At 43.5% G+C, this 72,089-nt stretch overlaps 1 protein-coding gene across 1 annotated transcript; it reads left to right on the top strand.

The window, feature by feature from the left end:
• The first annotated feature begins 7,111 nt into the window (after positions 1-7,111).
• LRRC32 (leucine rich repeat containing 32) lies at positions 7,112-47,163 on the top strand. The gene is made up of 3 exons (XM_072610786.1): positions 7,112-7,356; positions 21,796-21,886; positions 37,788-47,163. The coding sequence occupies exons 2-3, from the start codon at positions 21,800-21,802 to the stop codon at positions 39,711-39,713; spliced, it is 2,013 nt and encodes a 670-aa protein (XP_072466887.1). The 5' UTR covers positions 7,112-7,356; positions 21,796-21,799; the 3' UTR covers positions 39,714-47,163.
• Positions 47,164-72,089: the final 24,926 nt, after the last annotated feature.

Raw genomic sequence — 72,089 nt, forward strand, 5'->3', positions numbered from 1 at the left:
TGAGTTTACATGGTGAGTTAGTGTTAGAACTGGGTCTCCAGGTCATGGGGTCTCAGATCTAGAGTTAAAAGGGAAGAGAGGTCTTTTAGTCTAATCCCCCCATTTGACAGATGAGGAAACTGAGGTCCAGATAAATGAAATTGTTTGCCTGATTGGTCACAGGGGAAGTAAGGTCATGTGTCTCCAGGCTCAGGGCTCTGCCTGTTGTACCACACTACCTTCCTCTCTCCTGACTCCTGTCTGTGTCCTCTGCCCTCCAGATACCGCCTCTGTCCACTTTCATTTCCTGAGAATAGCGATGCAAGAATTATTCCCACTTCTAAACCGGTATTAGTCCCATCTTTGCCTCTAGAATGTGAGCATGCTCAGGGCAGGGACAGTGATTTGGGGTTTTGTTGGGTTTTTTTGCTTTCTTTGTGATCCCCAGCGCAATACCTGGCACATAGTAGGCACTTACTAAATGCTTGTTGACTGGCTGATTTGACCAGCTCACTATTTGACCTTGGAAAGCTCACTTCCTCAGACCTATTTCCTATTTATTGAATGAGGAAGTTTGTATTTGATGGGTTTTTTTTTTTAATAGCTCCACTAACCCTGTCATTCATTGCTCTAGCTTTAATTCAATTTAATTCCATTCCACACACATTTATTAAGTTTAAAGGATAGAGAGCTCTGATGTTTCTAATTCTAATTCTAGCAAGAGTCCTTCCTTGCTCTGATATCTTAGGGTCTGGGAGTCAGAGGGTTCAGAGAAGGTGGCCTAAAAAAAGACAACACCTCATCAGTCTGGAAAGATCAGTGTGGCCTCTCTGGGCTGGAAGGGACCCTTACAGGTCCTGTGGTCCAGCTTTGTTACAGAAAACAAAACAGGTTCAGATTGGGGCAGTGACTTAGCCAAAGCCTCATAGGAAATCAGTGACAGAGAGATGAGAAAAAACAGGTTTAAAGTCCCTCACTCATTCAGCAAGTATTGTCTGAGCATCTAAGGTAACGAAGATGAGGGCCTTGTGGACAAACCACAAGGAGGACAGTGAGCCGGAAGACAGGTAACTCATGCAAGGTCACACGGATAATAAATGGTAGGTCCAGGACTCAAAACCAGGTTTTCTAATTCCCAAATCAGAGAGTGCTCTTTTTCCCCCAACACCTTCCTTCCTCTATATATGTTGTCACCCCTCTGTTCTGCATTATTGGGGAGACAAAAGTCATGCAGGGAAGTGCACAGAATGCTGGACTGTAAAATGAGAGGGTCTTTTCAATGACCCCTGAGGCCCCTGCCAGCTCTAAATGTGTGATCCTGTGACCTGCCCTGGGGCGGGGGAGACCTTGAGTCAGAAAGACCTGAGTTACAGACTGGCTGAGGACACACGACCCCTACACAGGAAACCCTCAGAGAAAGGTTAAGCAGAAAATGGTGTGACGCTGACCTTGATGCAAAAGGAAGTGAGGCAGTGAGTTTGGCTGCTCAAGAAGCCTTTCCTAAAGAAATAATAAGCAGCTTGATCACTGAACCAATTAGAAAGCACTTTCCTTATAACCACTGATGAGAGAGGGAACTCAAGGATTATTCACTTCCACACGTTTGAATAAACTTTAAAATATTATTATTAAGAATAGCATGTACATAATACTTATGCAAAGTTACTTTATTTCCATTTAATTCTTTATCTATTTATTTACTTTTTCATTCATTCATCATGTCCATTTTATCTTCACAACAACCCTGGGAGGTAGGTGCTATTATTAGCCTTATTTTACAATTGAGGAAACTGAGACTGAAAGCAGTTAAGTGACTTGCCCAGGGCCACACAACTAGTAAATGTCATAGCTTGGATTTGAACTCAGGTCTTCCTGCTCCAGGTTCACTGCTCTTTATCCATCCAGCTGCAATTTCAAATCACCTTCTCTACACAAGGCAACATGCTAGTCATTGGAGATAGACAAAACTGCATAGTTCCTCCTCCTTGGAAGAGCTTACATTTAGATTTGGGGACCCAATACATAAACAAGAAAGTGAAGAGGGTATACAAGGCAATATCAAGAGTGCTAATCACTGGGGACTTGGGGAGTGGGAGGGATGTGTATATCATTCTCATATTACAGATGGGGAAACTGAAGTACAGGGAAGGGGAGTGACTTGCCCATGGTCATATAGTTCATGTGTTGGCATTGGAATGAGGGTCTATCAGGGATGGGGAACCTGCAGCCTTGAGGCCACATGTGGCCCTGTAGGTCCTCAAGTGCAGCCCTTTGACTGAATCCAAACTTCACAGAACAAATCTTTGTTTACAGATGAAGAAATTGAGGCACAGACAGAAATGAAGTGACTTCCCCAGGGTCATACAGCTAGTAAGTGTCTGAGGCTGAATTTGAATACAGGTTTTACTCACTCCCAGGCCAGTGCTCTTGTGCACTACATCACCACCTAGCTGCCTAATGAGAAACTGTAATAAAATAGTAACTAGGCTTGGAGAAGAGGTTATTATTGTAAGCTGAGGAAAGATCTGTGAAGAACTGGATTCACATCCTCTTTCTGTGAGATATTAAGTATGTATCTTGGGCAAGACACTTTAAACTCCTTAGACCTCAGTTTCCTCATATATTCAATTGGAGAGTTGATCAGATGGCTTCTGAGGACCTTTCATATTCTAGAGCTATAAATCCTAGAGGTATGATGCAAGAAACTTTTGAAGTGGAATCATTAACGATACTATGAAAATACTTGGTTACTTGACTGACTATGAGAGAGTATGGAAGAGTCAAAGACAACTCCAAGGTTTCAAACAAGTAAGGGGATACAGAGTCTACTCTTACACTGGCAGCTACATGGCACATTGGATAGATCGAGCCCTGGACTTGAGTTCAAATTCACCCTCAGACAATTGTAAGCTATGTGACCCTGGGCAAGTCAGTTAACCTCTATCTGCTTCAGTTTTTTCATCTGTAAAATAGGTTGCTAATAATAACACCTACCTTCCAGGGTTGTTGTGAGGACACCTCTGGACGAGGATCGTAGCAGAGCTCCGGGTCTCCACAAGAGGAAATGGGTAGAAAATTATTAACAAGGAATTTAGGTTATATTAAAATTCTGAAGAATTTTGAAGAAACTGGGAATATTTAGCCTACAGAGGAGAAGACTTATAAAGGGCAGGATAAACATCTTCAAGCTCCAGAAGAAATGTGAGATAGAATGGGGTATATAGACTTGTTTAGTTTGATCCAGAGAGTAACAGTAGGAGCTACAGGTAAACCTCATAGAGGCAAGTTTAAACTTGGTATCAGTAAAAATCTCTTAACTATTAGAGAAATCCAGCAAGAATTGACTGAATCAACTTGATGTTAAGAGCTGGGAGGGGGACTGTCAACCTCTTAACAGTCATTGAGCTATTCAAAAGGAAGACTGGCTAAATCTCTGCAGGTCTGGAACCCAAAGCTCTAGGATCTCTTGGAAAGGCATGAATTGTTATTCGGGTATGAGTTGTGCAAATGCCCTTCAAGGTCCCTTCCAACTCTGAGGGTATATGATCTATTCTGAGAGTAATAAGATAGATTTGGGAGAAGTCATTGACTCTCCTCGGTAGGCAATTATTACTCTTAATTATACCATGCTCCTTCAGTAAAGTCCGCCCTAGAAGACTCGTTGCAAAATGAAGGTGATCTGTCCCAACAGAAAGGAGGCTCTTAGAGGTCTTGCCCTTCTGAAAAGGCTCCTGGAGGGGGTCTGGAAATGGCCATTGGATTTGTTGTCTCTGAGGAGCAGCACAGTTGAGGGCTTGGGAGGCTTATCCCCAAATAACTGGTAAGCAAAGCATGAATTGTCTGACCACAGCAACTCATGAAGGAAGACCTTTTACTGAGGTGGAGATTTGAAGGGGGGAGGTATCAGGGGAATAGTCTGAGTCTGATGTCACTATATAGAATAAAGGGTATTTGTTGTAGAATATTGTTTGTATCCAGTAGTGAGGCTTCCCTGACCCATTGGTACCTATTACGTATCAAGAGATGTAGATGAAGGATGGACCCTGATCCCCACCCCCCCCCCCCCCTGTGCCTTGAACTGCCCCACTTCCATTTCCAAGAAGACTTGGACAAAAATCATACAGGATGATAAAGGTCAGGAGGGGATACTATGAGGGAGGGAGATTTACTCATATCAATGAGATCTCAGATTCATGAAAGTATTTAGAATGAAATGTATACCAGGTTGGTATGGTTTAAGTGTGACCTTGTGCAAAGGCTAGGGGATGGAGCATATTATTTCTTGTGTACTGGTCTGTTTCTATTTAGGTGGGTAGACTAGAAATGATACCCTCAGCTCTGAAATGGGGGAGCTTCCTGGACTTGGGGAATGCTTGTTAGGTGATGGCAGTGTCCAAGGACCTTATAGGATATTAAAGGTTTAGAGTGGGTTGGCTTCCTCCCACTGGTAAGCCCAGATCTCTCCAGATCCACTCCTTTTCGAAAGTAATTAATTAGCAGGTCCCTAAAGGATAACTACTGGTCCAAATACCAGCCAACACATATGACTAATTAGCTCTAGAAAGTGGTTGAGAAATTGCCAAGAAACTTATCTTGACTGAAAAGGAAAAAAAACTTATCAATTAGAGCTGACATACAATGTAATGGGGCTGCCTCAGGAGTAATACTTTGTATATTATAACGTATGTATATAAAAAGATATATAAATATATACTAAAAAAAACTTTAACAACAATAAAATAAACTTTTTCTTACAATAATCCTGGGAAATAGAGAGTTATTTTCCCCCGATTATACAGATGAGGAGAGTGAACATTAGAGAAAGTAAGCAACTTGTTCATTGTCTCACAGTATCAGAGTCAAGATTTGAAGTCAGGTTACCTAACCTGAAATCCAGATCTTTTTCCACTGTAATGAGCTCACTGTTACAGGAACTATCCAAGTACAAACCAGATCCTTGTCAGGCATGTTGGAGTGGAGATCCCTGCACTGTGCAGAGAATTGGAGCAAATGACTTCTAAGGGCCCTTCCAACTTTGAAATTCTACTACTTTATGATTGAGAGGCAGTGTGATATGGTGGAGGGAGACCTGGCTTTGGAATCAGACAGAGGCAGATATTTATTTTCCATGTGTCCCTAGGCAAGTCATTACACCTCTGTGGACCTCAGTTTCCTTGTCAATAAAATAAGGAGGTTGGACTGGAGGATGGCATCTTGGGGTCCTCACCAGCCCTACTTCCTTAGCATTTCCTTGGCAGCCTCTTCCCTCATCTCTTCTTGCTCTGAGTTCTACAACCCTCTTATTCCCATTTGGCTTTAGGGTAGATTTCCTGGTATTTTATGTTATATTTTCAATTTCTAGGTCTGTAGTGTGAAGGGCACTCGACTATGTCAGGAGAACCAACTTTGAATCCTGGCTTATTAATTTGGAATAATTATTTCCTCACTCTGGACTCCATTCATTTTCCCCAGAAGTAAATGAGTAACATTGGAACCCACGAGATCGATCTAAGTTTCCTTCCACATGTAACACTTCCATTTCAGTAAAACACAATCCTCAAAGGATTGAGATCTATCCATGCATCCATCCATCCATGCATCCATCCATCCATCCATGCATCCATCCATCCATCCATGCATCCATCCATCCATCTATCCATCCATCCATCCATCCATGCACACGTTCGCAGGGCTTGCACGTACACACACATTTTACAAAGTCCACAACCTATGGGAAACAACCATGTGAAGCTGCCTTGAGTGTTTCTCCTCTCATCAGCTTTGCCTTCCCCCATACTAGGTGTTCCCAACTCCCCCCTCCAAACTGTTTTCCCAAGCATCCAGTCCCCTGGACTCAGGGAAGTGGGTACGAAGGACTCCTTTCCGCTCTCTGCCACAGGAGCACAGAATATCTGAGCAGGATAGGACCTCTTAGGTCACCTAGGCTAGCCTTCTTGTGCAAGAAGAAATAGGTTCAGAAAGAGGAAGTCAGTTAACAAACGGATATTAAATGCCAATTATGTGCTACCCACTGTGTAAAGTGGATATTTAACGGTAGCCCCACTGTGCTGGGGATTCATTCAAGCGAAGGAAGAAACAGTCCTGCCCTTAAGGGACCTTTTATAATCAATCTAATAAGGGGGGCAACAGGCAAATATAACTGTAAAAACAAGCTATGTCTAGGTGGCAAAGTGGAGAGTACTGGGCCTGGAGTCAGGAAGACTCATCTTGAGTTCAAATCTGACGTCAGATACTCACTAAGTATGTGACGCTAGGCAAGTCACTTAACTCTTTGCCTCACTTTTCTCATCTGTAAAATGAGCTGGAGAAGGAAATGGCAAACCACTCCATTATATTTGCCAAGAAAATCCCAAATAAGGTCGAAAAGAGTCAGACGCGATTGAACAACGTATCTATCCATCCATCATCTATCTATCTAATGTATCCTATTTGCCTAGCTATCTAGAGTAACTTAGAAATAAGAGGGAAGGCATTAACATTAAGGAGAGTCATGAAGGGCTTTCTTGCAGAAGTCGAGATTTTAGCTGTAACTTAAAAATAAGTCAGGGAGGTCAGGCGTGTCCCAGGTCAGTGAAAATTCGGAGTTAGGAAGTGGAGAATTTTGTGAAAGTAACAGCAAGGAAGCCAGAGATCACTGGAAGTGACTTTCCCAGGGTTGTATACGCGGTAAGAATCACAGAATCCTAGAAAGTCAGCTCTGGAAGAGACCTTAACAATCATCCAAACCCTTCATTGTATGGAGAATGAAAATGAGACTGTGAGAATTTGCTTTGCTTATGGTTGTACTTGCCAGACTGAACCGGGGCCAGATAGATCTCAGACCCAATTCTCCTTACTCCAAACCAGGCTTCCTCCGTTGAATATCCCTCCCCTTAATATCTCCGTGCCTTTCGCACCCCCCGCCCCAATCCCCCAATCCCCTCCCCACCAAGGCTAGCGGCCCAGTACTAACTCACACCCCACGAGAGGAAGATGATTCAGGTTCTGGCTGCCCCCCAGAGAAATAGAGTCACGCGCATTTCCCTGAACGCCTCCCCCTCTAGGACCCAGCGTACTCTCAGGGCGGGGGAGGGGGAAGGCAGGGAGGGGGATGTGGCTGAGATACTAGGGACGTAATTTAAAGCAGAAGTTGTCCCAAATCGGGATTACTGACTGCTCCTCTCCAGGGTCCCGCTTTTCTTGTAGACCGTCTGCTCCCTCTGAAGCCCGGCTCTGCGTAGGGAGGGATGCTCAGGGGGTTCCCCGAAGTGAGGAAGGGAGGGCTAGGGGGAGGACAGACGTACGGGAGCCCTAATAAGGTCGGGGCAAGATGAGCACAGGGTTTCGGGGATACAAACGGCGCCCCTGCTGAGTAAGGTAAGCGAGCAACTGGGGCTCCCTGGGACCTTCTCCTCCCATCCTCAGCGCCCCTCACCTCCTGTCCCTCTCATACTTTATGATCCCAAACGGGGAGAAGAGTCAGCCGTACTTCGAAAACCTCCAACAGGGGCTCAAAGCCTTGCAATTTTTGGGGGGCGATAGGGTGAGTGGGGAGGGGGCTAGTAAGAACGATTGCCACTGGAGTACGAAGGCCCAGGTTCAATACCGATTCTCCAAGTGATCTTGGACTGGTCACTTTTCTTTTAGAAACCTCCGTTTTCTCCTGTCGAAAGGAGATACCTGGACCACTTCTTGAGCTGGGCTGCTGTTGGGGGAAGTACTCTTAAAACTGTAAATCCTAAGAGGAATGAGAACTATTCCTGGAGCTACTTCCCAGATCGGGGAGAGGAGTGAGTCTCTCCCGGGCTGTTGGGTAGTACCCCTCTCCCAGCCAACTCTGCTTTTTCTTTCCTTGTTAATTCACGGGTGAAACATGTTGGAAACCCATTCCTAGCCTACGCAGACTGTGGGAAAGTTGGGGGGAGGGGGACGAAGGGTCGAGTCAGAGGGTCCCCTTGGGTTTGGTGAGGGTAAGATACCCAGAATTCATCGAAGGGAACCTGATCTAGGTGGCCCAGGCTCCAGGGGGAGCAGGTGAATGGAGGTAGGTTGGAAGCAGGATCGGTCATGCCTGAGGACTGTGGGCTGGCAGGGGAACTCCCAGAGCTAGATGATAACTTAAAATGTAGAATTTTAGAGCTGGACGAAACTTAAAAGCCATTTGGTCCAGCCCCTCCGTTTTATAGGTGACTCTGAGATCCAGGAAAGGCAAGTGATTTGCTCAAGCAGACAAGGTCATGGGACGAGTTAACCTTCAAGTCCTCCCCAAGCAGCCGCCAAATTGGTAGATGGACAGTAGCCCAGCCTCCCTTTTCCTGTACTGAACCTCGGAAAGAACGTATTTCTCTTTACTCAGTCCCCCAAAGCCTCCCTTTCTACACTCTCCTCCCCAGCCTCATCTGTGAACCCCTTCCCAATACCTCCATCCTTTACAACTCTCTTGAGTAGGTCACTAGGTTCACTCTCCCCCTCTGTATCTTCAGCTCTGACCATTCCCCAGAACTGAATCTCCAACTCTCTATGAATATACCTTCCTGGATGTTCCACTAGCACCTCAAAATCAACATTCCCCCAAAGTGAATTTAACATCTTTCCCCATAAATCTACTTGTCCTTGTAGTTTCCCTGTTTATGGTCATGACATCCACCATCTCTCTCAGTCTCAAAACCTAGGAGTCTTAGATTTTTTCCTCTCCCTCTCCCTGACCCTGACTCCCCATTGTCTACTGTAACCCATCCTCTGTTTGGCAATCTTGGTCTTCCATACCCAGGTTCCGACCTACCTCCTCAGCCTCACTGTCCCCTACTCCCATCAATACCCCAAGACAAAGATGAGCTGACCTGGCCAGACTGCCCCCTACTCTCTTCCCTGTGCATTCTTGCTCACACATTTCCCCTCTTCCTGGAATGCCCTCTCCCCACCACATCCTCAGGTTCAGACTCTAACTCTTTGCCCCCTCTTCATTTCCCTGACTTCCTTCAAGACTCAGTTCAAAGCCCACTTTCACAAGAGACCTTTCCCTACCCATTCCTACTACAAATGCCTTCTCTCTCTGACAGTGCCTTCCGTTTAGTAGTTATATTTCATATTTATACCCGATTATTTACACATTGTCTCCTATTAGAATATAAGCTCCAGGAGGGCAAGTTCTATTTTACCTTTCTCTGTGTCCCCAGTACTCCTGACAGAGCCTAGCACACAGGAAGTGCCCCATAAAGTCTGCTTAACTTGACTCAGAACTCAGCCCATGCCCTCTGGGAAGCCTTCTTGGACCAAAGGCCAATGTGTACAAATCTGCCTGACTTTGGAACCTTCACAGACTTTTGTTCTCTTTCTCCCTCCTTTTATAATTATTGTGCATCTCTAGCTTATCCCCTGCCCGCCTTCTCCATATACCCCCGACCACACAAGGTCTGTAACCTAGAGGTGTTTACTTAACCTTAATTGAATTGTTTTAGACCATTTTCTCTTTTGAGGAAAGGAAAGTGAGCAAGGTATTATTCACTGTAAGGTGGGCCTCAATTGATTATCCCCACTTAAAAAGAATTATGTAAGATTAAGAACACTTTTTGATTATAAAGAACTACTTATTACATATGGCTGTTAAGTCTGTACTGGGATTCTGGGGTTTACAAGTGAGGAGACTCAGAAAAGGAACCGAAAGGGCCACTGATTTGCTGGAGTCCGCATAGCTGAGCTGTTCAGTAGACCAATATCCCCTAGAGCCAGGGGTAACAAGAATACAAAAAAAAAAAAAAAGCTTTAAGGAAAGTGCTTTCTTTACCATTTCTTTTACTATGAGGTCAGTAGTACAAGTGCTGTGATCTCCATTTTACAGATGAGGAAACTGAGGCTTAGAGAAAGAAAGTGACATTCTTGGGGTCCCTCCAAATCCGGGTCTCCTGTCTCTAAGGCCAGAACTTATCCGTTACATCATAGATGACCTCTATATGAACAAAATATCCTTTTCTGGGTAACTTTCTAGACGGGGGTATAGTAAGTAGGACGCAGGACTTGGAATCAGAGAGCCTGAATGTGAAGTCTAGTTCTGATGTCTGCTATGTAGCCATCAAGGAATCATTTCAACTCTCTGGGTCTCAGTTTCCTTAGAATGTAATACTTGAGAGTTAATAAACATTTATTAGGCCTTTACTATGTCAGTCAATAAGCATTTCTTTAGCACCTACTGTGTGCTAGAACTGTACTAAGTACTGGAAGATACAAAGGAAGGTTAATGGAGAACAAGATAGATACAGGATAAATTGGAGCTAATCAACAGAGGGAAGGCACTAGAATTAGTCAGGAAAGGATTACTGCATCTAGGTGGAAAAGTGAGTAGAGTTTCCTGTCCTGGAGTCAGGAAGACCTGAGTTCAAATGTGACTTCAGAACTTCCTAGCTATGTGACCCTGGGCCAGTCATTTAACCCTGTTTGCCTCAGTTGCTCACCTCTAAAATGAGCTGGAGTAGGAAATGGCAAACTGCTCTAGTGTCTTTGCCAAGAAAACCCCAAATAAGGTCATGAAGAGTCGGATATGACTGAAAGACGACTCAAACACAAGAAGTTGGAATTTTAGCTGGGACTTAAAGGAAGCCAGGTGGTAGAAATGAGGAGGGAGTGCATTCCAGGCATGGGGGACAGCCAGAGAAAATATTTAGAGTCAGGAGATGGAGAGTGTTATTCAAGTACCAGCAACGTGGCCAGTGTCACTATCATTGAGTACATGTCAGGGGGTGGGGGTGTAAGGTATAAAAATACTGGAAAGGTGTGTGTGGGGGTTGGGGAGGAGGGTTGTTATGAAGGGCTTTGAACACCAGAGGATTTTATATTTAATCCTGGAGGTGTTCTGGAGCCACTGGGGTGAGGGGGGGGGAGGGTTTATGATCAGACCTGCCCTTTAAGAACATCATTTTTAACAGTTGGCTTGAGGATGGACTGGAGTGGATGGACATTGTGAGGAAAGTATCTAAAAATTTGAAGCACTATAAAACTGCAAAATTTTAAATTATTATTTTTGTTGCCTGTCATCTGCTATCCCAGATGGATAGTAGTCGGCAGGACCAGCTCCACCTTCTCCCCACCCAAAAACAAAACAAAAAATAAAAGTGAGAAGACAAAGTTTGTCTCTGCTCCATCTACTTCCCACAGGAGGAGGAAGGTGGAGATGCCTTGTGGTCTTAGGAAAGGTTTCAGTTCAACGTTAGGAAGACCAATTAAAGAAAAAAACTGGCTCCACGTCACTGGTGGTGATTACATACAGACATGGGCTGAGTGATCCCTTGGGGAAATTGGAGACCCAGGATGAGTGTTTGGACTAGGTATGACCTGTACTTTCCCTTCTAACTCGGAGATTCTGAAATTCTAAGAATCTCTGACTTCTAAGAATCTCTTGATCTAGAATTCTGGCGTTCTAAGTTTCCAAGACTAGAAGTCCGGCATTCTGAGGTTCTATATTGTAGAACACAATTGTCTTTTGTTGTTACCTCTTTCGAGGGCTCTTGCCTACTTTTGCCTCAAGCCTGTGAGGCACCTTGTTTGTGGACAGTTTTAGGAGGCAAGGCTCTGCTGTACTCTATGGAACTAAATGTTGTTTGGTGTTGGGTTTTGTTGGTTTTTTTTATAGTCAACAAAAGATAAGCCTAGCCTGGAATCTTACACATGTTATATATGGTTTCAGTCAGTTATGTGACTCAAGATCTTTTCTGATGTAGAATCTCAGTTAGGAAGACCTGAGTTCCAGTTCTGTCTCAGACACTTATTAGTTAGGTGATCCTTTTAGTCTCTGCCTCACTTTCCTTATTTGTAAAACGGGAATACTAATTGCACCTATCTACCAGGGTGATTGTGAAGATCAAATGAAATAACATACGTAAACTCTTTGCAAACTTTAAAGGGCCATATAAATGTTTACCACCACCACCATCACTACTACTACTACTGCTACTGCTACTGCTATTGCTACTACTACCAACTACCACCAACTACCACTACTATTTCTATCATCACCACCACCACCACCACCATCACTACTACTACTACTGCTACTGCTACTGCTATTGCTACTACTACCAACTACCACTAACTACCACTACTATTTCTATCATCACCACCACCACCACCACCATCACTACTACTACTACTGCTACTGCTACTGCTATTGCTACTACTACCAACTACCACCAACTACCACTACTATTTCTATCATCACCACCACCACCACAACCATCACTACTACCAACAATTACCACTATTGCTACTACTGTTATCACCACCACCACCACTACTACTACCAATAACAACTACCACCACTACTACTACTACCACCACCACCACCACCACCACCTTCACCACCAGTACTATCATTACTACTGCTACTACTATCTACTTCTACCACTACTACTAGTATTACTACTACTGCCACCACCACCACCCTGTCCATACAAAGTGTGTCTAAACTAACATTTGACTCAACTACAGGGTTTTCTCTACTGATTACTGTCCACTTCTTGAAAGCTTAACATTTCTAGGATTCTTGGAGCAGTCAGTTCGAGTGAGGAAAGGAGAGGAATTTGGAGTCAGGAGACCTGGATTCAAATCCTGGCCTTACTATTTACTAGCTCTGTTATCTTGCAGTAAGGCCCCTTCCACCTCAATCTAGGACCCAGTGAGGACCTTGAAAAACAGCCCCTCCAGTTCCACCTCTACTTTCCCTCTCCTCCTCCATCCCACCCCCAAAAGCAATGCAGCCCAAGGCAGTAGGGGTTGGCCCCAGCAGGGTGGGTGCCAACCCAATGAGTCAGTCTCCTGTGTGTCTGATGGGGCTCCTCAGAGCCAGGCTGCCCCAGTCAGGCGAGGGCTGATAACAGTTTCATGCCTCTGTTCTTTTCTCCTTCCTGTTTGGTTGTAAACTGCTAGCAGTTTGGGTTTTCTAAAAGCTGCTTATGTCCACTATCTCATTAGAGTCCCATTGCTCATCTACTGATGAGTAAACTGAGGTCCCAGAAAGGGGAAGGGACCCACTTGATCAAGGTCATCCAGCAATGTTGGGACTTGAACCCAATTTGCCTTAATTCTTTACTGTATTTGAGCCGTCATCCTCATCATAGCTGGCATTATAAGTTTACAAAGCACTTCTCATTTATTTCTCATTTCCAACTAACTTTGTCCAAGTATTCTTCCCTCTTACCCTAAAATTGCTTTGTATTTACTTATATGTGCACTTATCCCACCCCTACCTCCTGTTGACTATAAGTACCTTCAGGTCAGGGTCTATTAACTTTTTGTCTTTGTATTGTAGCCTACTTCTGTGCCTCTTATTATCCCCATTTTATGTATGAGAAACTGAGGCTGGGCTAGGTTAAGTGACTTGCTTATGGTTTCACAGCTAGTTTTTGAGATGAGATACAACCTAAGCTTTCCTACCTCTCCAAATCAATCCTCTCTGTCCACACCATTATGCTGCCTCACATGATGCTACTTCTTTAATAGTCTGGGAGATGGGAAATCTTTTTCCAGTGGATCAAAAATGATATTGAGTTGGTGGAAATCTATTCTGCCCATGTATTTTGTCCATTGGGTTCTCAATGTTTGTGGGTTGGGAGGGGATTGGGGAAGAAGGTATGATGGCCAGGCTAAGAAAGGTAGAGATATCTAGACATCCATCTAAGGGACCCCTATATTCTAGAGCTATCTGGGGCCTGAGTTTGCTGTGTGACCTTAGGCAAATCACTTCCCTAGTCTTGGTATCCTCATCCATAAAATGGAATTAATAACATCTTCACGAGTCATTTCCTAAAATTGTAGTGAAACTCAGATGATACAGGAAAGCCCATCACAAAGGTCAAAACCTTATTATGTAAGTGTAAGAAAGTATATTCATTGTCCTTGTTGTCATTTCCTTCAGTGGGAGAAATAAGGAAAAGGAGAGGACTTTTCTATACAGTCACATGAAATCTGGAGGGGGGAGGGTTGGCATTGGGAGAGTACCACCCAAAGTTAAGTGGAAACACTGCTGCTGCCACAACCCCTCCTATCCTCGCCTTAGCATTCCACGCCTGCACACAAGAAGATTGTGTATGTGGACACAAGTATAAGTGAAGTCCCTTTACTTATTGAAGGAACTTTGAAACCCAGACTGTCAGAACTAGAAGAATCCTTACACCCCAGACTGTCAGAGGTGGGAGGGACCATAAGATATAGAATGTTAGAACACAGAACACAGACTTTCAGAGTTAGAAGAAACCTTAGAATACAAAATGTCAAAACTGGATGGGGTCATGGAATATTGAAAGTTGTATTAGAGAATATATACTGTCAAAACTAAAAGTTAGGACCTTAGAACATAGACTTTCAGAGCTAGAAGAGACCTTAAAAAACAATTTAAGTTGGAGGGGACCTTAGAACACAGACTATAGAATACAGAGCAGAATGTTAGAGCTGGAGGAGGACAAAGAACAAATGTAGAACACATAGAATGTCTGAATTGGAAGAGACCTTAAGACACAGCACATCAAACCTGGAAAGGGCTTTAAAATACAGAGTGTCAAAGCTGGGAGGGGCTAGATGTGAGCAGAGATTCTAATTTAATCTGGGTGTTCTATCAAAAGGCAAACTGAAGCCCAGAATGTCCTGACAACTTGTTCAGTCTATCCTATCCTACTTCATTCTCCAATCAATCAATAAACACTTGGTTGAAGGAGATCCAAGTTCAAGTTCTGGCTTCACCACTTATTTCACTTTGTTCCGCTAAATTTAGTTCTCCAGGTAACTAGGAGATGCAATGGCCCTGAAGTCAGGAGGACTTGAGTTCCAAACTGGATTCAGACACATACTAGCTGAGACCCTAGCCAAGTCACCTAACTCTGTTTGTCTCAGTTTCCTCATCTGTAAAATGATCTGGGGAAGGAAATAGCAAACCACTCCAGTATCTTTGCCAAGAAAACCCCAAATGGGGTCACAAAGAGTCAGATATGACTGAACCACAACGACAACAGATCGAGGTAAAGCTAGCTATTTCTACGACAATCCCCCAAGCTGAAACAGAGCTCATAAGGGAACAAAACCCACTTAGGGCAAGGCAATGACAAGCAGAAGAGAGAAAGTCCATTTGGGTGCAACTTGATTGACAGTAACTAAACCTCTCAACATAGATCCCTGGGCTCAGTCCTGGACTTTGCCCGACATACCTTTTGATCTTAGGCAGGGCTCTTTTCTTCTGAGCCTGTTTCCTCATCAACCAAATAAGGGAGTTGGACCCAAACACCTCTAGGTTCCCTTGCATTTCCATCATGCCTCTTCTGGGTTGATCCAAATGCCTAGCATTTGCTATCCCTCCCAAATCTCTATCCACTGTGGTTCTCTGCCTGCACATCTACCTGGCTTTATAGACACTGACCCCATTTCTTCTTGGCTTGTATCTGTGCTGACTGTCCTGGTCTTTCTGGGCCCAACAGAACTTGGGACTTGCTTTGTGGCCTTGGCCAGATCATCTTACCTCCCTGGGCCTCAGTTTCATCACTTGTGAAATTGGACTGGAGGATCTATAAGTTCCCTCCAGGCTCTTACATTTCATAATGATAAATGTAAATTCCTGCAGTGGATTAAAAAAAAAACTACAAACAACTTCTTGACCAGGAAGACAGAGGTAGAAAAGAGTTCATGTGGAAAAAATCTGAAGATTTCAGTGGACTGCAAGCTTAGTATCAGTTGGCAGTGTGATAAGGAAGGAAATAAACCTTTATGTAGCACCTTCTATATTCTAGGCTCTATGTCAAACACTTTTCAAATCTTATCTCATCTGATCATTGCCGCAACCCTGGGAGGTAGGTACTATTATCATCCCCATTTCACAGATGAGAAAATCGAGGCAGAGAGAGGTTAAGTGACTTGCCCAGAGTCACACATCTAAGAAGTGTCTGAGGCCAGATATGAACTCAGGTCTTTCTGATTCCAGGCTCAGGTGCTCTATCCACTGCCCCACCCAGCCTGCTTGTCAAATAAAAGATTACTCAGTCTTTGGATACATAGATGAAAGGCTAGCCTTCAGAATGAGGGAGGTGATGATAGGCCTATGTCCTCTGCGCTGGTCAGACTATGCTTGGAGTATTGTGTTCAGTTCTGGAACCAGATTTTAGGAGAGATGTTACTAAACTGAAGCCTGTTCAGAGAGGGATTCAAGGATTTGTGAATGATCTCAACACATGCTCACTGTGTCCAAGGCTGCCTGGAAGAGAGGTTGCCTTAAGCAGAGATAACTAGGATCAGCGGGGGGGGGGGGGGGGGGGGGGGGGGGGGGGGGAATAAAAAGTGGCTGATTTTGGTTTAACATAGGGAAAAACTACCTGACAATAAAAGCTGTTCAAAACACTTAGGGGTGGGGAGTTGGGGGGGGGGGGGAGGAAGGTGAGAGCTCCTCATCACTGGAAAACTTGAAGTAGAAACCTAATGGCCACTCATTGGAGATATTATTCCACCCATCTCTACACCTTTGCCTTGGTTGTACCCCATGCCTGAAATGCCCTTCCTCCTCATCTTAAACTATTGAAAACCCTAGTTTCCTTTAAGGCAACTCAAATATCTCTTCTTCCAGGAGGCCTTTCCCCAGTTCCCCTAGCAGCTAGGACTTTTCCCTCCAAGTCAACCTTTATCTGTATTTCTCTTGTGTATACCATTTTATATATGACACCTGTTATGGTTCAGTTGTGTCTGATTCTTCATGACCCTGTGGACCATAGCATGCCAGTGTTGTCCACTGGGTTTTCTTGATAAAGATACTGGAGTGTTTTGCCATTTCCTTCTCCAGCAGATTAAGGTAAATAGAGGTTAAGTGACTTGTCTAGGGTCACGCAGCTAATGTGTCTGAGGCCACATTTGAACTCCGGTCTTCCTGACTCCCCTAGTGCTCTAGCCACTGAGCCATCTGCCTCATATATACATAGATATTAGAATGTAAGGTTTTTGAGGGGAGGTGCTGTTTTGCCTTTCTTTGTGTCTTCTACACTTAGTACAATGCTAGGCACATAGTAAGCACTTAATTAATACTTGATGATTTGGCCAGATGTCAGAGGATACGATCTGAGGACTCTTTTGTTCAATAACATTCTGTGCTCCAAAGTCCCTTCCACCTCTGCCCCAAACAATCCAGTCTAAGGCCACATTGCCTCACCTATCCCCGCATCTTCCCCTAAGGCCTAGAGCTTGGGAGCTAGAAAGGGGTCTTCCTGAGGTTGACTAAGGCTGAGCCAACAGCCCAGGGTAAATGAGTGGCAGACCCGCCCTTGGTTCATACAATGCCAGGGTACTTAGCTCCGGCCTTGACAATGGGACTTCCTGACTAACCACAGCCCAGGAGCTGCCCAAACAATGGGGAAGAACCCAAGTTTCAAAGGCCAAGGAGCCTTTATATAACAGGTCCCCAGAGGGAGGAAGTGAGAGGAGGGCTTCTGTTGAGGGGGCGAGCAGGGGGCGGGTACAGGAACTAGTACAAGGAAAGAAAGCTTCTTGGGGCCTACACAAGGTGGATGCTCCAGGACACAAGCACATGAGGTCAAGGGGCCCCCTTTTAATGGCCCTGTAGAAGGAGAGTGGAAGAAGGGCAGACGAGGGGCTATTAGCTGCTCCCATGTCAACTTCTGATGAGTTATCTCAATGTCCCATATATCTAGCCGTAAGTTTGAAGATGGCTTTGTCTGGGGACCCCCCAGAGAACATTTAGACTGAGATTGGGATGGGAGCATCATTCTATATCACTCTGGGGCTTAGAATTCATCCAATCAGCCACAGAATGTCAAATCTGAGAGGGACTACAGAGAGTCTGGAAGGAATTGAGGAAGGTGAGGCAACTGTGAGCCTAGCAAAGCACCAGGGAGAGACAGGAGACAGCATGTACCAGGCATTCCAAACCTCAGCCATCATTTTGACCATCACCTCTCCTCACACCTGGAAATAGCCCAGGACCCTGAATCCAAGAGACTTGGAAATATCAGTTTGCCCCAGACCATTAGCCCTAGTACTTTCAGCCCAGGTCCCATGGTCATCATTGAGAGGAGTAGTCACTGTGGAGAAGAGTTCCACCTTCCTTGACACCACCTAAACAATCTGCTAACCAAAGGGTAGATAAGTCTAAGAGCCCAGGAGGTGGATCATCTTCCAGATTACTGACCCTATACCTAGCTCAGCCCTAATCACCATCTTCCCAGAAGCCAATCCAGGAGAAATGTCTTCTGGTAATTGTTTTGGCAGCTGTAGTGACTGAAGAATCCAGAAAAGAGAGTCCTTACCCCCAAAATCCTCAGCCCTGTCAAATGTCTCAGTATCAGAAATGGATTGATTTTGTCAGTAGAAATGTTGTTACAGAAGATTCATCACTATCTGCTTTACTGACACACACATAAGCCCTTTACATTTGACATGCAGCTGAAATCTCCTGCATGCATTGTCCCATCTGATTAGAACGTAGACCAGTAGGTGATTTGGTGAATAAAGTATTGTGCCTGGATTCAGGAAGACCTGGGCTCAAATCTGTCCTCAGATACTTCCTACCTGTGTGACCCTGGGCAAGTCTCTTAACCCTGTTTGCTTTAGTTTTCTCGCCTATACAATGAGTTGGAGAAGGAAATGGAAAAATGCTCTACAGTATGTTTGCCAAGAAAATGAAGAGTTGGATGCAACTGAAAAAGGACCAAACAACAATAAATTAGAATCCTTGAGAGCAGGGACTGTTTACTTTTCTCTACATGTTTTTTTTGTACCTAGTAAGCACCAAATAAATGCTTTTTCATTCATTTGTGAAAGGGAATGTTAGAGCTGGACAGGCCGTTAGAACACAGAATATTAGTGCTGAGATGAACCTTAGAGCATAGAATGGTAGAGCTAGGAAGAAAGAAAGGTTAGTCAGTCCAGGCAGCTCCATTATTTATAGTGTGTTATTTTCCAAGATTGGAGATACTCCCTAAATATATTATGGATCCTTTGTTGTTATCTTTCAGTTTTTTCAGTCATGTCCATGACCCCATTTGAGGTTTTCTTGGCAGAGATACTGGAGTGGTTTGCTGTTTCCTTCTCCAGCTCATTTTAGCCATGAAGAAATTGAGATAAATGGGGTTAAGTGACTTGCCCAAGGTCACACAGCTAGTAAGTGAGGTCGGATTTGAACTTACGAAGAGGAGTCTTCATAAGTCCAGTCCAGTGCTCTACCACTGTGCCACCTAGCAGTCCCCATGGATCCTTTACAATGCTTCTTAAACTGTGGGTCTGACCCCATATGGGGTCATGAAAAATTTGGCAACAGTAAAAGATTTCTGAATGGTCAAGGACCAAAAATTAATTAAAAATCAAACATGTAATGAATTTGAGGTATATCTGGCAACACTTGCCAGTGTTGCACCCACAACTTCACTACAGCCTTGGTTCTGTACACAAAGTATGCACATTTGGTACTGTGCAAGCCCTCAGGCCATGCATCACCAAAAGGCTCTGTGTTAGGGGATGAATTTTATTCTTTAGGCCACTAGTGTAACCTGTAGTATAGGTGAGCAGTAATACCGTTCCCTAGTAATTTGACAGGGCAAGTGACTTAACCATGCTAATCCTCCATTTCTTTAACTGTCAGAATAAAGGACTTGGGCCAGGTGGGCTTCAAGGTCTCTTCCTGGCCTATGATTCTACAAAAGCTTTGCCACTGCTACTAAAGTAACTGCTTGGGACTTGGCTAGTAAGTTGAGAGTCACCCTTAATAATACATTTTCAAGTGAGAGACAGTGATGCCCTAAAAGACAGAGTACTATTGCTGGAGGCCAGGAAGACCAGGGCGCAAGGTCTATTGTTGACACATTGCCTGTGTAACCCTGGACAACACATTTAAACTTTTCAGTCTCCCAGGCAATTCTAAATCCATAAATTGTAGAACAGGTATTTATATTAGGCAGCTAAGTGGTATAGAATCGATAGAGCACTGGGCCTGGAGTCAGGAAGACTCGAGTTCACATATGACCTCAGATATCCACTAACTGTATGACCCTGGGTAAATCATTTAACTTCTGCCTCAGTTTTTTCCACAGTAAAATGGGCATAATATTAGCATTTATGGGTTGTTATAAAGATCAAATAAGATTATATTTACAAAATTCTTAGTGATGAGCCTGGCATAAATATATATATATGTAATTTCCCTTCCTTTTCCCTCCCCTTCCCTACCTCTGATCAGAATTCCCAAACACAGTTTATCACCCCAGTGAAATCGTAGGTCCAACTTCCCCTCCAACACACAGTTACATTCAGAGGAGGGAGTTTAGGTGAGGCAAGAACAAGGGTTAAGAGGGTGATAAATGGTATTTCTCAAGCCTAGAGAAATTCATTTCTTCCAGGAAGGTTTTCCTGACTGACCTCATCCTTTCTGATTGCGTCTTTATTCCAGACCCCCTTGGTATTCCCCTCTGCATTCTAAACTTTGCCGTTATAAATTTGTTCCTATAATACATTGTCTGCCCTTGGAATTTTTCCATGAGTTCTTGAATTCAGAGACCATTTCCTAACCATCTTTGTCTCTTTCCAAAGGCTGAGCGTAAGCCCTTGTATATAATAGGTTCATAGAATCCTAAGGATTAGCTAGTGTTACTCCATTTTCTAAAGGAGTAAACTTATGTCCAGAGACATTAAATGACTTCCCTAAGGCCCCATGGGTATGGGAGTGGCAAAGACTCCTCACTGGCAGAGGCAATGACTTCCACTACATGTCTGGAACAGCCTAGGATAGAGGGACCAACACATGGTAGTAGGTGCTTAATAAGTGCTGGTGGAATGCTGAATGAAGAGATGAGATGCTGCCAGATTTATACTTATTACCCCAAATGCCCTTCACTAAATTTTGATGAAGCAGGTGACCTGGGTGGGAATCCTGGTTTTGCCAGTTAATATTTAGGTGGCCTTGGAACAATTATTTAAATTCTCTGGGCCTCAGTTTCTTCATCTGTAAAATGAAGGGCCTGGACTAGCTGACCTTTAGAATTCTGTGTTGTTGTTCAGTTATTTTCAGTCATGTCTGACTCTTTGTGATGTCATTTGAGGTTTTTGTGGCAGGGATACTGGAGCAGTTTGGCATTTCCTTCTCCATCTCATTTTATAGATAAGGAAACCAAGACAAACAGGGTGAAGTGACTTGCCCAGGGTCACACAGTTAGTAAGTGTTCAAGGCCAGATTTGAACGAGAAAGATGAGTCTTTCTGAATGTAGGCCTGGCACTCTATCCATTGCACCACCTGGCTGCCCCTTTAGGGTTCTAGGACCCTACTCTATATAAGGTCTTGTGCTCAGTTCTGGAAAGATACAAAGATGAATAAGAAAGATAGGGGTGGGGAACCTGTGGCAGGGAGATCCCATGTTGCCCTCCAGGTGTAGTGCAGTCCTTTGACTGAATCCAAATTTCACAGAACAAGTCTGCTTAATAAAAGGATTTGTTCTGTAAAACTTGGACTCAGTCAAAAGGCTGCACCCAAGGACCTAGAATAGACTCTATCCTAATGTTTTGGCTCACTGTGACCTCGAACAGTTGTCATGTCTGAGTTTCCTTCTCTTTACCACGAACTAGGGGATCACAAAGGTGGTTCTTCCAAGGCTCAAAGTGTATATTCTAAGCCCTCCCTTCCCAGCTCTAGCTTCCTGTGTTCTAAGTTCCCCTTCCCAGCTCTGATAATCTTTAATCTGAGTCTGTGATGGTTGACATTTTGAGTACCAGCAATTGGGAGGATGATACACACATATTATTACATGCATTCTCTAAAATATGATGATGTAACTCATTCCTTTCCTATCCCTGTCCAGAGCCATGAACCTGTGGGTCTTGCTTCTCCTGGCTGTGGTGAACATCGGACGAGCCACCTACAGGCCCCTGGAAAAACCTCCCTGTGATATGGTAAGAAAGTCCCCTTGAGAGAGAAGACATTCCTGAATTGAGAAGCAAGAGTCAGCCTCGGGAAGTGGGCACAGAAGGGGCTTCATTCGGGACTCTTCCACTCCCCCATCCCTGGAAATATCCAAACACAGACTGAATGACCAGTTGTTAATGATATCACTAGTAAGATTCATGCTTCAGATAAGGGTTAGACAAGATGAATTCTGAGGTCTCCAGCTCTGTGATTCTAAGTAGTGAATGAAAACATCATTATCTGTATTTTATAGATTGGGAACTGAGGCTCAAAAAGGTTAAGCAATTGACCTGTGGTGGCAACTAGTCACCGGAAGAGCCAGGCCTGGGATCCCATTTCTCTGACTCCTAGACTAGTAAGCCCAATCTATAGATAGCAACGTATGTCTGCTACAAATTTAGAGAATTTTGTAGGGTCCTTTGCCAGCCTCAAGATTAGTGAGGTAAGCAATTCCTTTCCCCAAATGGGAACAAATGCTTTCCCTTTGCTCTGCTTTCTAAACTATCTAAACACAAGTGTCTGAAACCGAAGGTTTCACATACCTTCCCGTGGGTTGGACCACTTTATTTATTCCACTTGCCCCAAGTCATAGGCAACTTAACATTCACTTAATTCTATGCTCTACAAGTGTAACATTCTTTTTGCCCTCCTCACCTCAATGGCACTTCTGGGTTGGATCTCCAGAGAACAGCTGCCCTTCCTGCAGGTTCTAGGGGTATCCTGTGGGACTCTAGAACCATAGCTTAGAAATCCCCATGAGTATGCTTCTTATTAACTGTTAGCCAGTAGACACCATTAGCTCAAAGCAAAAGACATTTAATAAGATGGCATGGTAAGAAAAGCAGCTACAGACTCCCATAAAACCTGGGTATATATTCTTCCACAAGTACACACAGCCTCCACGAGAAGACTGAACACAAACTTAGAGTCCACTGAGTGAGGCATCCATGGAGGGATCCCTTGTTCACAATCATTAAGTGATTATTATATGCCAGGTACTTGGGTAAGCACAGAGAACATGGGAATACAAGTACAAGCAGAAAAATGACAGCTCCTGCCTTTAAGGGACTTTCATTCCAATGGAGGAAGAAAACACATGAAAGGAAGCAGGTTGGGGGTAGGAAATGGGGAGGGAGAACAGGAGGAGAAGGTACCCTGCAGGAACACGATCTAGAACATTTAGAGAGTCAGGAGTAGATGTTACAGAATAGGAAGGAAGACGTAGCTTACTGGGCACTGTACTTAAGATAGGAAGGGGCCATGGGAGAAGAGTATGTTTTTTCTCCTAATGGAGTTCTTCCAAAGGTCCTAATGGGTGCATCATTTCAGTTGGGCCAGATGTGCAGATCCTCTCTGTAGTTCCATTCTGGATTGTTCGTCTTTTGTTCCTTAAGAAGACCATGCCATCAGAGAAATAATGGCATGACTTGCACTTGACTTTGTTTTGAGTGAGGGAGGTCTGTGCAGGTTACCAGCCTTACTTCTCCTCCAGAGCCATCTGAATCCAGGGACCAGATATTCATCAGGATGAGTGGAGATGACCCAGGATGAGGCAGTTGGGGTTAAGTGACTTGCCAAAGGTCACACAGCTAGTGAGTGTCAAGTGTCTGAGGTGACATTTGAACTCAGGTCCTCCTGAATCCTGCACTGATGCTCTATTTACTGTACCACCTAACTGCCCCAATTGCCAGGGCTAGCTCTCTCTAGAATTCATAGTCAACTCTCTTCTCTACTGCCAGAGATCATGTTTTTGAAAGCTATTTCCTCCCTTGATTGACTGCCACTCTATATAATATATATTACAAATATAATGTACACATATATATGATGCATGCATATATGTATATCCATATAATACACACATAAACATGATACATACACATTTGTGTGTATACATACATGTGTGCCCATACATGCATATGTATGCTATATTATACAGATATACTTATAATTATATAAGTATCTACATTTATCTAAAAAATCTGTTTCTTTGCTCCTTCAGCTATACTCCAAACTCTCCAACAGCTGAAAATGGTATCTCCTTCTGGACCTGATACTAGGATCCAAGGCCAGTGGGGAAGAGAGATGAATCCTATTGTCCCCCACCTCCACCTCTGGGGCCATATTCTACAATTGTTCTAATCCTGGATTGCCTCTCTCTCCAGCTGCCTTAAACTCCCCAACTTCTGAACACTTTCACTATTTCCACTGGCTCCAGGCTGTAGCAAATGTTCTAGTCTAGATAATCAGAGAAAGGTGTGAATACCCACAAGAGATTTCTGAATATTAGTCAGTTGGTCAACCAGTATTTTTAAACACCTTGTTAGCATATTAACACTTTATCGCCTGTGGTTACATCTTATGACTATATCAGCTGAGGTGGGGAGGGAGGACCCCTTCCTTTATATAGGTCACATTTTACGGCCACTCTTCGAAAGAATCTTCCTATTTGCAGATAGATCCATTTCTCTTATTATGCAGTTGTTTTCAGTTGAGTCTAACTCTTTGTGACCCCATTTGGGGTTTTCTTGGCAAATATACTGGAGTGGTTTGCCATTTCCTTCTCCAGCTCACTTTACAGATGAAGAAATTGAGGCAAAGTGAGGGTTGAGTGACTTGCCGGGGGTCACACAGCTAGTAAGCGTCTGAGGCTATATTTGAACTCAGAAACATGAGTCTTCCTGACTCCAAGCCAGGCATTCTATCCACTGCACTACCTAGCTGCCCTCATATCTGGTAGGAGCCAAATTAGTTTGGCCCCAGATAAAGAACAATTTACTGGTTACAGCTATATAGAATGTTTAAAAAAACAAAACAAAACAAACCTGGAGTCTGGAGGTGACCCCATATCCCACTGCTAATAAATGGCAGAGCTGGGTTTTGGAATCCAGGCTAGCATCCTGACACATTCTGGATGGCCTGCTAGCACAGGTTCTTAGATCTGCAAACTAAAATGAAAGCAACTTTTGAGGGGTCAATAATCTTTAATCACATATATCAACAAAGAAAATAGAAGCAGAGAAATAAAGACCAACAGACAGGGCTTCTGTCTGACCATAAGCAATACATACATCACAGATGAACAGACAGATCCAACTGTCTGACCATCACATACATACATAGTTACCACAGAGAGAAGCACCAACATCTAGGTTTTCAAAGGGGGCACTTAACGGTGCTCAAAGGTGCCCCTTAACTACCCAGAGTCTTATCTGGCACAGGAACCTTCTTTGAAACAGTAAGCCCTGAAGGAAAACCTCACCTCAGAGTAAATGTACATTTTTCAGGCCCAGAGGTCACCACAACCCTAGTGACCCAGTGCCTCATTAACAATTAAAGACGTACAAAACAAGCCTCCCCTAATCAAGCTTCCCTAAATGGGCTCCACCTGAGGCCTATTAGTGGGAGGGGAAGATCTTTACCTTCCATTAACATTACAGTGCTTTACAAATATTATCTCATTTGATCCTCTCAACAAAGCGGGGGGGGAGGGGGGGGTAGACTCTATCATTATCTCTATTTGAGGGAATGATGAGGAAACTTAGGACAGATGTTAGGTGAGTTACCTAAAGTCACACAGCTAGTAAATGTCTGAGACTGTATTTGAATCCAAGCCCCACGGACTCTGGGGCAGCTAGGTGGCACAGTGGATAGAGTGCTGTATTCAGAGTCACAATGACTCATCTTCCTAAGTTCAAATCTGGTTTCAAACACTTACTAGCGGAAGCTGTGTGACCTTGGACAAGTCACTTCACCCGGTTTGCCTCAGTTTCCTTATCTGAAAAATGCATTGTAGAAGGAAGTGGCAGACCACTGCAGTATCTTTGCCCCCAAGAAAACCCTAAATGAAGTCAGGAAGAGTCAGACATGACTGCACAACAAAGAAATTCCTGACTCTAGGTCCAGCACTCTGTCCATTGTAACACCTAGCTTCTTCTAGAAAATAGAATTCTTCCTAGAAGAGGTGGAGTGTAAGCTTGGGTAGGGTTTGGGAAGGAAGAGGGGAAATATGGGGACTCCATGGGGGCGGGGGAGCAATGACATGAGTAAAGTTTTAGAGAAAAGAATGAATACAGTATCTAATTCTTATGTTCAGAATTTAGAGTTGGGCAGGACCTGTGAACACAAAATGTCAGAGCTGGTGGGATAGTTTGGTTCATTACCTTCACTTTACACAGTTTACACAGAAAGAAACTGAGACATACAGGGGGCCACAGACAGGCAACAGACTTAGGACTTCAATTCAATTCAGCAGATTTTTAATAACCAAAACGTGTGTGCCCTCTGCTCAAAACTAGGGATAGGATGAAAGTCAACATAGTTCCTGTCGGCAAGGAGCTTCCTCTGTACTTGTGAGATATTTGGTTCGGTGCTCTGACCTAGAAGCATAAAGGGAAAGTGAGCACCCAGCCTGGTCAGAAGAGAGGGAAAGTTGTTGGGGGAAAATTGAACAGAAAATTGGAAAGGTCTGATGGGGACAGATTGGGGAGGTCTTTAAATGCCAGATTCAGGAAACTGGACTTAACCCCCAAAGTTCTCGATCAGAGAGAAGGAAGGTTGCACAGGTTGTATTCTTAATATCGACTCTTTCTGAACAAGCTCTGTGCTAATTCCAAATTCATGCAGGCATCTGATATTGGGACAGCTTTGTTAGGCTTAGTTACTAAGAAGTAACTAATACAAGATGTCTGAGAAGCCAAGATGTTCTCCCAAAAACCATTTTCCTTCAACTCTTGTTGAAGACCTTTCTCAATTTTTCAGACAAGAAGCCTTTGAGTTTGAGTTTCAGCTCTCCCACAGTCTTGATGTGTGACCTTGAGCAAGTCACTTTTCTTCTCTCTTAGCCTCAGATGGTCTCTAAGGTCCCTTCCCATGCTAACATTCTGCATTCTGTGTTCTCTATTCATCCAGCCAAAACCCTGTGACTCCAAGTCTGTATGACAGCAGGCAGCATGGGGCAGGGGATGGAGCCTAGAATTGGGAATCAGGAGCCCGGGGCTTCAGAGATGCTTCTAGTTGCCTTAAGCAAACTTCCACAATCCCTTTCTCCTCTCTGGACCTCATTTTCCCCTTCTATAAAATAAGAGGATTGAACTTCATGCTCTTTTGTCAACTCCAAACCATAAAATAGACTTCCATGGTTTTACTAATGTATCAATAGCAATAATCCTAGCCAGAGGCTTACTAGTCAGTGATGAAAACTCATTATTAAATTTTCACTGTAAGCATTTACACATAGGAAGTCAGCCAACACTGTGAATCAGGACATGATTTATTGTTATTTTGATTATCTAGACTTAAAGTGGACAGCTAGGTGGCTCACTGGATAGCAGGCCTGGAGTCAGGAAGACTCATCTTCCTAAGTTCAAATCTGGCCTCAGACACTTACTGATTGTGTGACCCTAGGCAAGTCACTTAACCTTATTTGCCTCAGTTTCCTCATTTGTCAAATGAGCTGGAGAAGGAAATGGCAAATTACTCTAGTATCTTTGCCAAGAAAACCCCAAATGGGGTTATGAAGAGTCAGACACAACTGAACAACAAAAACTTAAAGTAATAGAGGAAATTTTAATAAGACAGATTGAACTTATCAATATATCATGGTTATATATTTTTTTCAGAGAGCTCGTTATTAAATATTCACCAGCATCTCACTGATCCCAATCTTTATTTCTGTAGTCCTTTAATACCTACAGAGGGGTATCCTCACAACCCTGAATGATATGGAATAAATTCTCATATTCTAAGTAAGGAACATCATGCTCAGAGAGATCATCTTCAGCCTGTAGTCACATAATTAGGAAACCTCAGAACTAAGACTAGAGCACAGGTGTTGTAAACTCCTTCCTTTGATAATCATGGGCCATGTCAATTTGGACCAGTCATTTGACCTTTGTGCCTCAGTTTCCTCATTTGTAAAATTAGAGGGTTGGGCTGAAGGGCATCTGAGGTGTCTTCCAGGTTTAAGTCCAACTGCTAGAACTGATGTTCATCCCACTCCATTGTAAGATTTCTGGGAATGTGAGGCTTATTCCTTTGTGTAGTATGGGTGGGGGGCAGGAGATCACAAATGGAAAGGTCACACAGCCAGTGATAGATTAGGACTCAGATCCTCACACTCCAAATCCAATGCTCTTTCCATGGTGACATTATGCTCCATCCTACAACCAGCTAGGAAGGAGGTGGCTGCATGCATTCGGCCACGTGAAAATGATGACCCAGCTTAATTAATCAACAAAGGCCCCAAAGGCTGAGTGCTGGGCCAAGCCTTGACAGTGGTAGAGGCCAGAGCCCCGGGGTGGGAGTGACAGCCCATCTGGCATGCCACCTAATCTGGTTCCAATGTTCCCTCGTCTTTGACAACCCAGGCCAGAAGCCCCTGACTCAGAAGCAGGCCAAGCAGCTGTAGCCAGAGATCTGAGGCTCTGGCCTCTTTTCTCCACCAAGTCCTTTCCCCTTGCTAGCTGCTTGTTCCCACACATCCCTGTTTCTTAAAGTCACAAGTTCCTCTTTTCCTGCTTTTGAGACATGAGATATCCCTCCTTCCACCCCCAAGATGCATGGGATTGTCAGATTTAGAATTGTAAAGATCTCAACCCATCATTCCTTGAATTCCCTTCATGCCCACCTATAATCTCTTGCCTGGAAAGTACTTTCTCAGGGCAGCTATCGAAGTGTCACAGTAGATAGAGCACAGGCCCTGGAGTCAGGAAGACCTGAATTCAAATTTGACCTCAGACACTTACTAGCTGTGTGACCCTGGGCAAGTCACTTAACCCCTATTGTGTAGAAAGAGAAAGGAAGTATTTTCTCCTCTTCCTTCAAGGCTCAACTCACGTGCCATCTCTTTCAAGAAGCCTTCACTGATCACCACCCTTGTTCAAAGTACTCTCTCTACTTCAAATTTTCAAAAATATCCTTTGTTTGAATCTCACCCTTTACTTCCTACCATCTGCATGCATGTTGCTGTAAGCTCCTTGAGGACAGGAACTATGTCATTTTTTATTTGTATATCCCAAGTATCTAGCCCAACTTCCTGTTTATGGAAGGCACTCAGTAGATGTTTCATGAATGATTCCTCTGGTCCAATCTCTTCATTTTGTTGTTATTATTCAGTTGTGTCTGACTCCATGACCCCATTTGGGGTTTTCTTGGCAAAGATACTGGAGTGGTCTGCCATGTCCTTCTGCAGCTCCTTTTATAGAGGAGGGAAACAGAGGCAAACAGGGTTAAGTGACTTGCCCAGGGTCACGCAGCTGGTGAGTGTATGAGGCCAGATTTGACTTCAGGTCTTCCTGACTCCAGGTCTAGCACTCTATTCAGTGCACCACCTAACTACCCACTGTTAATACTAACTCACATTTATTTAAAACTTTAAGGTTTACAATCCAATAAGCATTTATTAAGTACCTATGATATAAGTGCTGAGAATACAGTTAATAAAAACAAAAGCAAAAAAGACAATCCCTGCCCTACAATGTAAAAGGAGAGACTCTGCACTGAAAGAAGTAGGAAGGGGAAGGTGAAGGGACTGCACACTGGGGTACCTGGCTTAGGAGCATCTTGTTCCAAGGAGTTGAAACCAGGTAGGGCAACCAATGTAAGGCCAGAATCGAGTTATTATCCTTTATAAAGGAAAGCATTGGGAGGAATTTGGCACTCAACCCTCCAGAGGTGAGAGGAGGTGGATTCAATTAGGGAGATGAAACTAGAGGTGATGAACTTAACCTGGGAGGAGAAACTCAGATTTCTTGGAGTTGAAAGCAGATTGAAGGTGGAGTTTGCAGAGCATCTTTCAAAAAACACATCATCTCATTGGATTCTCACCACCTTGAGGTTGTGAAGTAGGAATACTATCATTATTCTCATTTTATGGATGAGGAAGTCATTGACTTAACAAGCTGGTAAATGTCCAAGGTGGAATTCAAATCTAGGTCTTCCTGATTCCAAGATCAATGTTACATTCACTATAATATGCTGCCTCCCTAGCCTAGAGAGAGGTCATATAGCTTGCCCACACAGCTTGCCTGTCTTATGGATGAGGAAACTGAGGTGTAAGTCTATTAATAAGGACTTAGGAAGTGCCTGCTATGTATCAGGCACTGTTCTAGTTGCTGGGGCTAGTATGAAAAAAACAGTTCCTAAAGCTGAGGTTAAGTGACTTGCCTAGGGTCACACAGTAACAGATGGAATTTGAACCATGGCCCTCTGACCCCAGATCCAGTACACCTTCCACTGTGATATAGTGCCTTGTCTTAGATCTTAGTAAGAATCAAGCCTCCCTTGGCTTCCATTCTTGGCCCAGATGCAGGAGAAAGATAGGGGCCAAGTCAAAAATCCTCTTCCTTTTGAAAAAGAAAGTTACATTTTGAGCCTTCCCATAGTGGCTGGGCCAGGAGCAGAGGAAAAGGGTCCCAGGGAAGGAAGACAATCATTCCTTTCCTGTTGATCCACCCGGCCTCCACCGTCACTTCCTGAAGTTTACCACACACAGCAGTTGGTCCTATAAATAGATTTCCTGGAAGCCACCCCTGGGCTTTTCACTGGATCCCCAGCAGAGCAGGGACCACCTGCTGGAATAGCAATTGGCCCTCCCATTCACTGCAGTCTCTTCTACTCTGTTCTGGACCTCAAAGACAGAAACATAGAACCCAAGAGAGGAGTAACAGGAGCACTGAACTGAGAGCCAGAGGGCCTGGGCTTGGATTCTGGTTCTGTCTAGCTGTGTGCAAAATACTAGTCCTTTCTTGGACTCTGCGTCTTTATCCATAAAATGAAGGTGCTCAGGCTTGCATTCCAAGGTCCCTGCCAGCTCTAGACAGAGTCCTAAGTTCTATGAGCCCCTAGGCCCAAACTAACTCTCAGAAAGTAAGCTTGCTTCTGGTGAAACTTGTGGTGAGCTCTCATTAACTCAGCTTGGCATAAAGCTGAGGGAGTCTTTTTTTCAACTACGCACAAGGAGCTCAGCCTCTTGATCCACACCTCTGAGAGTGTCAGGGTCAAAGCTAAACAGGCCACATGGGACGAGAGAGGTAGCATTGGGCTGTGGAGGGGGAAGAGAGCTTTACTCCCACTCTGGTTACACCTGAGCACATCTTGTTTCTGGCACTTACTGGCTAAAAAACTTTTTAAACTCTTACTCTCAGTTTTACTCACCTATGAAATGGATATAATAATACCTCTAGCCCTTATCTCCCAGGGTAATTGGGAAGCTGAAATGATATATTAATAGTATGTTAAAATGATATGTTAAACAAGTGTTTTGCAAACCTTCAAGGGCATTTGAAATGTTAGTGGTTATTTCAAGGGGGTGATGCAGTATAATGGAGAGATTGCTGGATCTTGAGTCAGAAGACTGTGGTTGAGTCCCACTAGTGTGACCTTGGGCAGATCATTTCACTGCTTGATGTCTCCAGGCAACTTCCTAAGGCTGGAAACTACAAATGATTGTCAATCTCCATCAATGAAGGGGGTTTCCACATTGGGAATTCTCCTACATTATAAAATCATAGACCTAGACCAAAACCAAAATATTTTACTGCTTGACTTCTCAAGGTTATTGGGAGGGTAGTGTTTTGTTGACCTGATGTGAGCTATTAGTTGTTGTGAGGATCTTTGAGATAATATATGTGAAGTACAACTGCTACCTTAAAGCCGTGTATAAATGCTAACTATCTAGCTATAGTGGTGGTGGTAGTAGTAGTAATGGTGGTGGTAACGATAGTAGTAGTGGTTGTAATAATAGTGATGGTGGTAGTAGTAGTTGTAGTGGTGGTGGTAGTAGTAGTAAGTGGTAGTGGTGGTAGTGGTAGTAGTAGTAATAGTGGTAGAGTGATGATGGTAGTAGTAGTGGTGGTGGTAGTAGAAGTAGCAGCTAGGTGGTGCCATACATAAACTGACAATCCCTAAGTCAGGCAGTCCCAAGTTCAAATCTGGCCTGAGACACTTACTAGTTGTGTGACTCTGGGCAAGTCACTTGACTTCTGTCTGCCTCAATTTTCTCATCTATAAAATAGGAACAGTAATAGCTCCTACTTCTGAAGATTGTTGTGAAGATCAAATGAGATAAGAATTGTAATGCACTAAGCACATAGTGAACACTCCACAACTGTTAGCTATTACTATCCTTGTAGGAGTAGGAGCATCAGGAACAATTCCCATTCCCCTGGCCCTAAAACCTTCCTTGAAGCAGTCCTGTAAGGGAAAGAGTACGTAGCCAGCTGCCATTTCTTCAGCTCTCCTATGTTGGCCAATGCCTGCGCCTGTAAAAACTGAGATCTCAACAAGCAGGTGTCGCTATGGCTTCTGGTTCCTATGTACCAGAATACAAGTGGGAAAATAAATACATTACAAAAAATACAGTAGAACACAGATAATGTTCATTTGCGGTTTTCTACGTCAATGTGACTTGGCCCAGGCTTCTAGTTGACTTTGATACCCCAGCTGAAAAGAAAAGCTTCAGGCCTTGACCTCTATGTACATTATTGACCATGACCTAGAATGTTCGGAAAAAAAAACCAACTTTACCTTGCCTCCGAATTTCTATCAGAGCATACACGTAATCACAGAGCCAAAATGTCATTGTAACTCACAGGTTAGAAGATGTCACATAAGAAGTGTGTGACTGAGAAGGGTGGGAGAGAGCAGGGCATGGCTGATGGGTGGGCCACGTACATGCCTGGTAGATGCCTTCACCAAGGAGAGAAGGAGGAAGGAAGGCCCACAGGGAGGGAAGGGGTCCCCTGGACAAGGTGGACAAGAGTCACATAGGATGGGCAGGCTTGGAGGGGGTGAGAGCTGTGCTGATGGAGGGTATGAAGTCATAGATCCAGTGGAGAATTGCAGTCCTTTTAACTCAACAGGAAGCTTTTGGCACTGATCTTGGTCACAGGTGTGTGTGTGTGTGTGTGTGTGTGTGTGTGTGTGTGTGTGTGTGTGTGTGTGTGTGTGTGTGTGTGTGGTGTGTGGTGTGTTACAGACTCATTTGTTTATTTTGTGAAACATATGATAAATTAGAGGCCTGCATCTGGAGGCAGAGGTCCTGGGTCCTAACCCTGATATTACTGACTGCAACAGATGGTGGAAGGCTTGCCCATCATCCCATATGAGCCAAGAACAGGAGATGTTTAGCCAAGAGGAAAGATGTGGTCTGGGCAGACATACTGGCAAAGAGGGCTTGTGTGGATAGTTGGTTGGAATGGATCAGCTTTGTTCTTTATGGTCACAGGGGCAGGAGGAAGGAACTTTTGGAGAGTGTCTCTAACAGTGGAATGGGCTACCCAGGAGACAGTGGGTCCCCACTCCCTGGAGGGCCAACTGTTCAAGCAAAGGCTGAACGGTTTTTTAACAGGAAAATAACATTGGCAGCCTTGTGTATTAAAATGGAAATAGGAAGGGAGTAAGCACTTATGTAACACCTACTGGGTGATGGGCCCTCATCCTCACAACAACCCTGGGCAGTAGGTGCTATTATTATCCCCATTTTACAGTTGAGAAAACTGAGGCAGACGCAGCTTAAGTGACTTGCCCAGGGTCACACAGCTAGTAAATGTTTGAAAACAGATTTGAACTCAGGTCTTCCTGATTCCAGGCCCAGAACCCTATCCATCATGCCACTTAGCTGATCTTGCCAAGTGTGTGAAGGATAGAAGGTAAGGAGATTGCCTGGAACCATGGAGTCCAGTCAGGAGGCTACATTGCAATAGTTTCCAGAAAAATAATGAGGACCTGACCTAGGGTGATGACAATGGGAATGGAGAGGAAGGAACTGATGGGAGAGATGGTACAGAGATAGGATCAAGAGGACTTGCTAAGCTGTTGGTTGTTAGGGGTAAGGGAGAAGGCAGAGTTCAAAATGATTCTGAGATTTTGAGCCCTGAGTCATTAAGGGAGAGTGGTGATATCATGAACAGAAACAGGGAGTATAGGGAGAGGGACAGATTTAGGGTGAGGGAACCTTAGAGGCAACTAGGTGGCTCAGTGGTTGCAGTTTTGGGCCTGGAGGCAAGAAAACCTAAATTCAAATCTGGCCTCAGACACTCACTATCTGTCTGACATTGAGCAAGTCACTTAACCCTGTTTACCTCAGTTTTGTCATCTGTAAAATGAGCTAGAGAAGGAAATGGCAAACCACTCCAGTATCTCTACCAAGAAAACCCCAAATGGGGTCATGAAGAGTCAGACATGACTGAACAACAACAGTACCTTATAGATTAGTTGACTCATCGCTACTAAAGACCTTCTGTGCACTCAACCCCAAGCTAGACTCTTCTGTGAAGGAGAGAAAAGAAAGAGAGGATACTTCCTACCTACTTCTAGACAGATCTTATTTTTGGCCACAACCACAGTAAGACCCAAATTAGATGACCTTGGGCAAGTCACTGGGGTCCCTCTCTGTGCCTCAGTTTTCTCATTTGTCAAATAAGATTGGATGAGATAATCTCTGAGGCATTATGGTATGGTGAAAAAAGCTCTGACTCTACAATGAAAAGAAATGGGCTCAAATTCCAAGCTTTGACACTTCTTGCCTTATGTGATCATCTTGGACCAAATCACTACCTCCCTGTTCCTCAGTTAGCTCATCTGTAAAATTAAGAGGTTGAATTAGATGGTTCCTTCTAGCTCCAAAACATTGATCCCATGACTCCTTCCAATTCAGGCATTTTATGTTCTTTATTCTAACTTTGCATTTCTAAGGTCCCTGCCAGTTCTGCCATTTTATGTTCTAATATTCAGTGTTTGAAGGTTACTCCAGCTATAGTGTTTTCTGTTCTTCATGAGGGGAGTATCTAGAAAGTGTCTAGAAAGCACTTTATATGAAGAAGACTTGAAAGTCTTCATGGGTCACAAGCTTGATTTGAGTTAACAATGTGATTTGGCAATGAAAAAAAGTGAATGAAAGCTCAGGCTGTACTAATATCAATTAATCAACTACCATTTATTAAGCACCTACTTGTGCCAGGCATTGTGCTAAGCTCTGAGGATACAAAGGAAGGACGAACAAAAACATGCATACAAAAAAATTAGTCTCTTCTCTCAAGGAGCTCACAGTTCAATGGGAGGGACAACATGCAAACAGTTACATACAAAGAAGTCATAGACAGGACACACTGGGGGAGTCACAGAGGGATGACACTAAGAAAGGCTGAGACTAGGAGGAAGGCAGGGAAGCCCGGAGGCAGAGGTGAGGAGAGATAGGGAACAGCCAGTGAAAACACTTGGAATGGAGAGATGGGGGCAATGTTTGAATACCAGGCAGGAAGTCATGTCCAGAGCAGGAGGGACTGTAGTCCTGCTCCCACCCCGCACTGCTCTGGTCGGGTCTCATCTGGAACAGTCTGTCTATTTGGGGACAGCATTGGCAAGAGAACATCAACTAACATAATGAAGAGATTGAAACGACTTCATTCATAGGAGAATCAGTTGGGAGAACCATGGATATTTAACCTGCCAGGGAAGTGGGATGCCTGATTTTTGCCTACTGATATCTGCAGGGCGATCAGGAGAGGAATTCTGTGATGCTCCAGAGGTTAGAATCAGGACCAGTGGAAGGAAGCTGAAGGATGCAGGTTCACGCTTCACATAAGGAAAAATGTCCAATTTGAACTGTCCAAAAGTGGAATGGACTGTCTCGGGGAATAGTGAGTGCCTTGTCACTGAGTGTTGTCCATTAGACTATAAGCTCCTTGAGAACAAGGACTATCTTTTGCTTCCTTTTGCATCACCAGCACTTGTATTTAATAAATATTGACTGATTGATGAAGCTTTGATAAGGGGAGGAGTTGACCCAGGTGACCCCTGAAGTCTGTTCCAAGTCTGTTTCCAGGACTGTTAAGGCCTCCTCCAGTTCCAATCTTCTGAAATTCTACTATTCTCCAGGGAGAAGCCCTCACCAACTCAGTCTGGGTTCTCGGTCCATAGTAAGGAGAGACACTTGGCTCATAGAGAAGGGTGAGGCAAGCAGAGCAAGGATGATATTACATCTGGGGAATGTTAGTTATGATGGAAAAGGGGAAGGGGCCTCAATTCCTGCTCCTTGGAATGGGGATTTGGAAACAGTGTATGAAGATATACGAGAGGCTAAAATCAAAATTGGATGACTGGAGAAAATGTCTTATCTTTCCTTCTTGTAAATATTTTGCCTCCACTGACATTAGCTGAAGTCAGCCTGTAAGTGTAACAGCATTAAACAAGGGGAAAGCAAGTACCTGGGGGAAAGTGATGGTTTTTGTGAAGATACCAAGAAGTGGATATCTGGGCAATACATAGAAGCAGAGGGACCTAGGAGGTCACTTGGGTATAGAATTCTAGAATGTTAGAGGAGGGAGGGCCCTTAGAACACAGAATGTCAGAGCTGGAAGGGACCTTAGAACACAGAATGTCAGAGGTGGGAGGGATCTTAGAACACAATTTTAGAACTGAAAGGGTCCTTAGAACAATCTTAAATCTAGAAGGAACCTTAGAACACAAGAGTTTTGGAGCTGGGAGGGGCCTTGGAACATAGGATGTCAGGAACAGAAGGGTCCTTAGAACACAGAATGGAAGGGTTCTTAGAACACAGAATGTCAGGAACAGAAGGATCCCTAGAACACAGAATGTTAGGGACAGAAGGGTCCTTAGAACACAGAATGTCTGAGCTGGAAGGGTCCTTAGAACACAGAATGTCAGGGACAGAAGGGTCCTTAGAACAGAGGCAAAGCTGGAAGGGACATAAGTCAGGGTCAAAGGTGGCACATGAACTTGAGTCTCTTGGTTCCCATTCTAAGGTTCTTTTGTGGCATCATTATTGGAGATCTATGTTGCCTACGTGCAGCATCAGGTGTTTGGCCTTGTTCTAGTCTCTGCTTTGCTTTATGGATATTCAAGAGGCCCCTGCCTTTAGAGAACACTCATTCTGGTTGGCCAACTGGAATAATACCCATGAAGTGCTCAAGGTTAGTACAGGATGTGATCTACTGGGAAACCAAGGCCCAAACACTTAGGGACCATCTGAGGTTAGAGGAGGACATAGAATCCATGTGTCTAGCAACAACAGTGCTAGGAATACAAATAATACTTTGCAGTTTACAAAGCACTTTCCTAACCATTCTCTGCCTATAAAACAGGAATGACGATATGTGCAGTATAGAGTTCACAGGGTTGCTTTGGGGAAATGTTTTGCAAGCCTTTTAGAAATGGGCACTGGCTCCTCATTGTTATCAGAAAGGCAGTGTGATGTAGTGAATGAGGTCCGAGTTCAAATCCTGCCTCTGACGTAGACTGTCTGTGTGATCCCTGGGTGAGTCATCAAACAGCTTAGCACTCCCAGCCAACTCTCTTAAGACTACATATCATAAATGATTTGTCTAGCTCTATGGAAGAAATTTTCTCAGTGGGAGATCCCTGTACCAGTATAGTAGATAGAGTAGACATGAAATCAGGAAGACCTGAGTTTGATTCCCACCTTAGAAAGTTACTTACTACCTGTGTGACCCTAGGCAAGTCATTTAACCTTTCTACGCCTCAGTTTCCTCATCTGTAAAATTAATGGAGTTAAACTCAGTGACCTTTAAAATCTCTTTGAATTCTAAATCTATGATCCTAGGAAACTGAGGCTTGCTTAACTATGATTACATATCCATGTGTGTATATGTATGCACATATATCTTCAAAAGAGCTGCAGGAGGTATGCAGATGAGGAATCAGAAGTTCAGGATCTGTCCAAGAATATAAAGCTATTAAGCCCCAAAGCTGGGACCCAAGCCCATGACCTAGAGTCTCACTGACTTGAGCCGTTTCTGATACCCTAAGAGGCTTCCTTGAGTACAACTAACCCTGCCATCTTTGTCTCTGGTGTCCCCAGGAGACCTTCCAGCTCATAATGCTCCAGTGTTCTCTCCCCTTCACTAGGTGGGCATGGAGGTCCTGTGCCACAGCCGGGGGCTCCTGCAGATTCCTGCAGTCCTCCACGCGGACAGCAAGGCCCTTGATCTGTCTCAGAACCAGCTACAGAGCATCTTGGAGACTCCATTGATATTTTATACTTCCCTCCAACGTCTAGACCTAAGTTCCAACCAGATCAGCTTCATCCAGCCTGGAATTTTTGCCAGCCTGTCTCAGCTCGAGCACCTCAACCTGGCCCGAAACCGCTTGGGACGAGCATCCCCACACAATGTCAACGGGGGTATTGGACGCCTGCCTCGAGTGACCACGCTGGACCTCTCAGGCAATGGCTTGTACAATAGCCTGGCAGAGGCCTTCCTGGAGGATGCCCCTGACCTGCTCACTCTCTCCTTGGCAGAGAACAGCCTCACTCGAATCTCCCGCTGGACCTTGCAGGGAGTCCCAGCCCTCAAGGAGCTGGACCTGCATAGCAATGTGATCATGGAGATCGAGGAGGGAGCCTTTGACACCTTGCCCAACCTTGCCCACCTCAACCTCTCCATGAACTCCATCACTTGCATTTCTGACTTCAGCCTTCCACAGCTGCAGTTCTTGGATCTGAGCCGCAACAGCATAGAGACCTTCCAGACTGCCACTACAGACCAGGAGTACCAGCTCTACTGGCTTGACCTGAGAGAAAACAAGCTGTCGCAGTTCCCTGACCTGCCTAGGCACAACCAACTCATTTACCTGAATGTATCCAACAATCTGATCCAGATGCGCCCTGCTTCCTCCATCAGTGATGGGGACCCCAGGATGAAAGATTGGCCCAGTGAACCCCATCTGGCCCCTGACCCAAGTGGAAATGATAGCTCCATGGCTCTCTCTCACCTCTTGTTCTTGGACCTAAGCTATAATGAGATTGAGGCCATCCCAAAAGGATTCTTGGACCCTATGACTTCCCTACAGTTCCTCAACCTCAGCAGAAATTGCCTCCGCACCTTTGAGGTGCAGCTAGAGCACTCCCTGCCCAGGTTGGACATCCTGGATTTGAGCCACAATGACCTTCAGGGTTTCACAGTGGGTATCCGTAGTCTAGCCAGCCTACAGCAGCTCTACTTACAGCACAATGCTCTGGCAGCCCTACCACCACTCACATTCACCAGCCTCCCTAAGATCCAGCAGGTAGACCTACAAAGGAACTGGATCCAGCTCTGTGGGGCCTCCCAGGACCTGGGTGAGCCAGCTGCCTCAGGCTGCATTGTCTTCTCCAGCATCCCCACCCTCCAGGCCCTGAACCTGGCAGACAACGCCATGGAGAGGCTCCCGGCAGGAGCATTCCTGCAAACTCCACTGGTCACTTTGGACCTCTCAGCAAACCCAGGGCTAGAAGTCATGCCTGGTGCTCTGGCTGGACTTGAATCCTCACTAGAGGTGCTACAGCTCCAGGGAAATGGCCTGGATGCTCTTCATGTTGACCTTCCCCGCTTCACCCGCTTGAAGCAGCTCAATCTCTCAGAGAACCAGCTGAGCTGGCTCCCTGCCTGGACCCGGGAGGCCTCTCTGGAAGAGCTGGATCTTCGGAACAACAGTTTTAGCCACCTTGAGAGTGGGGACATGAGTGGCCTGGAGGGGAGCCTCCAGAGCCTCTACCTGGCAGGGAACCCGCTCACTTGCTGCGGCAATGAATGGCTGGCAGCCATGATCCAGAGGGGGAGTGTGGACATCGCCAACCTTGAGGACCTGATGTGCCGGCCTCCCAAGGACTTCAGCTCCCAGGAGGATGTCCCCTTCCTCCATGTCCACCCTGAGGACTGTGAGAAAGAGGGACTCAAGAAGATCAACGTGCTCATCATCCTCATCTTCACCCTAGTCTTGTCAATCCTTCTCATTGGCTTGGCTCTTTTCTGTCGCTTCTGCCGGCAGGAGTTTAACCAGCATTTCAAAGCCTAACCCCCAGAAGTGTTCCCAGTTCCCTGCCTCAGAGTCATTCTCAGTTCTTGGGAATGGAGATATATGGCTTCATTGGGGTCTTATAAATTCAAAGCTGGCAGGAACCTTAGATAGCACTTATGGGGAAACTGAGGCTCAGAGAGGTTAAGGGACTTGCCTGAGGCCACACAACTAGTAAATATGGTGTCTAGATCTCCTAGGAGGTTGGACACATTTGTTTTTCCAAACTAGCCATGACCTTTATCCATTCAGCTATCCATCTGCTGACTATGTTCAGCAAATGTGGGGATCCCTGAGCCTGTTTTATTCCCTTTCCTCCCTAAGCAAGTCCCTGGGGCCTTTCCCCCCACCATCATAAGATCATTTGAAGGGACTACAGATATGATATAGTTCGACTCTTTCATCCTACAGATATGTAAACTGAGACCCAACCCAAGGTCACAGAGGTAATGAAGTATAGAGACAGGATTGGAACCCAAGGAGAGCAAATTCTTTTCCCCTTGTAGCATACTACCTCTAGCCTACTTGTGGTCTGGGAAGACCACAGTCATCTTTAGGAGTGATCTTGAATAAAGTCAACCCAAGCGAAATGATATATCCTCTTAGGACCAGAAAGTCACCTAGAAAAATGATTCTTTAGAATTTGTCTCAAAGCAAAATGTTTGCCACAATTCACACTAATTCTTTAAACCTTACATATGAGAGGGATAAGAATTCCCCAAGCTACATTCTTCTTTGATCTGAAAGCTAACACAGAAATCACCAGCCAAGGCCTTTGCTAGATAGTCCAGTCGCAGAAGATGATGGAAGGCACCCTCCACCCCAGAATAGGGGCATCAGAAAATATGGACTGCCAGAGACTCTGAGACACAGAGCATTAGAGATGGGAGGCACCCTGGAAATAGATAAGGCCCAGAGAGAGGGAATAACTTGCCCAAGGTCAGAGAGCTGGGCCAGGACTCAGATCTCTTCCCTCTTTGGGCAAGGGCTCTTTACCTTGTAGCATAGATTAGGGGCTCCCTGTCCTCAGCTCTCTCCCAATGGAGGGGTTTCCAATGACCAGTAGTCACTTACCCCTTTCCCATACTCCCATGACCAACTTTGAGAGTTCTGGGGCCAGCTTCCCCACTGTCTTGGGTCCTGACTCCACCATTAGCCCATTGTGGAAAGCAGAGCTGAGCAAGGAGGTTGATTGAAGAAAGCTATATTATGTATTCCCAAGCCAAATTGGTCCAGTGCCTTCCAGATTAACAATTTACATAGTCCTGTGAAGAATACACAGAGCTTATTGTTCCCATTTCACATAAGGGGAAACTGAGGCCCATAAAAGGAAATGACTGACCCAAGGCCATGCATTGTGAGCCAGGACAGAAATTCAAATCCCATTGCTATTTAGGGGACAGGCAATTCTCCAGTGTGACTGAAGCATATACCAAGTGCTTAGAAGGAGTAGTATGAGCTAATGTTAGAAAAGTAGCATGGCTCCATATTGTGGAAGACCTTGAAGGACAGGGAGGGAAGGCAAAGTTCACGAAGTTTGGAATTGTCAGGGATACTAGAAATTATTAAGCCTAAGGATTCTTAACCTGATCTCTACAGGCCCCCAGGGGCCAAGGGAATAACTCAGATAGGAAAAAAATTTACATTTTTATTTTCACTAAGCTCTCACTGAAATTAAGCATTTCCAACTCCCTCATTTTAAGGATGAGGAAAGTGAGGCCAAAAAGTGGACTCTTTGCTCGGTGGTCCCAGATGAATTTCAGGTCCTAATTCATCCAGATGAATAGGTTTAATATCCAATGAATGAGGCTTGAGTAGGGAGAAATTTTCAGTTTATCAGCTACATGTGGGTATTGCCCTGTCCTTTCTTTAATGCTAAAATTAAGGGGTTCACTACAGACTTTTGCCCAACCCCGTCTGTTGTTTCTTTGCACTCCAGGGTCCGCTGCAATAGCTGAGTTACTGTCCCTTTCATCCTTGCCCCTGACAATCAGTAAATCGAGCCGGGGTCTTACGAGGGCACACCCACCCCGGCCATCTATGTAGGGTGACTCCTCTTCTCCATGCAGGACTAGGAGTTCCAGTGCTGCTTCTGGTGGGTGTTCAGGGCCAAGCCAAGTAGAAACTATTCTGTCTTTACTAAGCTCCTGATAGAAACTGGCAGGCATCTGGGTGTCAGGCAGTATTGACCGGGTCTGAAAATAGTTCGGGGCATGGGGGCGGGATTAGAAACATTTGGTGTTCAAATGGAATGTAGACAGAAAGCTTGATTTGAAGGGGGAAATGTCTAAACAGTATTGTACCCAACTTGTCTCCCCTTCTGTTTCTATTATACATGCTACTCTTCCTCTCTTTAGGTCTTTCATTACTGTTTCTGTCCCTATTTTCCTGTCCCTCTGTCTCTTTCTGTCTCCCTTTCTATCTCTCTGACCTCCTACCGTTTCTATACATCTGCCTTTCTTCTACGATTCCCTCTTCATTCTCTCCTCCCCTCTCCCTCTTCCATCTCCCCTCCATGTGTATCCTTCTTCTCTTTCTGCTCCTCTTCCATCTTTCTCATCTTTGTCTTTTCTTTCTTCTTTCTCTGTCTCTCTCCTGCTATCTGCCCTCTGTCTACAGAGTAACCAGTTCAGTCTAACTTCTGGTAACTTGGAGCAGGGGGAGGACAAGTCAGTCAAACCAGTTATGTGTCATTTCCATTAGAATGGTCCATCCCATATACAATCTGATCATTGAAATCAGGTGGTGAAGCTCTGAGCTGTTAGTTAATTTAAGTGGTTTTTATGTTAGATGGAACCCAGAATGTAAGAACTGGGAGGGAAACTTAGAGACAACTTAGTTGAATTCAAAGATGAGGCTCAGACATTAGCCATTTGCCCAAGATTGCACGTTGAGATAGGGGGGTAAGCTAATAGAGTCTACGTCTCCTGAATCCCAGCTCAAGGCTATTTCCTACTTAATTCAGAAGGTTAGAAAGTTGAACTATATTCTAGAGCTCTCTAGCTCTAGGTAAGATGTCAAAAAGAGCAGGTCCTAACAGCAGAATGAGATGATCACACAGTGTAGAATCAAGACATTTCCCACCTGAAGAACTTTCTATGATACCTGTAGCCTACAAGAAAGACCCACTGTAATATAGTGTAAAGGGGAAGGGGTCCCCCCCAACTCATTGTACTTCATCACAACCTAGGAATTGTTAATGTCTTAAAAATGTGTTAATATCCCATGATCTTTTTATGAAATGTGAACACCTTTTTCTGATGGAGTCAGGAAAGACAACCGTTGTTTGAGCTGAAGATTGGCCATGATCCTAGAGGCTTTTAAATAAAACCTAGAGTTAGTGAGATTCATATAAATGGAGACAGGAAGCAGCAGTCTTTTCACCTCTTTGGTGGGGAAGAGGGAATCTTTCTGCACTTTTGATTGCCATAGCTAGCTCTTTTTTCTGCTGCCAGATGCCCCACTTCTTGAAGCTGCTTACTGACCTCATCAACTACCTCTCTGTACCCATGTCTGTCTGGAGAGTATGTCTCTGCTCTCTCCTGGATTTGGTTTAGAGGCAAGGGTTTACACTCTCCTCTCCTGTGACCCTGAACTGCCTAGAACTCTGGACCTGATCTGCTAACTGCTAAATAAGGTGTTTCCTTTTGGGCAAGCAGCTCCACTGCTAGATTGACTCTATGTCATGATGGCAGATGACAATAGGAATGGAGGAAAGAAAATCCCTTCCTTTTTTCAGGTATCAGAGAAAGATCTTCACCCTTTGCGAAGGAATCACTGGGTGTTAGTTAATGTGTTGTTAGTTCATTAACACTTCACTAGGTTCTTATCATGGATGGAGAGGGAAGGGCGGAATCATATCCTTCCTCCCATCACTGACCAGCCCCCCTGCACTAGCAGCAGCCTATTTTTATAGCCTTATCACCTTCTACTCCCTTTTCTATACAGTTTGTTCTAGTCAAACCAGAAAACTCACAGTCTTTCAAACAGTTTCTTGCCGGTGCACCTTTGGTTGGCTTATACTCCCTCTAAAGTATCAATAGTTATGTTCTCTCATCTTCTCAGTGGTCTCTCCAGACCGTGAGCCAACCAATATGGGCCACTCTCTGCCTCTCCTATACTGCATGTTTTCTGAGAGCAGCTGGCACATGCACTGGGGATGATCCTCAGCCCTCATTAAGCCATCCAATCAGTAGGAGTGATGGACAGTGTATATAAAAGGCAGGGATATAATAGATGTAAGATTATGATTCCTTTCCTGGGAATTCCTCTTTCTTAAGAAATAAGCAGAATCTCTATGTCCAATACAAGGGTTCTAGAGGTTACCCTGCTGGCTTAAGGTAGACACATGCTGAAGTAGTCAGTAGCCTTGGACATATAATGCATGACAGGCCTGTTCATGTCCAGTACTGGGCTCCTAAACATCACTTGTCCATTGAAGAAGTTGGACCACTCTAAGCCATCTATCTGTACTGTCAGAATAAAGATCAGAATTTAGGAAAAAAAATAAGAGAGGTATGGCATTCAATAGAAATGATTTAAAGAAGAAAGACAAATTACATCAATTATATTTTTCCATTCAGAAGATTAACCAATGTAAGTTAATTGCCATAACAAGGAGACCAAACAAGCCCTCTAGAAAGCCTTGCACTTCTATCCTTAAACTACAGTGAAAAAGAAAGAAGCTTCCAGTACCTTTGGAGGCCCCTGTTTGTTCAGCCTTTGGGACAACATGAACATGAGTTCTACAGGATGGGGCAGGCATGGATGGGCTTAGGGAGATCCTAATTAATGAGGTGATGGATTCATCCAAGTATCTGAGAGTGCCCTTTGCCTAGAATGTCCTTCCTCCCAATATTTGAAATCCTTTCATTGTTACCAGGCTTTTCCCAGTTACCTAGCCTTCCCTGAAGCCTTTCCTGATCCCACACCTCCTCCCCCCTTTACCAGGTGGAAGTGATCTCAAGCGATCTCTTTTCCTTCATGACCCCGCAGCCTTGTGTCTGCCCCTCTCCTGCTGTCCCTGGAGTCCCTAAGAGCAAGAACAAAAAATTATTTTTTTATCAGTGTCCCCCCACAATGCTCAGTACAAGGCCCTACACACAGCAGGTGCTCAGCAAACATTGAGTTGTGCTGAAAAAAGACTCCCATCCACCCAGAGGGAAATCAACACAGGAAGTCCAGAAATTCTCCCTTGGCTGCCAGGTCCATGCTGTCTCTTCAGATGTCATGTAAACACTACAAGACGCTGCTGTATACATATATGATAGACCTATAAGAATTTTGTATGAGCTGTATAGAGAAACTATGTGAATATATTAAAAGATAATTTTGGAATAATCCATTGATATGCTGACTTTCTGTTTGCTACAAGAAATAATAAGTGCTGTGCCTCAGCCTGGTGCAAATTGTAAAAGGGAATGGGAGGATGGGGGAGAGGCAGGCATACAGTTTGTGGAATCACTGGACCAGATGTCTTCTAATCTTCCCTCTGAGTCTGGTTCTAAAATCTAAGATTCAAGGATTCTATAAGTGAGGGATGGTGATGTACAGGAAAGAGAAAGTTGGTCTCAAATTCAAGAAATCTGGGTTCAAATGCTGTTTCCAACACATTCGATACTCCTTAAGCAGATCACTTCCTCTCAGTGTCCCAGCTACCTGCCCGAGACAATAAGTTGAAAATATGTTTTTCATATATTTTGGTGAAGGGAGTTTCCTCAGTGGGAGTTCATTATATCAATAAATGCAGGAACTAGGTGAATAGAGCACGGGGGGCTAGATTCAGGAAGACTTGAGTTCAAATACAGCCTCAGACGCTTACTAGCTGTGTGACCTTGGACAGGTCACTTAACTCTATTTGCCTCCGCTTCCTCATCTGTAAAATGAGGGAGTAGGATCAGATGACCTCTGAAGTGCCTTCGGGTTCTATGACTATGACAACTGACACTTGTACAATGACAAATAACATAATTTATATAATATGCACATATAATAGAATTATATAACAACTGACATTTATATACTGTTTTTAAATTTGCAAGACATTTTACATACGTTATTTTATATGGCCCTCATGATAATCCTGAGAAGTGAGCTATTATTCTCCCCCTTCTACAGATGGGCAAACTTGAGGCTCAGAGTGATAAAATGATTTGCTTAGAGTCACATAGGATAAGGGACAGAATCTGAACTTAGGCTTTCCCAATTCCAAGTCCATCATGTGAGTTTACTATGCCACATTGCCTCCCAAGAGAACATCAAATCCAAATTTTATACTTAAAAAAAGAGACCCAGAGAGGGAAAGTGATTTGTGCAAGGATACCCAGATAACTAACTTTAGGATTCAAACCCAGGTCTTTGGCTATACCTACACCACACTATCTCCTGCCCTAAGGACTCAGATTCCTCTTCCTCAGCTGGCTTGAGACAAGGAGATGGACAGGTTGATGCGGCCCAGGGGTCCTCCCAACTTCATTCAAATCTAGCCCAGATTAATTCTTCTGGGGAAACTGAGGGGTTCCTTCCACTTGTTCCTCCAGTCCTCATAGAAAAGGGAGCCATCTTGTCTAAGCCCCTCACTTTACAGATGCAGAAACCAAGGCCAAGAAATAGAAAAGCTCCTGTCCAGGACAGCACAGTTGCCCAATAAAAAAACTTCGCCTATATTTTTCTGTCCTTGGACTTTCCCCCCAAGACTCCTGGACAGGTATTGGGAGTTCTAGCTCTGGTTCTGCTGCTGGCTTTCCTGTTCTGTGCTCGAGTTCTCCCAGTTCTGATATTCTGTGCTCTAAGGGCTCTTTCAGTTCTGACATTCTGGGCTTTAAAGTTTCTTCCTGCTTTAAAATCTTCTATTCTAAGAGTTCTTCCTGTTCTAACTTTCTGTAATTTAAGGTTCCTTTCAGTTCTCACATTCTGTATTCCAGCATTCAATCTTGTTCTAACATCCTCAGTTCCAAGCTCCCTTCCTGCTCTAACATCCTCAGTTCCAAGCTCCTTTCCTGCTCTAACATGCTCAGTTCTAAGTTCTCTCCCTTCTCTAAAATGCTGTTCTAATCTCCCCTTTTAACTCTGACAGATCTCTAATAATATCCTTTATCCACCTTCTTCTGCACTATTCTTCATTGATCAGATGTTGTATCTTGAACGAACTCACTGTGCACATTCCCATTGCCTACAACTTTAATTCTCTGGAGACTGTTGTATCCAATGCCTTGGAGCCAGACAGCCTCACTGGAAGAATACTGGAATTTCAAACATGGACTTCTGTGTCTGGCTAGAGCTTGGGGTCATTAAAAGCAGGACACAATTTTCCAAATGCAATCCAGCCCACTTTCCTCCTGCTGTTGAATTCTGGAAGCAGCCCATTGTCTGGCTGCCAGTTGGAGAGTGGGCGGATCATGGGTTAATGAACCATGCTTGGTTAAAGAAATAAATGAGTGGCTACATAGAGGCTAATGTTCCTGCTTCCCTTTCTATGGCACTTTTCTTTCTAGATGTTTTCCTCTCAAGATTCCTGTGAAGCAGATAGCATAAGCACATTTAACAGATGAAGGGGGAAGTGAAAAAGTATTTATTAAACACCTACTATGTGCCATGAACTGTGCTAAGTACTGTGCAAATATGATTTCATTTGAAGATGATGAAAAGAATTATTATTACAGCTAACATATATAGTTCTTAGAATGTGCCCAACACTGTGCTAAGCACTTTATAATTATTATCTCATGTGATCCTCACAGCAACCCTGTTGTTATTATCCCCACGTTACAGATGGGGAGAGGATCAATCAGGAAGTGTCTGAGGGAGGATTTGTACCCAAGTCTTAGACATTAAGTTCTTTGTAAATGGTAAGAGGGGGCAGACTGTGAAGAAACCCTGGACTGAGTGTCAAGAGCCCTGGGTCCAAATCCTAGCTCAGCCACTTACTAACTTTGTCACCATGACAGGTAAGTCATGGAAACTAAGTCTCAGTTTCCTCATCTGAAAAATGAAGTTACATATCAGAGTGCTTACCATCTCAGGGAAGGGAAAGGGGAGGGAAAGAATGATGGAATTTGGAATGCAAAACTTTAAAAAAAAAAAAAGAACGTTAAAAATTGTTTTTACATGTAATTGGGAAAAAAGAAAATGCTATTAAAAAAAGAAAAATGAGGTTAATACAAATAGCTAGCATTTTTACGGTGCTTTAAGGTTTGCAAAATGCTTTATATACCAATATTATCTTATTTGATCCTCAAAGCATCCCTGAGAAGTAGGTGATATTATTATCCTAATTTTTACAGATAAGGACACTGAGGCAAACAGGTTAAGTGTCTTGCCCAACATCACAGAACCGATAAGTGCCTGAGGCAGGATTTGACCTCATGTATTCCTGACTCCAGGCCCAGTGATTTGTGCACTGTAGCACCATTTAGCTACCTCAGATGAAGCAAGCAAAGCTTAGAAAGGTGAAATCACCTGCCCCAATGGAGTTTTGAATGTCAGAGTTAAAACTCACCCAGTGGCCTCTGGGTCACATATGGCCCTCTAGGTCTTTGGGTGTGGTCTTTTGACTCAGTCCAAGTTTTACAGAACAAATCCTTTTATTAAGGGGATTTGTTCTGTGAAGTTTGGATTCAGTCAAAGGACTGTACTTGAGAACCTCTTAGAGGGCCACATGTGGCCTTAGGGTTGCAGGTTCCTCATCCCTGTAGTCTAATGCTATCTCAGGTGTATCAACCCCCTTATGGCAGAAACATATCTTTCTCACTCTTAGCTGATATAGTGGAGAAAGTCAGTCTGAGGTCAAAGTCAAGGCTTAACCTGAGGCTGCTAAACTGAGTGAAGGCAGAGAAAGTAGAGTAAATACTATATAGCACTGGATTTGCAGAGGATCTGGCTCCAAATCCTTGGTCTGCCACTTGCTACCTGTGTAACCTTACATAATTTCCTTCCCTGTCTGGGCCTCAGTTTCCTTCTCTGAAAAAGGAGGAGGTTGGACTAGATGACAGCTAAGGTCTCCATCACTTCCTATGACTGCTGTTCTCCATTCCTTTTTGTGAAATAAAAAGGATTGCTCTCCTATGGTTCCATTCTCCAAAAATTTACTAGTTTGGGTGCTGGCTTTTTTTTTTTCCAAAGCAGCATTTTTTCCCATTTGTATTTTACTGTATCCCTCCTGATTTGGGGAAGAAAAGGATGGAAGCTGCTGAGAATGAGGAAAATAATAGTACCTACCTCCTGCGGTTGTTGTGAGGATCAAAGGAGATACTTTAAAGTGCTTGTAATCTTGAAAGTGACATATACATTTATTATAATAGCATATGATTTATATGATTATCTCATCTCCTTGAGCCTCATTCCATAGGAGAGGATTAAGTTCAGAGCTTAGCTCTATTCCTACATAGCACAGCCCCACTAAGTTTCAAGTCCAAAGCCCTGCCTCTTGGACTCTAGTCAGTCACCTGGCTTCTCAAAGCTTCCCTGCTAGGCTGACTGGCTTCATATTTGGTCTAGAATTCTACCTCCAAGGATGCCTTGGTTTGAACTCAAAGGTCCAATGGGGATTCCACCCCCCTGCACCTAATCTGAGTTGTTTTAATTTGCATTTCTCTAATTCTCTGATATAAAGCCTATTTTCATTTGTCTACTGATTGCCTTAATTTCCTCTAAAACTGCCTTTTCATATCTTTTGACCATTTGTCAATTGGGAACTGGCTCTTACTTTTATAAATTTGGTCCAGCTGCCTATATATTTGAGAAATGAGGTCTTTATCAGAGAAACTTGGGGCAGTTCCTCCCCCCTCCTCAATTTCTTGCTTTCCTTCTAATTTTGGCTGCATTGATTTTGTTTGTGCACAACCTTTTGAGGCATGGTCTTCTTTGGCAACGAAGGACAAACACACACACAATCAAAATTATCTATTTTGCTTCCTGTGATCCTCTCAATCTCTTCTTTAGACATAAATTCTTCCTTTAATCATAGATCTAACAGGGAAACTATTCCATGCTCTCCTAATTTGCCTATGATGTGATATGTCTAAATTATGTACCCATTTTGATCTTATCTTTGTATATGGTATGATCTGTTCCTCTATGCCTAGTTTCTGCCAAACTGCTTTCAAGTTTTCCCAGAAATTTTTGTCAGATAGTTAGCTCTTGTCCTAAAATCTTGAATCTTTGGTTTAATCAAACCCTATATTACTATGTATTGGTCTTTATGGTCTATACTATGTATAAGGTCTATATACTATATACTATACTACTGTGTATTGCATGCCTAATTTACTGCACTGACCCACCACTCTGTTTCTTAGCCAGTACCAAATTTTATTTTTTTAATGATTATTGCTTTGTAATACAGTTTGAAATCTGATACTGCAAGGCCATCTACCTTCACATTTTTTCATTTATTTACTTGATATTATTGAACTTTTATTCTGTTGTTTTTTTTCTATCTCTACAAAACAATCCTTTGGTAGTTTGATTGATATATCATTGAATAAGTAAATTAATTTAAGTAGAATTGCCATTTTTATTATATTGGCTCAGCCTAAAGAGCAATGAATATGTCTCTAGTTGTTTAAATCTGTGTTTACTTGTGTGAAAAGTGTTTTAGGGTTTGTATTATAGTTATCTGTTTGTGCTTTAGGATCGTAGCTGTAGAGAGGTCATCTCTTTGAACTCTATCATTTACTGAGGAATACTTACATCATTTTAATGAGAAAACTGAGGCCCAGGGAAGTTAAGCTACTTGTCCAAGGTCACAGAAGTAGTTAAGTTACAGAGGTGGAGATTCAAACCTAGGTCTTCCACTTCAGAGTGAGTACTCCTGATACTATAGCACTGTTCCCCAACTGCAGTAAGAGCTTCATGAGGTCAAGGACCATGTCTGTTAAGTTTTGTATGTTTCTACCTCTCTATTCAGGCAGGTAGGGGGCACAGTGGATAGAGCACTAGGCATTCATGCTCATCAGTTCAAATCCAGCCTCAGACATTTACTAGCTGTGTGACCCTGGGCAAGTCACTTAACCCTGTTTACCTCAGTTTCCTTATCTGTAAAAGGAGCTGGAGAAACAAATAGCAAATCATCCTAGTATCTTTGCCAAGAAAACCCTAAATGGGGTCACGAAGAGTGGGACACAGTGGAAACAACTGAACAAAAACAATGCCTCTCTACTCACTGGGCTCTTAATGACAAAGATACTAAATAAATATTGGGTGAATGTTGTTGACTGCCTCATTCCCCATAAAATGGTGGATAGGGGGAGTGGAATGGCCACGATCCCTATCCCAGGACCAAGGAGAGAATTTTGTAAAGTTAAAAGACCTAGAGAAATAGAAGTTATTATTAGTCTAAACCTGATCTCCTTTAGGAGAGAGAACTGAGCAGGGAATGGATTCAGGGAATGGAAACAGCTTTACTGCTGCCTGTTCAAATTTCACCTCAGAGTCTTACTAGCTGTATGAGTTTAGCCAAGTCACAGCATATCTTTGGGCCATGATTTCCTCGACTGCAAAATGGTTGGAGAGAGTGGACTGACTGGCCTTTAAGCTCCCCTCCAGCTCTACACCTGTGATGAGTGCACTCTGACCCTACCCCCACAGAGTTACTGAGAAGAAGGTGGAGTAGAGTTGGGGGAGGGAGGGAAGTTGTCTTATCAGACTGAAGTGGTTAGGACTGGAGATCCCCGACTCAGGAGAAGTTGTATAGATGCAACATCTGCCCTGCAACCGGGCTCTTAATTGCCCACACCCATGGGGAAAACCCAGACCTGTTTCTCTGCATTGACACTCCTTTGTCACCTTAGGTAGTAGGAAGTCACTAGATTATGGAATCAGAGGCCCTAAGTAAGAACTCTGGTGCTGTTACCTATTACATATAGGGCCAAGTGTCCAAGCAGGATGCAAACCTAAATCTCTTAGCTCTATGCACCAGTCAAGATTGCCTCCAGAGAGAAAGATTGACTACAGGGAGCTCTTTTTTTTTCCTGAAGAGGAGGGAAAATGGACCTTCTGAGGAGGAAACAATTGCTTGTTTTCTAAGGAATGGGATAGAGACCATTGGTGGCACTCAGTAAGAGACTGGCCACTAAAGAGCAGAGGATGTGCTCAAGTGATCGGGTGATTTCCTCTCTAGGGGAACCAAAGTGGTGACTAGTCTCTCTGGTAATAGCAAGAGATCTTCTGTCATCTCTGGCAGGAAAACTTCCAAAGACTTGTCAAACCTGATAACTACTACCCAGGGCTGGTGGTTCAGATGGACACAAATGGTTCCAAATGGAATCTAGAAAATATTGATAAAGTTTACAAAGCCATAAGAATAAAAACCATTCCTCACTTGGTAAATAAATGGTCAAAGGATATAAGCAGTCAAGTTTCAGAGGAAGAAACCCAAGATATCAATAGCCATATAATAAAATGCTTAGAAAAATATAAAACAACTCTGAGGTACTACCTCACACCATCAGACTGACAAATTTAACAGAAAAATGATAAATGTTGGGGGGGCATGGGAAAAAAGATATGTTGATGCACTATGGGTAGAAATGTGAATTGTTCCATTCATTCCAAGAAGCAACTGGGATTTATGTCCAAATAGCTTTTAAACTATGTATACCTCTTAACCCAGAAATACTACTATTAGATCGATATCCCAAAGAATTAAAAAAAAAAAAAGAGGGAAAGGACTTCTATATACAAAAATATTTATACTAGCTCTTTTTTTTTTTTTGTGGTGGCAAAGAACTGAAAACTGAGGGGGCTACCTATCAACTGGGGAAAGGCTGAAGAAGATACATGACTGTGATAGAATGCTATTGTGTTGTGAGAAAACATAAAAGAGCGTTTCAGAGAAGCCTGGGAAGACTTGTACACAGAGTGAGGTGAGTACAGTCAGAAGATCAATTTATATAGTACTAACAGTATTATAAAGACAACTCTGAAAGACTTGAGAACTCAGATCAACACAATGACCAACCATAGCTGCAGAGGACTTATGATGATACATGTTGCCCACCTAATAACGATAATAATAATGTCTAACATTTATACAGCACCTACTATGTTCCAGGATCTGAAATCTGAAATAATATTTCATTGGATTGTTACAATAACCCTGGGAGGCAGGTGCTATTATTATCCCCACTTTACAGATGAGGAATCTGAGGCAATGAGAGGTGAAGTGACTCATCTAGCGTCTTACAGCTAGGAAGTTTTTGAAGTTGGATTCGAATTTAAATCTTCCTGACTCCAGGCCCTGATAAAGAGGTGATGAAATCAGAGTGCAAACTGGGACATTTTGTTTGGACAAGGCCAATTTGGGAAGGTGTTTAGCATGACTATAAATGTTTATAACAGGGATTTTAGTTTTTCTTGCTTTCCCAGTGGGCAGAGGGAGAGGAGATGAGGAGAAAAAATAAAATAAAATTCTATTAAAAATAAAACAAAATTTAATTAAATTTAAAATTTTTAGTTTAAAAATTATTACAAAATCTTAGGTAAGAAACTTAGCTTAGGAACATGGATGGCATTTTCACACTATTGCTCATAAAAATTAAGAGATTTCAAAGGGAGAAGTAGATTTGGAGACTGAACAACTGCTTCAAAAGATGATTCCTAAGGTCAGGGTTTGACTTTCTGGACCATGGCTTAAACCATAGAAGCAATGAATTCTTGTCCAGAGATGGAATCAGCTTAATCAGGGCTAATAAGAATGTATTTGTTGGGGCCTTGCAAATCTAATCAAAAGGAATTAAAACTGAAGAGGGAAGAGACAAGAGAATACTGCCTATGTATTTTTTGCCAGGCTAGACACCTTAGAAAGTAGTTATAATGTAAGAAGGCTAGCAGTAAAGACATTCACAAGAGACAATATTTAACAAGGAGCAGTAGTGTCCTCAGTTGTCTGTATACAAATGCACAAAGTGTGTATAACAAGTAAGGTCAACTAGAGATTCTAATGCTCAAAGGCTAATTTGATCTCAGACTTGGCCATTGAGACTTGGTGGCATAAAATCATTACCTATAATGTGTCTGTGAAAAGATGTCATTTAAAAACAAAAATGACAACAACACACACACACATCTGCTTGCCTGAGGGTTTGCAGAGCAGAATTGCATATTAAAATATATATGCTTATGGGAGGAAATAGAGAAACCAAGAGGGAAAGTATGGTGGAGAATACTTGGGTGAAGATTGGTGAATGCAAAATGAAATCCATACTGTCATAAGAGCACCTACTATATTCCAGACACCTAGAATCTAGCTAGCACCTGTCTAGATAGCTAGAATCTAGCTAGCATCTGTCATCTAGCACCTACTATATGCTGAGTACAAATATTATCTCATCTTGTCCTCATAACAGCCCTGGAAGGTTGATCCTACTGTCATCCTCATTTTGCAAATGAGGAAACTGAGGCAAACTGAGATTAAGTGACTTGCCCAGGGTCACACACACAGCTAGTAAGTGTCTGAGGCAGGATTTGAGCCCAATTCTTCCTGTCTCCAGGCACTGTAGACCCCACTGCCTAGCTCCTCTAGAAAGGCATAATTCCAAGGAGAAGGAATACAAGATGTTTTCTAAAGATATTGATATGAATACCCAGGAAACTCTTAAATTAATTTTTTTAAGATGTATACAGAGGTTGGCAGCATGAGTAGCAGGTGAACATAAAACAAGATATGGTCCTGTGAGAATAGTGTCAGGACTGCTAGTATTTGGAATTCAATAAGCATTTATTAAATGCTTAGGCATTACGCTAAGTACTGGGGTTACAAAGAAAGGCAAAAAACAATCCCTGTCCTCAAGGAGCTCCCAGTCTAAGCTGTTGAGTGAAATTAAGGATGATTTAAAAGAAAAAAAAAGAGACTTTGCAAACCCCAGGCTAGTAGATTTAAATTCTTTTCCTGGCCAAATTCAAGATTGTCCTGGAAAAGCATGATTTCTGAGCATTTTCAGCCACACGTTGACCTGGGGAAACTTTTGCCCAGTTCTCCTGATTAGTGACCGTCTTTCCTAGATAAGGAAAAACAAGAAAGTCCCACCCATGCTTCACTCCTCTCCCTCCTAACTGGTCCCCTCTTCTACAATCTCCTCAACAAATCTCCTCAAAGTTTCAAAAGGTACACTACTCTTGGGCTCTGGAACCATGAACCATGATCAGATTACGTCTGCTTTACTTGCTGCTAGAGAGAATGGAGAGGGCAGTTAGTTGTCATAGTAAATAGAGCACTGTGCTTGGAATCAAGAAGATTCATCTTTGTGAGTTCAAATCCTGCCTTACTAGCTATGTGACCTTGGGCAAGTCACTTACCCCTTTTTGCCTCAGTCTCCTCATCTGTAAAGTGAGCTGGACCACTCCAGTGTCTTTGCCAAGAAAACCCCAAATGGGGTCACAGAGAGTCAGACTTGACTGAAATAACTCAACAATAATGTCAAGAAGAGAAAGGGAATTTTGAGAACATGGCAAGACCTGACAAGGTTCATTATAAAAGAGAAATAAACACTGATACATCACCCAAAGGAGAAAGAAGACCAAGGATCCCAAGGCACCAAAGAGATACGCCACCCTGCCTCCTCACCCTCACCCCATGAGGGCCATTAAGGACAAGCTCAGCCTGGAGGACTACATAGTTAATGGGACTTCAACCTCAGGTCTCCTAGAAGCTGATTTTTAAATTTGACCCTTTCTTTACATCTTGGAAAACAGCAAACCCTACAAATCAGAGCTTGATTTGTGGTTGTTGTTTTTTATTTTCTAGACTTAATAAAGTGATGGAAAAATATTAATAATTCAGATTAAATTGAAAAGGGTGTTGTAGATACATTTTTTTTCAGAGAGCCGGTTGTTAAACATTTACCAGCAGCCCCTGAATCAATAATCTTTGCCATAGGTTAGAATTCTGACATGACTGCTACCTAACTGTGTGACCTCCTCTGAGTCTCAGCTTCCTCAGCTACTAGGATTTTGTACTATGATCTCCAAGGTTTCTTCTAGCTCTAAAATATTATGATCTTTTGAGGACATTTAAAAGCTCAGGATAGAAAAATTTTCTTTTCTATGTACTTCGGATGGTCTTCTCCTGACGGGTTATTTCTGAATTTGTGTGCTCTTTTTTCCCTTGTGAATAAATCCTAGGAAATGCACTTTAATGGTCTGGAATGTGTGTTGGAGTGGGGAAGGGGGTGGAGAGCAGCAAGAGGAGGAGCAGATGTCAGATCAGAGCATACAGTGACTGTGGCAAGCACTGGCAGAGGAAAATTGGGTTGGGGGGAGCAACTCTCTGATGTGGGGGCAGGGTTGAGCAGTTACAAGTCCAGAAGGTTCAGTGGCCTCCAGTAGGGCTGGAGGTTGGCAGGGCTCAAGTGTCAGGAAAGGATTAGAAAAGGGAAGGAAGGTCCTTGGGCTAGGGTGAAAGCACCCAAAGTCCCTGGGCCAGTTTCCAGAAGGCTGGAGATTCCCCTGAGGGTTGCTGTAGCCTGAGACCCATGGTCAAGTCCTCTACATATCCAAAAGGTTTGTCTTCTTTGGAGCCCACACCCCAAGATCTCTCCAGTCTCTGCCTGGGCAGGGAGCCCAGACTAGCTTCCAGAAGTCAATGCTGAATTTCTTCCTGCTCTTGGTTCAATTAAATCCTTCTGTTCTGAACACGGGCTTCACTCCCCACGTGTCTGTCTGTCTCATCCTCCCTTCAGCCAGACCATCTGGTCCCCCTGCTCCTTCTTGTCACTTCACTCTCCTCCCAGTAAGTCACACTCCTGTCCGGAGTCCCAAGATGTACGACCCTCTGTACTGTCTCATCTCCACCTATCTTTTGCTAAACTTTTATCCATGTTCCTTGACAACTATGAACCAAAAGTGTCCAAATGGAAAGGTCTGTGTCTTCCAACTCTGGCAGCATTTCTTGAGCACCAATGCTGAGCAGTACCCTGTGTTGGGGTAGATAGCAAGTTTCCACGAGATCCCTATCAGAACCAGGGAATGGGGATCAGGGCTCCGGCCCAGGGGGCCAGCTGCTTACAAGTACTTTCCTCCTTAACCCACCCCCCCCTCAGGCTTTCTTCACTTAGTCTCCTCCCAGTTCTCAAACTGGTACAATCCTCCCTGCTTCCTCAGTCTACTTTAGGCTGCCATCTGGACAGCCCTGCATCTGTTTCAGCCCTCCCAAAGGGCCCAGAAGCCAGTCTTATGCACCACAGGAACCTTCTTATCACATCTTGGGGTAGAGAGATGACAGTTATACTTTTCCCCATAGCTGTCCCTCTCTTTCCTTTACCTCTTCCCTGGGTTCAGGGTGTGGGGCACAGGGGGAAAACCTAGGCTCTCTAGAGGATGGGCTGCCCTTTCCCCAGGATGACTGCCTTTGATTGGCTCCCAGGAAAACCACCCATGAGTACATGAAAGCCTTTATCCAAATTCCTAATTGGTGTCCCTGTCTTCTCCCCTCTCTAATCTATTCCCTACATAATTGCCCAGTTGATATTCTCAAATGGACGCTGTTATCTACTTTAACATCTTCAATGACTTCCTATTGCCTCTGGGATAAAATGCAAACTCTTCAGGTTGGCATTTAAAGCCCTCCACAATCTGATTCCCACCTACCCTTCCAGTCTCATTTTATTACTTCCATTTGCTCATACTCCATTCTGGTCAAACTGCCTTGCCAGCTATGTTCCATCTCCCACATATGGACTTTTGCATGAGTGATCCCTGATTTCCTGCATAGTACATCTCAAGTGCTTCCTCTTACACAAAGTCTTTCTAGATATTAGACTAGATATTAGACTCTCAATTCCTCTGGAAATTTCTTTATATTAAGAGAATGCCCATTGATTGGGGAATGATCATACAAATTGTGACACATGAATGGAATGAGATATTACTGTGATATAAGAAATGATGAATATGAAAAATATAGAGATGCATTGGAAGACTTAGAATGGATCAAAAGTGAAGCAGTCAGAGTGTAGAAAATAGTACACCCAATGACTACAACAGTGTAAGTAGAAAGAACAAAAAGTAAAAACCTTGGGTGATTACGATGACCAATCCTGCCCCACAAAAGAGATAAGAACGTGCATCTTCTGTCTTTTGCAGAAGTGGGAGACTATGGGTATAGAATGTTGCATACACTGTCAGACTTGGTTGATTTGTTCTGCTGAACAAGCCCTTCCCCCCATTTCCACCCCCCACCCCATCCCCGCCCCTGCCCCTACCCCACCCTTTACTATTTGTTACAGGGGATGGCTCTGAGTTCAGAAAGAGGGGTGTGAGGGAAGGAGAAAAGAATACATTTGAAAATGAAGTTACTATAAAGACAAAAGATATAATTAACAATTTTAAAGGAATTACTTTGTGTTAATTTGAACATGCTTTTTTATCTGTTAGCATGAATGTAGTATCCCCTGGTAGAATGTAAGTCTCAGAGAAAAGGAGCTGTTTGATTTTTGTCTGTACACCCAGTTCCTGGCACTGGATAGGGTCGTTAATATATGTTTGCTGTTGAACCAAAAAGGTAAATTAGAGCCACATTTAGAGAATCTTGAATGCCAGGTTAAAGTGATTGTATTTTATCCTGCAGGCAGAAAGTGTTTTGGATCAAAGCGACCTGACTGTTTCTGAATAAGCAAGATGAGTCAGGCAGCCTGGGAAGGATGAATTGGAAGGGACAGAGTGCAGACAGGACCTGTCAAGAGGCTATTACAATATCAGGATGGTGGTAATCAGGGCATATACCTTAGCATCAGTGGGCATCAAGATTAAGGGACTTATTCCAGAGACGTTGAAGAGGTTGAATGAATAGATTTCACATCTGCTTGAATGAGAGGTGAGGGAGAGAGAAAGGAAAAACTCAAAGAAAATTCCTAAGTTTTGATCACAGGAAACTGTATAGTGCCCCAGAGTTGTTATTCACTCATTTTCAGTTTCATCCCATTCTTTGTAACCCCATTTGGGGGTTTCTTGGCAAAGATACTGGAGTGGTTTGCCATTTCCTTCTCCAGCTCATTTTACAGATGAGGAAACTGAGAAAGAGGGTTAAGTGATTTGCCCAGGATCACATAGACAGTAAATGTCTAAGGTCACATTTGAACTCAGGAAGATAAGTTTTCCTGACTCCAGACTATCCATTGTGCCATCTAGATGCCTCAGTGCCCCCGAGAGAAATAGTAAAATCAAAAGAGGGGAATGAAGGCACTGAGCACACCACCTAATTAGATCTTTAATTAATAACTCAGCTTCATGTCATAGACAGACACTCAGTAAGCCCATTAGAATCACTTAGTTCCCAGGCTAAAGGCCCAACATGGTTGCAGACTGAGTCTTGACTCCAGTCATTTCAGAAATATTGACAGCTAAAAGATGGAACATGGATGTTGAGGACCTGGGTAAAGAAGGTTTACAATTCCCTTAGGTTGTGAGTTCCTTGAGGACAGCGACTGTCTTTTGCTTTTTTGGAGGGTGGGGGGGAGTATCCCTAAATCTTAGCACAGTGCCTGACAAATAGTAGGCACTTAATATTTGCTGATAGACAACACCACCCAATCCTGCCCACAGTGATTCCAGACAAGTCAAGTGAGCCATGCAGCCAAGACATGGTTCCAGAGAAAAAGACTGAGAACATTTCTTTTGGACCTTAAGTCCAGCGGTCTCTTGTGCACTGTGTGTTTCTCTGTGTGTATACATGTGCACACGCATGTCCAAGTATGTTTGTGTACATGCTTATGTTCTTCTTGGTGTGGATATTGTGCCTACAAGCTGTGTTCCTGTGTACATTTGTGTGACCATATGTTTGTATAAGTGCTATAACACATGAAGCATGTTACTATACTCATGTTTAATCTTGCTGGTGAACTCCTATGATGAACGCAGAGAGTACCAAAGACTTACAGATTTGTGAGTCATCCACAATTTTGTTTGTCAGAGAGATGAGCTTTACCCTCCTTTGCTCTGACCTTCTCCCCACCCCCCTCCCCACTCCTGCTCCTATTTTTTCCTTCCTCTGCCATTATCATACTTTCCCCTCTTCTCCCTCACTGTTCTTTTTCCTCCAGGCAGCTAGGTGGTGCAGTGAATAGAGCACCAGTCAGGAGGACCTAAGTTCAAATCTCACCTCAGACACTTGACACTCACTAGCTGTGTGACCTTGGGCAAGTCACTTAACCCTAACTGCCTCAGATCCTGGGTCATCTCCACTCATCCTGATGAATATCTGGTCACTGGATTCAGATGACTCTGGAGGAGAAGTGAGGCTGGTGACCTGCACAGACCTCCCTCACTCAAAACAAAGTCAAGTGCAAGTCTTGTCATCGTTTCTCTGATGGCGTGGTCTTCTTCGGCAACGAAGGACGAGCATACACATCTTTTTCCTCCTCTCACCTCTTTCCTTTGTCAGAGATGAAAAAACAGTCTCTCCCTCTCCCTTCTTGACATTTTTCTTCCTCTTTCTTTATCTTTCCTTTTACGTCACCCTAATGTTTCATATCCTTTTCCTTCCTTCTGCCCCACCTATAGATCATCTTTTCCATCTTCTTTCCCTCCTTCCCTTCTTCATTTCCTCTTCTCTTCATCCTCCTTTTCCTCTCTCCTTACCCATCTTCATTCTAATCTTTCCTTTTGCTCCCTCCTTTGCCCTGATCCTTCTCCCTACTCCCTTTCCTTTATCTTCTTCTCCCCATCCCTACTCTCCTTTCTTTCCTCCATCATTATCACACTTTCCCCTGCTTTCTTTCACTGTTCTTTCCTCCTACCTAAAAATTCAAAGATCTCTCCATTGAATCCTGAGACCTTTCTGGAGGTGGCTTGACCAGCTCTAGGAATGAGCCCAGCCCCATCTCCCTTTGAAAGGAGCTGATGCTGCTGAAATAAAATATGGAGGGGTGGGGGGAGAAGAAGAATCTACGTACATAAAAAAACATACTATCATACAGGTGCATGTATGCAGATACCTGAATTAGTAACAACAGGAAATGACATTCCCCTAATATTTTACAGCCTGCAAAGCCCTTTCCTTGTGACACCCCTGCATTCTAGGCAATTTAGTGAACGTTACCATGTCAGAAAGAATACCGCAACTGGAGTGAACAATCCTGGGTTCAAATTTCATTCTGGATGCTCACTAGCTGTGTGACTTCTGGCACATCACAGTCCTTCACTAGACCTCAGCTTAGCTGTAAAATGAAGGAGTTAAATGAGATAATCCCTTTGGTCCCTCCTAGCTCCAAACCTAGGATCCCATCACTCCATTATTTACATGTAAAGAAACCAAGGCTCAGGAAGTGAAATAAATTGCATAAAGTCACACTATTCAAAATTGTAGGAGCCAAGACTCCACCCCAGGTCTCCAGGCTCCAAGTCTCATGCTCTTTCCACTACATTGCCGAGCCTCTGTAAAGTGTTTATGGAAATAAAAATACTCATCCATCAGTTCTGTTTGGATCTAGAGACCAAGTATAATAAATACTTTGGCTCTGGCCCAAGCCTGCCGAGCTGAACGTGATCACTTTAGGCAGCAAGCGCTTGCTATTTCTCATGACCAAGCCCTGGGGCTCCCACGCCCAACAAGGAGGGACTAGGCTCTGACAACCTCCTCTTGCTGACGTGAACTCCTCCTGAAAATAGAGCAGAGGTTAGCAGAGATGGAAAATACCTCCAGGAGCCTCTCTTCCAACCTCTTCATCTTAGAGAAGGACACTCAAGTCCAGGGAGGGGAAGGGAGAACATTCTTTCCCTGCTCAGCCCCTTCAAAGATGCTCCTCTTTGCTTCTGCTTTAAGAGATACCCCAATGCCCCATGCCATCCTTCAAGACCCAGATGGAGGCCAGCTTCCTCTAGAAAATGTTCTTTGATTGTTCCTGCCCCTCTCCATCTCTCCCAGCTCTGACTTTCTGAGGGGTTCCATCACATGCTACCTTATACTATACCTGTTTATACTGAAGCTCTTTCCCCCAACCAGACTTGGGAGTTTCACCATGCCTGACTCTGTTTCCAGCATATATGGGGCAAGTTAGGAAATATCCATTGGTTGACAGACCTCTGGGTGCAGATTTCAGCACATTACACCCATTATGGGCATTACCTCACTCAAACTGAGAACCTGAAAAGGTCATAGCCTAAAAGAGTCAGGGTCTCCCATTGCATCCTGGGCCATCTCCAGTTGTCCTGATGGATATCTGGCCACTGAACCCAGATGACTCTGGAGAAAAAAGTGAGACTGGTGACCTTGCACAGTCCTCCCTCATTCAAATCAAAGTCAACTGCAAGTCACGTCATCACCTTCCTGATGTCATGGCCCTCTTTGAAAATGAAGGACAAACACAGGACAAGACCCCATTAGAACAAAGGATTATAATTTTGTTTTGTGTCTTGGACCCCTCTGTCAGCAGCCTGGTGGACCCTTTCTCAAAAGAATACTTTTAAGAATATGAAATAAAATATACAGAATTACAAAAGGGATCAATTATGATGACACATGCTTATCACAATATTTTTTATAAGCCAATTCACAGACCTCAAGCTGAGAATCTCTGCTTAGAATGGAACCTCATTGTGAGTAGGGATCATTTCATTCATCTTACTTGTACCAGTAATGTGTGCCAAAGTCAACTCCAACCGTCTCTCAAGAGTAGATTGTTAGGGTAGTTAGGTGGTACAGTCAGCAGCACATTGATCCTGGAGTCAGAAGGGCCTGAGTTCAAATCCAACCTGTGATACTTACTAGCTATGTGACCCTGAGCAAGTCACTTAAGCCCAACTGTCTCCAAAAGTATAGCTTGTTAAGTTTTCAGCGTGAGCATTTATACCTCAAAAGGTGACAAATGCTACAAACCAGAGTCTGTTTGATTGTTTGTTGACTGTCTAGACCAGGGGTGTAGAACCATGGCCACATGTGGCCCTCTAGGTCCTCAAGGGTAGCCTTTAAGGACCTAGAGGGTAACTTGTGGCCTTAAGGCTGCAGATTTCACAGCCCTGGTCTAGACTGAAGAGAGAATGGAGAAAATGTCAATAATGCATATTAAACTTAAAAGTGTGTCCCGGATTCATTTTTTTGTCCAGAGAGCTGGTAGTTAAATGTTTACCATCACACTCCTGCTGATAGCCCTAGTGCCTATCATAGCATCTGATACATTGTAGGTACTTAATAAGTGCTTGTTAATTAATTGGCACATAGAGATCATCTCTAAGGCCCTCTCCAGTTCTAATCATCTATGCATCTATTTATCTTTGAAGTATATTCTTTGGGAAGCTTTTGCAATATCTCATAATATCTCCCAGCCCCAGGACCCCTCCCAAATCCCTTCTCAGCAGCTCAGAGCCATTTCTTCTAGCCAGGCCTGGGTGGAGATGGAGAACATCTGGCTCGCATCCTCGGTTGGGTAACCCTTTACAGCCTGGGTTATGGTTCAGATCACACTATGGCCTAGGCCTTGGTAGGAGGCATGGTCCCTGTCCCTTGGACATGGTTCATGTGAACAATCATATGGTTTTTCATCACCCTTGATGTCTTTTCCTCAAACTGCTCCAAGTCTATCCCTTGATGGGAGAGATAGAGGTTAACTAGACCTTCAATATGATCTATTTGAACGCACTCAGCTTATAGAAGGAAAACTGAGCCCCAAAGAGTAGGCAAAGCTAATAAGCCCTAGCAATGACTCTCAGAGCCGCATGTCTTGATTACTAGGTCAGGAGTCTTTTATCCTTTTTCATCAAGCTGCCTCCCTATTTTTAGGGCCAATAGAACAGAGTTCTCTGCTCTACCCAGCTGGAAGTCGCTGGGGGATTCATTCCCACTAAAGAGGGAATCCACTCCAGCTGGGGATCAAAGCCATCAGAGTAAAAATTTCTATCGTGCTTTAAGGCTTAACAAAGTATTTAGCAGTCATTATCTCCCTGGATCTTCTCAAGAGCCCTGTGACATAGTGCAGAGATTATTAGACCCATTTTCCAGATGGTAGAATTAAGGTTTAAAAAGGTAGAATCCTTTGTTCATTCGACAGATATTTATTGTGTCCAAGATCCCATGTTTGCCACTAGAAATGAAAAGAAAGATACAACCCAGAAGTTGCTATACCAAGGGGATTATTATTAAGCAGAGGTTGGGGGATGGCAGAGAGTAAAGAGGTGTACCTACAGAGTTATGATCCAAGGGAGCATGAAATAAATGCAAAATGCTGCAAATTATTTCAAGAGGAATCATCCCAGGGGAGGCTTTACATACAGAAGAGACCCCAAAAGCCAGCTAGTTCAACTCTCTCATTTTATAGATGAAGAAATTGAGCGCTAAGGAAGCTAAGTGACTTCCCCAAGTTCACACAAGTGGTGTCATAACTAGTATTGGAACTCAGGTCCTCTGACCCCAGAATTCATGGGCTATCTGCTATACTATGCAATAGACTTAACCAGTAATTTGTTCCTGGTTGGGTATTTATCCCCTACAACAACCCACACTCCTGGGGTAATGGGGAATATCTGGTGGATGGATCTCGGAAGAATCTCTGGGAAATAGGAAGGATGGAAGGCAACATGGCTAAGCCAAAAACAAACAAAGCAAACTAAAGACAGAACTGAGAGCCGGGAGACTCATTCCTATTCACAAGTAAAGGCACCAAAGAGCAAACAAGGTCTCTGAATGCCTGTGGGGCCTCAGAGTTCTTTCTGAATATCTATTACAGCTCTGATATTTACTACCTATGAGAACTTGGAGCAAGTCACTTAGGATCATAGACAGGATTTAGTGCTAGAAGAGAGCTTAGTAATCATTCTGGTCTAAACTCTTCAATTTATAGCTGTGGAAACTTTCCAGTTCTACCTCCTAAGAGCCTAGGAAACTTGGAGACACAGAAAGCCCATCCTCTACTCTGCTTGCCAAAGTGACCTTCCCAATGCACAGGTCTGACCATGCCACCTAAAATGCCACTCAATCAGCTCCTAAATTTGCAATATTAGGAGCAGAACCTGAACCCCACCAGGGTCAGATAGAAAATTCTCTGACATTCAAAGCCCTATAACCTGCCCTGCTCCCTTTCCAGTCCTTTACCCTTTCCAAACCCCCCAACCTATTCTTTGATCCCGTAACCCTGGCGTCTTGCTGATCCACCAACAAAAGACTCCATCTCTTGACTGGTCATTTTCAGTGACTATCCGCCATATCTGGAGTCCTCTCTTTTCCTCTCCTCTGCCTCCTAACTTCCTTTAAGTCCAAGCTAAAGTCTCACCTTCTACAAAAAGCCTTTTCTGATTTCTCCTTAGTACTGAAGCCTTTCCTGTTGAAAATGTCCAATTTGCTTTGTCTATAGCTTGTCTATACAGTTGTTTGCATGTTGTCTCTCCCATTTGAGCTCCTTAATGGTAGGGATTCTCTTTTGCCTTTCTTTGTATCTTCAGGGCTTAGCACATGGCCAGGCACACAGTAGGTGCTTAATAAATGTTTATTGACTGATAGAGAGCTGATAGAGAGAAGAGGTCACTAGCTAAAAAATCATTAAGGTCCCTCCCAGCTCTGACATTCTGCATTCTAAGGTTCCTCCTAGTTTTGATATTCTGTTCTAAGGTATCTTCTAGCTCTGACTTTCTCTGTTCTAAGGCCCCTCCCAGCTCTGACATTCTGTGTTCCAAGGCCCCTCCCAGCTCTGACATTTTACATTCTAAGATTCCTCCCAACTCTGGTATACTATGTTTTAGATCTTTTCAGCTCCAACATTCTATAGTTCAATAATATTTTTCCCTGACCAAATGTGTTTGAATTTTAAATAAGGGATACTTAAAGTGAGGAATGCTTCACCCAAAGACCTGAATCAGCATTGGTGAAGCTTCATATCCCAAGACTGACTTTAAGAGGAGATATAGAGGTTGGAGGCTGTGGTGGGTGGAAGCCTTTCTGGTGCCCCTTAAATAATGCCACTTGGGCAGCTGTTGTCTTGCTATGCATGAATGCAGCCTTGGCAAAAACAAATGCCAGCTGGCACCAAGTCAGAGCCAAGAACATTGTTTGGTCAAAACAGGATGCAGACCCAAGGGGAAGGGAGGTCACGCCTTTGGGAACGCCCTGGGGGCAGACGCAAGGCAAATGTGAGCCTGCACGGGGCAAAAAGAAATGACATTTTCATCACTCCTGAGAGGTCTATGTGAGAAATACTAACAATAGCTCCCATTTTAAGGTTTACAGAGCACTTTCTTCCATTCACCATGGGAGGCAGAGAAGGCAAGGATCATTGTACCCATTCTGCAAATGAAACTAAGGCTTCAAGAGGGGAAGTGGTTCATCCAGGGTCAGAAAGCTACTGTCAAAAATGAGACTCAAACCTAGGTCTGTTGACATTTTGTCCCTTTAGATTATAAGCTCCCCAAGGGCAGAGACAATCTTCTTATTAGTTATATCCCCAATGCTTAACTTAGTGTCTTGCACATAGTAGGCACTTAATAATTTTTTGTTGGATTCTTTATTGGATTGAATCTATCATCCAGGGCTTGCTGACACACCACTTCAACTAGGGGTCATTCTGGACTCCTCACTCTCTCTCACACACACCCCAAGCCCTCCTCATGCCCAGTCTATTGCAAAGGCTTGTCAATTTCACCTTTGCAACATCCATAGGCCAAGTCCCCTTCTCTCTGACATCACCACCCCTCTTGTGCAGGCTCCCTCCTACCTGTCCAATCTTCTAATGTTTTTCTCTCCATCACACACTCTTCAATTCATTGACAATGGCTTCCTGGCTGTTCCATGAACAGAACACTCCATCTGTCACCTCTGGGCATTTTCTCTGATTGTCTCTCATGGCTGGAATTCTCACCTTCCTTATCTGTGCTTCCTGGCTTCCTTCAAGTCCCAACTAAAATCCCATCTTCTGGAGGAAGCTTTTCCTAACCCTTCTTAATTCTAGTGCCTTCCCTCTTTTCGTTATTCTCTGTTTCTCCTGTACATAGCTTGTTTGTACACTTTTTTTGGTATCTCATTAGATTGTGAGCTTCCAAGGGCAGGAACTGTCTTTTGACTGTGTATCACCCACAATTTGCCTTTCTTCATATTCCTAATGCTTAGCACAGTGCCTAATGTAGTGTATACCCTTAATAAGCGGTCATCCTTTGATTTCAAAGAGGACTGATGACATCATGAGTGTGTATGAATTGGATTTATGTGAGGCAGAGTTGCACAAAGACATGAGCCTCACTCTTTCTTCCACAGACATCAAAGTCCAGTGGCAGGACACATGTCAAGATGACTGGTGATGGCCTGGGAAGCAGAGAACGACTTTGGCACCTTCGATATCTGAAGCACCTGCTTCAACCACCTTAAATGACCATTGGAACAAATTGTTCTTATCTGCCCATTCTGCCAGTGTAAGTCTTCACATGCTTGGTGTAGACACTCCCCTAACTCACTCATGGGTTGAAACCAGTCTCAACCTGGTTTAGCCTATCTGCCAAAATAGTTTTACTGGAGTGTGGCCACTGCACATCCTCCAGTTTTTTGGAGCTGCAGGTGAGGGTTAGGTGCCAGGTACACACAAAAAGTGGATGAGCAGCTCTGAAGAGGGTCCAGCAAGCCCTCACATCAGAGGTGCTAGTCTTCCCTGAGCACCCCATACACTCCCATTCACTTCAATAGATTCAAGAAAATGACTTCTCTCTCTGTCTCATGGAACACGGAGAATCCATTATCTCACTCTATCTCCACTCCCCTCCATCTTCCTTCTCCAATTAAATTGTAATGTCCTTGAAGACAGGGGCTGTTTTTTTTCTTATTTGTAACCTCAAAACTTAGCTAAATGCCTGGCACATAGTAAGCACTGAATGAACTAAGAACTTGATGCCCAACTGATCTCTTTTATTATTATTTAAATATGAGCTATTTTTACTATCTTAGTAGGTTGACCTGGAAGTTCAGGATGTCCTTAGTCCTTTAGTGAGACACCGATAATCATGTTCACATGTCTTATAATGAAATGCTTTCCTAAGATCTGGAGCTAAAATGGACAAATGAGGAAACTGAGGCACAAATGACTCATCCGAGTTCACACAGCTAGTAAATATGGGAGATGAGATTTGATCTCATGTCTTCTAGTCCAGTGCCCTGGTCAAAGCACCAAGCTGCATATCTAAAGAATCAGAACACAGACTCACTACCTTATAGCACATCAAGTGGAACAGGGAAGTCCCCCGATCAACCCCTTGAACTATTATTTCTATTTACTGAGCAGTTATGCAAATATATGGGAGGATTACTTCTTCTTACTCTGAAACCTCAAAAGACCTATGGGTTTTTTCTCTCTCTGATGTGGCTAGCAGCCCCTTCACACCTTTGTTAATAGCTTCTATGGGTTGCTAGGCTAGGGCTAAAAGAGTCCACCCCACCCCTTTGCAGCCAACCTTCTGGGGAAGAGTCAATGGGTTCTTAGCCAACAGCACTTAGTGAGGCTGTTTCTCAGAGGACAGACACAACGTATGCTTCAGTTGACCCCCAAACCCAAAACTTTTCCAGGTTCATAGGACCTGATGGAGCTTATGCTCTACTGATGTAGCCTGTAAGAATCCAGGATCATCCTCCCATGATGATGAAACCTAAGAAGAGGGCAGTAATGTGATTGTTATTATTTGATACTTTGATGGTTCTGGTTATTTATCTCATTGGTATAGGGGCTCCCTTCAGTGGTTATAGATCACAAGATACCTATTCCTTCTCCTGAAGGGGGACTCTTGTCCACTGTCTCCCTGTAAACAAGAGGTTTTTACTCTTTTTTTCATGGACCCCTTTGGCAATCTGGTGAAGCCTATGGACCCCTTCTTTGAATCATATTTTTAAATGTACAAAATAAAATACATGAGATTACAAAGGAAACCAAAAGTTAGTGAAAATAAAAATATATTTTTTCCCCTTTCCACGTTCACAAACTCCTTGAAATCTATCCACAGATCCTTGGGCATCCAGGTAGAGCCTAGGTAAAGAACTCTTGCATAAGCCCTCCACACACGCCTGCCTTCTTCTGAACCTCTTGACATTATGTGGGTAATAGAGGAGTCCACAGTTTCTCCATATAACATTGGTCTTTTGTTTATATAATCAGCTCACCTGATTTTCTAGGCATAAATCCATTTGATTATATCTTTATGCTGCTTTTGATTTATAATTCTTTGTTAATAATGTTCCATAGTCTTTACATGCCCACCATGGATCTCTCCATTGGCCTGTGGGTGAACTGGGATTTACATTTTTCAGAAATTAGTTTTCCTTGATTCAAACCATGTTGCATCACTAGGAAAATATTGGTGTTAAAAATATGGGTCTTTGTATCAGAGAGAAGCTTCGGGTCATTAAAGCACAGCTCAGCTTCTAAAATGCAACAGAGCCCACCCTTTTCCTCCTATTCAATTCTGGTCCAATGTTCATGGTCCATCCACAGAGCCTGTCCAAGATATACATACTGATGAACTAGATCCATGGGCTGCTCAGCCAACTAGAAACCATGCCATGTGGGGGCCAAGTAAAGGAACTGAGGATGTTTGACCTACAGAAGAGAAGATTTGAGGTGGGAGGGAGGAGGGGACATGGCTGATGTCTTCAAGTATCTGAAAGTCTATCATGGAAGTGGGATTAGGCCATTTCTGCTTAACCATAAAGGCAGAAACAGGTCAAAGTTACATAGAGACCTCTTAGGCTTAATGTGAGGGGAAAACTTCCTAATTTTAAAGATAAGCCAAAGTGGAATGCACTGTCTCAGGATGTACTAGGCTCCCCATCATTGTTCTCCCATAAACAGCTGGATGACCATTCACAGGGATGCCCAGAAAAGTCCCACTTGGGTAGAAGTTGACAAGAGGACATCTAAGGTTTTCTCCAACTTTGTCTCTACCCAGAGATTGGACCATGAAAATAATTTCCTCAGGATTAAAGGGTTTGAAGCTAGAAGACACATTAGAGATCAAATCCAAACTTCTCATTTTATAGCAGAAGAAATAGGCTGAGTAAGGGGAAGGTAAATTGTTCCAGGACACACAGGTAACAAGTAGCACTGGTGGGATTTGAATCCAGGTCCTCTGACACCTGCCCAATGTCCTTTTATCAAGTCACCCCTGGGAACCTGGGGAAACAAATTTCCTAGAATAGGATCTGCAGCAGAGAAGCCAAGACAGAAGCCAGGTTTTTGGACGTGGGATTCAAGGGGGTCAGAGAAGCTAAGGATAGAGTTCTGGACTTGGAGTCAGGAAGACCTGAACTGGAATCCTCTCACACTCTTTTAAAAAAAAGTATTTATTGTTAGGAGGCAATCAGGGTTAAGTGACTTGCCCAGGCTCACATAGTTAGCATTGTGTCTAAGATTAAATTTGAACTCATGTCCTCCAACTCCAGGGCTGGTACTTTGTCCATTGCACCACTCTGCCCCTCTTATTAAATGTGTAACCTTTAGCAAGTCAGAGCCTCAGTTTCCTCATCTGTGAAAGATAAAAATCTCTTTTGTGGGGTTGCTGAGAGGATCAATTGAGATAATATATGCTAAGTGCTTTGCAAGTCTTAAATCCCTATATAAATGAAAGTTATTATTATTGTTGCCAGGATCCTAGGGATCAACATGGGTTTCCTTGGATCCACAGATGAAGAAATGTCATGAATTCTTCCAAACCCACATCCCAGATTGGTCTGTGCTTGGAGTTTCAAGGGCAGAAGGATGATTGTGAAATCTTCCTGGGAACCAATCCAAAGCCCACAGTCTGAATACTCAGGGGAGGAAGGTGGTCTCTTCTCCATTTTCTCTGTGAGTCAGAGAAATTCTACCTTCTTTTCCCCTCCCAAATCCACCCTGTGACTAGGGCAGAAGGGGATACATATGAAATTGATTCAGTTGTACTCCAGTGAAAGCAAGAAATAAAGAACTCAGTCAGAAAGACCAAGAGCTCCATTTTTCACTCTTCTCACTTTTGTGGAATTTCCATAACAAACCCTGGAATCTCCTCCCAGGAGGGATTTTGGAGGTCATGGCTATTGTCATTTGTCCTTTGGAAGACCATGACATCATGGAGGTGATGCCATGACATGCAAGTGAATTGGATTTAAGTGACAGAGGGCTGTGGAAGTCATGGAGTCAGTCAATCAACAAACATTTATTAATCACTGACCATGTGACAGGCGTTGTGCTAAATGCTACATATACAAAGAAAGGCAAAAGATAATCCCCATCCTCAAGGAGCTCACAACATGGAAACAGCCATGTACAAACAAGTTATATGCATGATAAATTGGAAATAACAAACAGAAGTCTTTGGCATTAAGGGGGACCTGGAAAGACTTGTAGAAGATGGAATTTTATCTGGGATTTGAAGGAAGACAGGGGAAACTAAGAGGCGGAGATGAGGAGAGAGTAAATTGCAGACACAGGGAGCAGTCAGTGGAAATTCCAAGCTCAGGAGATGGGAGCATCTTATCCAAAGAAGAGCCAGAGGCCTGTGTCATTGGATCACAGAGTACATGGGTGAGGGGTTGGGAGAGTTAGGTGTAAGAAAACTAAGAAGGTAGGAGGGGCCCAGGTTACAAAACACCACCCCCCAAAACCAGTGCAGAAATACCCATGACAGCATCCCTTGGAGATGGGAGGAGGTCACAGAATCACAGAATCTGAGAGTTGGAAGAGACTTCAGTGGTTAACTAGGACAACTAAAACACAAATGGAATTTCCAGTGTAACTGACCTGACATATGGTAGACCCCACTCTGCTCTAACGTATTATGTGAATCTCACATGATTCACTTTCCAGTTAGGTATGACCCCAGCGGTACTTGAATGATCTCCCTATAGTCTACAGTTATTTGACTTACTGTTCCTCAATTATAAGCTACAAAACTCTGAAAGAAGTCACTTGTAGATGAACTAATCAATAGACCATAATACCTTGCAGTCATTGTCATGTTAGATCAGGAGTGGGGAACCTGTGGCTTTCTAGGTCCTTAAGTGTGACCTTTTGACTGAATCCAAATTTTACAGAAAAAAATAAAATTTGGATTAAGTCAAAAGGCCACATTTAAGGACCTAGAAGGCCACATGTAGCCTGAAGACCACAAATACCCTACCTTGCTAGACATTGTTCTGTCTTTCAACAGGTCCTCTCTGATAAAGTTATCTGAAGAGTAATTCTCTTTACGTTCCACAGAGCAGTTGGTATGTATCTCTTCCACATTTTATCTGATATTTCTCAAGGTGATTTTATCTGCTTTTCTTACTCAAATGTCCTTTTTTTGTCCCTTTCAGCAATCAAAATGTCCACCTATGAAAGCGGCAGTACTTTATACATATAAATATATATAAAGTAAATACAAGGTAGCATAGAGATAGGGATGTACTGGAGCCAGGCGGCACCTCCTGAGAGCTAGTTGTTAGATTTTCAGTATGAGCATTTAGACTTCAGGAAT

This window comes from Notamacropus eugenii, chromosome 5 (genome assembly GCF_028372415.1).
Source record: "Notamacropus eugenii isolate mMacEug1 chromosome 5, mMacEug1.pri_v2, whole genome shotgun sequence".
Lineage (NCBI taxonomy): Eukaryota > Metazoa > Chordata > Mammalia > Diprotodontia > Macropodidae > Notamacropus > Notamacropus eugenii.

Coding starts and splice junctions, on each gene's coding strand:
- LRRC32 (XM_072610786.1), top strand. CDS start 21,800: ATGAACCTGTGGGTCTTGCTTCTCCTGGCTGTGGTGAACATCGGACGA. Junction 21,887..37,787: donor AAAAACCTCCCTGTGATATG/GTAAGAAAGTCC, acceptor CCCCTTCACTAG/GTGGGCATGGAGGTCCTGTG.